Raw genomic sequence first — 72089 nt, 5'->3', positions numbered from 1 at the left:
AGATACAAATATTAAAACCAATCCCAATGATCTTTTCCCCCACCTCAACAAAATAAAATATGTACTCTCAGGAATAGGCTTAGGCAAGCAAAAGGTTCTTTTTGCCACTGACCTATCCAAGCAATAAGACTTGGGATGACAATGGGCCATGATGGATGGGACTTCTTATGACATGCCTTCCTGGGAGCTTAACACATTTGGAAAACAAAAGAAAAAATAAAAAACCCTCAGGTTCTCAGCCATGTTAAGGCTGGTCACCTAATGTGACTCAAAAATGATTCCTCCCCCTGATGGTGGAGACCAAGAGTGAGTGCTCTGACTTGGTCACAAACCAAGCCCTCAAGGACATATGACAAGGTGACAGAAAACTTTATCCAGTACCTCCCTTTATGAACAACACTGAAAGAAAGAGATAAAGGAAAAGACTATTCCTGGGAGGAAATGGATTAATCAATCAAAATATTCATACCACAACATCGCTAAAAAGTACACCAGAATTAATACACCAAGACTAGTACAACAGAAATCTTCTCCCATTGATCAAAATTTGGTGGAGGAAACAGTGATTTTTATCCTCCAACTGGAAAGAATGCACAGAAAGAAGCCAGGAAACTTGAGAATAATACATTTTTACCGTTTAGCTGGCAGATTATTTTTCTGCATTTCCGCATGTCCAAAACGAGGTTATGGCAGTAAACCAGGTTTTAGTGGTAATACAGGTCAAGGGAGAAAGAAAGGAAGTTCAGTGTGCAAAGCTGGTCTTGTGTCGGTAAAACCTTGCAGGTAGCAGCCCTCAGAGAAAAATCAATGCTAAATTTTTTTATCTTTACAGTATCAGATTCAGTCCATTTCTCTCAGATCCAGATAAGGGAAGACATGCCTGCATTACTTATGATTCTCTATGATGTAGATTTTTTTCCACAAAAGGCAACTGTGCAGGGCCACTTCTATTTGCTGGCCCTCTGACAGACACGTCAAAATTTGTCAAAGGAATATATCGTGGGTTAAAAATATTCTTATTTTCTTCAACTAACAGGTGTTTCTAGAGGTGGAATTGGATGTTCTGCAGTTACAGAACTTTAGCCAATTTAAAGGCCTGCTTCACCATAATATAGAGCTCCTGTTAGATTTGGATTTGACCAAGTGAAAGGGTTTTGGACATTAGACAGGGTGAAGAGTTGGTCAAATCCAAAAGAAGAATGATAAAAACCAAAAACTACAAATAGCGATTGCACTATTTACAAACTGTTGAACACTGTAAGCATAAGGAGAGGTTAGAATGAAGTCGTAATAAGCCTTATCCTGCAGCTACCAAATTCTAAAACAAAACCCTACACCAGTTCCTTAGTTGAGCAGGGAGCTAGCTGTAGTCTGCTCTCCATTGTCACAGGAGCAGGAAACTCATGTTCCTTTTAGGAAGTGAGCAAGGCTCCATGAGGACAGGAGTTCCATGAAGAAACAAAACTCAGATCTCAAAAAAAAAAAAAAAAAAAAAAAAATCAGAGAAAGCAGGGACCTCAAGAAAAAGTAGGATCCAATTCTCCCAAAGTCACACAATTGGTCAGAACTAAAGCTCTATAGATGGTACTTAGCATGAACAATAGAAGAAGCCCTGCAGGTCAAAGTTTGTAAACTCCATTAAGAGGACCCCTTCATGGTTGGCAAAATGTAAACTAAATTGAGTGCCTGATTCATGTTTCTGAATCAACTGAGGTTTATTGGACCAGAGCTTGAGGGCATGCCCTGGAAAAACACAAGTTGTAGAAACCCTCTGTGGCTTGTTATGTCTTTGAGGAGGTTTTCAGGAGGCCTGGCATTTATATATGTTCTTAAAGGAGGGAAGACAGGTAGGAAGAGACAAGTAGGGGGAAGAATATTTGGTCTCATCTTGTCTTTATTCTGTAGATAGAAAGAAAAAGCATTATCAGTGTAAAATCTAACAGACTTTAGTTTTAGGAGCTAGACTTAGATTGCGCACCTCAAGTTACAATTGATGTAACCTCGTTTTATGAGAGAATATACATCTTAAGGTGAAGATGAAAATGAAGAGGAAAAAACCTGCTATGCTCTGGGGACCTTTATGTTTGCACTTCATATAATGCTCACAATGACCCTTTAATCAGTTACTATTATCCCTCTATCCCAAAACGTAAATGAAATTGTCCCTTATCTCAGAGGCCATTAAAGGTGGAACCAGGACTCAGACTCACATATTTCTGAATCTAAAACTCATGCTTCCAGCAAAAGAAACTATCAACAGAGTGAACAGGCAACCTAAGAAATGAGAGAAAATATTTAGAAACTATGCATCTGACAAAGATCTGATATCCAGCATCTATACAAAACTTAAATAAATTTACAAGAAAAAAAACCATTAAAAAGTGGGCAAAGGACACGGAGAGACACTTTTTAAAAGAAGTTATACATGTGGCCAAGAGCACATGAAAAAGTTCAATATCACTGATCATTAGAGAAATATAAATCAAAACCACAACCAGACACCATCTCACACCAATCAGAATGGCTAGTATCAAAAAAATAAAAGATAACAAGCTGGCAAAGTTGCAGAGAAAATGGAATGCTTGTACACTGTTTGTGGCAGTGTCAATTAGTTCAACCATTGTGGAAAGCAGTGTGACAATTCCTCAAAGAGCTAAAAACAGAACTACCATTTGACCCAGCAGTCTCATTACTGGTTATATACCCAGAGGAATGTAAACCATTCTACCATAAAGACACATGCACACAAATTTTCATTGCAGCATTATTTGCTATAGAAAAGACATAGATTCAACCTAAATGCCAATCAATGGAACCTGGATTTTTTAAATGTGGTACATATACACCATGGAATGCTATGCATCCATAAAAAAAAATGAGATCTTGACTATTGCAGGAACATAAATGAAGCTAGAGGATAATATCCTTAGCAAACTAATGCAAGAACCAGAAAATAAAATATTGCATGTATAAGTTGGCACTAAATAATGAGAACACATGGACGAGATGGGAGCAACACACACCAAGACCTACTTGAGGGTGGAGGGTGGGAGGCAAAACAAGAGAAGAAAAAATAATTATTGAATATTAGGCTTAGTACCTAATTGATGATTTAATCTGTACATCAAACCCCCGTGACATGGGTTTACCTACATAACAGACCTCCACCTAACCCCTGAAACTAAAATAGGCATTTAAAAAAAAAAAAAAAAAACACAATGAATTTCAAACATCAACAATTTATTCTCTAATCCTTCCAATCAAAATTTTAAGATTTGTTTTGACAAGAAAACTTTTAATGAGCAGAGTAAATTAGTTTCTTTTTTCTAAAATAATAATAAAATAAAACTCATATTTCACTCTACACAGAATTCAAAGAAAGGAAAGTTGGCTGCTTCTAACAGAAATAACTATACAGATGTCAATGAAGAGACAGGGTCTGAAATGGGCCTTAGGATAAAAACAATTAAGGAGGTTGAGTGTCTGAGTCCGACCAGCAGACCCTGACCCAGCGACGGATGAACAAATATACTCAGACACAAATATCCCGGGCTGGGCCTGGAGCCACTCATCCATACCCAGAAAGTTCCTGAAAAGAATTAGTAGCAGTGGCCCCAATCAGCCAGCTAAGTTTGCATTTATTTACTACAGATTGAATGACAAACATCTTAAGTAAACACCACTAGAGGGTAATTGACATTACCAAACTTCTGAAGATAATCAAAGGTTGTTCTTAAGACCACCTGAATAAACTCCTCTACAATCCTAAGTATCTACACCTTTTAAGAGAATTCAGCTGCCTTCAGCCAAATCTTTTTTTTTGCATTATTATTATTATTATTATTATTATTATTATTATTATTATACTTTAAGATCTAGGGTACATGTGCATAACGTGCAGGTTTGTTACATATGTATACTTGTGCCATGTTGGTGTGCTGCACCCATCAACTCATCAGCACCCATCAACTTGTCATTTACATCAGGTATAACTCCCAATGCAATCCTTCCCCCCTCCCCCCTCCCCGTGATAGGCCCCGGTGTGTGATGTTCCCGTTCCCAAGTCCAAGTGATCTCATTTTTCAGTTCCCACCTATGAGTGAGAACATGTGGTGTTTGGTTTTCTGTTCTTGCCATAGATTGCTGAGAATGATGGTCTCCAGCTGCATCCATGTCCCTACAAAGGACACAAACTCATCCTTTTTTATGGCTTCATAGTATTCCATGGTGTATATGTGCCACATTTTCTTAATCCAGTTTGTCACTGGTGGACATTTGGGTTGATTCCAAGTCTTTGCTATTGTGAATAGTGCTGCAATAAACATACGTGTGCATGTGTCTTTACAGCAGCATGATTTATAATCCTTTGGGTACATACCCAGTAATGGGATCAGCCAAATCTTTTACTGAAGCTATGCAACCTCCCTGGACTTCCAAGAATGTTTGTGACTATTTCCTATAACTATCTTTATAATTTTTCCTCTAAAATCATTTCCACCACCCTGACTGAACTCCCACATCTCCACCTTTCCCGTTTCTTGTATCTGTCTCAAACAACAACAACAAAAAAGATTTCTTCCCATTTGTTCCCAAAGCTCTACATCTAGCTTACCTTCTTTCGGGAACCATGGGTTAAGTGATACAATTTGCATTAGGTCCCTTAATTGAGCCTTCAAAACCGAGGTTCCAGTGGCTTTAAGCAGCTGTTTGAATACTTTTAGATACTGCTCCTATTGTGCTGATAACTGTTGTCCCGTGATAAAACCCTACCCTGAACAATTTCCTCGAAATTGGACATCCCAAGCAGGCACCGATGACCTACTGACTTACTGACTTATCGACTTACTGGCTTACCAACCGCACAGTCTTCTTCTTAGTTTTCAACGGTTCTGTCATGATTCTTTGCAGCTATACCTCAGACCTGGGCACCAACATGCCAGGTCCTCACATGGGGCACCAATTGTCTGGGTCCAACCGGCAGACCCTGACCCAGCAATGGATGAACAAATACACTCAGACACAAATATCCAGTGAAAGAGCAGGCTAGGTGGCCAAGTCACTCACGGATACCTAGAAGGGTCAGGTAAAGAGTTAACAGCCTTGGCCCTGATCAGCCAGTGAAGTTTGCATTTATTTAGTACAGATTAAATGACAAAAGTCTTGAGTAAACACCACTACAAGGTAACTGACATTGCCGACCTCCCCAAGAGTAGTTCCCCCAGCATAAGATTAAATGTTGGTTTTAGGACCCCTGAGTAAACAAGCTATTTAGATAAACTCCTCTACATTCCTATGTATCAATGCCTTAAGCTTTTAAGATAATTCAGCTGCCTTCAGCCAAACCTTTTACTGAACCAATGCAAACCCCCAGACTTCCAAGAAGGTTTGTGACTATTTCCTATAAATATCTTTATAATTTTTCTTCTAAAATATTTCCCACCACCTTGACTGAAGTCTCACAGTTGAGAAGACAGGGAAGGGCATCAGACAAGCAAGAAAAATTTGAAGAAGTTTGGCCATAAGAAAGTAAAATGTTGGTCAGGTCTTTCAACACAGATAAAAAAAAAAAAAAAAAAAAAAGAGAGAGATTAGGGCCATGCTATGAGGACACTGAATGGCAGCTTACGTAATGGGAACTTCATCTCACAGATAAGAGAAGTCACTGGAAAGCTTTGAGTAGGTCACAAACATGACAAACAGCATTTCCAGGAAGATTACTCTGACCAGTATTAGACAAGAGAAGTTGGGAAATCATCTTCAACTTTGGAAACTTAATAGAAATACCTAAAAGATCTATATTTCTTTTCTTTCCTTTTCATGTATAATTTTGAAATAATTTCAGACTTTCTAAAGTGTTCCAAAAATATGCAAAGTCCTCATACACTTTTCATTCAACTTCCCCAAATATTAACGTTATAGATATGCACCTAATAATCAAAATAAATAAATGATTATTAACACTGTAAAATGAATGCCTGTACAGACCTTATCCAAATCCTATCTATGTTCTGACTAACGTCTTTTTCTGGACCAGGAGCCAATCTAGTATCACATATTGCTCTTCATTGTAATGTTCTCTCAGTCTCCTCTAATATGGGAAAGTTAGGATTTACCTTTAAGAGCTTCACATTTTTGAAGAGTATTGGTTACTTATTTTGTAGCAGGACCCTCAGTTTGGACTTTTCTAATATTTTCTCATCATTAAACTCAGGTTATACAGTTTGTACAAGAATACCACAGGGATGATGCTGCACCTTCTCCATCCATTACATTAGAATGCCCTAGATATCTTTATCGCTGATTACTGGGGATGTTAACTTTGATCACTGGGCTAAAGTTCCTCCACTGCAAAATAACCCTTTTCCTTGAAAGCATTTTTAAACAACCAATCCCTGGGATACACCACACATCAGCCAAATCAGATACACTTGAGGGATGGTTCCGACATTGGTAGGCTTTAAATGCCCTACAAGTGACTGCAATCAATATCTGGAAATGCAAACCTATGGCTTAGACAGTGAAGATTAGAATCCTGAAAATCAGCTAGGAGACAATTCGTAAGCCTTCCCCTTAAAAAAAAATCTAATTCTAAACAAAGGCAAATACATCTGGATTTTGGCATGGACATATGGTAGAGAAATTGAGGAAAAATAGAAATCACCTGATGGGGAAAGAGATGAGTGAGTAGACTGCAGTCCAATTTGAAAAAAAAAAAAAAAAAAAGGCAGAATCAAGTGGGGTGACACTTGATTGTAATTCCAGCATTTTGGGAGTGAAAGTGGGTAGATCCCTTGAGCCCAGAAGTTTGAAAAAAGCCTGGGATTTCACCAGCCTGGGTGAAACCCCATCTCTCCAGAAACAAACACAAAAAATTAGCTAGGCATGGGGGCACGTGCCTGTGATTCCAGCTACTCAGGAGGCTGAGGCAGAAGGATCTCTTGAGCTCACAAGGTTGAGGCTGCAGTCAATTATGATCTCGCCACTGCACTTCAGCCTGGGTATGAGAGTGAGACACTCGCTCTTTAAATTAAACAAACAAACAAAAAACAGTAAAAATAATGTTCTAAGGTCAGATCTAGTACAAAAACTACATCTTATTCTGTGATGTTTAGATGCTATAATTAAATTAGAACATGGAGGTGTTTCCATATGAATAGCTGACAGATTGTATACTTTTTATGCAGCTGCATCATATTCTATTGTGTAGATATAAGGTAATCTGTTGAATTATCATCGTGCTGATGAAAGTCTAGGTTGTTCCGAATATTTTGTTGTTAAACAACAATACAGTGAATAACCCTGATTAGGTGTCATTTTTTATGACTGGGACTGTGATAAATTTTTCCCAGTAAGGTTTAGGAGGCAAAAATATGTATTTTTTAAATTATGACATGCATTAAGAAATTTTACTCTACAAGGTTTGTACATATTTTTATGTTCCAAGAAAAGTAGGGAAGGGTAATATCACCTCAGCTGCTCTCACACAAAAGTCCTGAGTGACAGGACCTTTAGGGACACAGGCACACGGCCATATCCCTGGTGTCCACACAAGGCAGGGGCATCCGGATCCTGGGAAGCTCCAGGAAAGGTGAGGATCCCCTCTAGAGGACACCCTGCTAAGGATCAGAAAGGGGCCAAGGAACTCGAGAGATTATAGCAGGTCTTAAATTAAGGGAAAGTTCAAGCGGAGGGCACTAAGGTTCAAGGAGCAAGCTGAGGTGAGAAAGTGGAAGAGACTGATGGAAGGAGAAGGTAAAAAGCTCCAGGGAAGCTAGGGGAGGCACATCAGGGCTCTCCACTCCTCCTCAACTTTGAACTTTGTAGTGGTCACGCTGGTGGGGCTCTGTGAGCTCTAGAATGTTCAGCACTATCTGGGGACTCTTGCTGCTCAAGGCCAGGAGGACTCCCTCCCCTAGCTCTGACAACCAGCAATGTCTCCAGACTTTGCCAAATGCTTTTCCAAATGAAAAATTTGCCCCTGGCAGAAGCATTTATCTACACTAATCCGTAAAAGCAAATCACCACTAAAATCCATCACCTCTTGGTAGAAGAATTACAAGTGTGAGAGGGGTAAAATGGAGGTCTTCAATATCTATTGAAATGACTTTTACTTAATCAGCAATTTGATGTCCCAGAAGGCATGTTTAGAGGTGATGCCACATGGCTGCCTGTACCTCACAGAAGAAAAGGTGTGGGTTTTCCAAGGGCCTGTAACCGTGAACTGGAAATGTCTGGAACTGTGAAAGGGAATGACACACACTGGGTTATGTTAAAAAATTGATGTAAGGAATTCTGTAGATATTGGGAGAAAAAAATACACAATGTACACCCAAACCCCATTCTGATTCTCTCACCATCTTAGGGCCATCTTGTCTATCTATGAATGGTAGCATAGGGATTTTTGTATATTTTTAAAATTGTATACTGTTGGATCATTTTTAAAACAGGAATAAATCCCAAACTGGACCAAGTAACTGGACACTGCTGGAGTCTCACTTTTGACCAGGAGAGCTGACAACATTCTGCTCTCCCTGACCTGGACACTGTCTGACTCTGGGGCCTAAATGCTCCCTTATTATGGAGAAAGAAGATGTTTTGAACATTCTCATCATTTACCCATTCACCTCTCACACCCGTTGACCTCTCAAACCTCTTCCCCACACCTGGATTTCATTCTCAATTTACTGAGCTCCATTTCTGTCTCTCATCTATTCCAACGTGTGGTGGGTCCAGGTGGTGGCTTCTGCCCATGGTTTTGTAAAAAACAAACAAACAAAACAAACAACCAAACAAAAAATAATAAAAAAAACTTTCAAAATTGCTTTGCCTGACACTTCCTTAAACTGACCTCCCCCTCAGCACCATGATCATAGCAGCAGACTTCGGACACTTTTTCTGGTAGTCAGATGCTTTCCATCTCTTATAAGGAAAAGTGACTCTCTCCAACCTGCATAAAGATTTCCTAGTAGAAATGAACACAGAGATTTTGTTTGTGTGTTCCCAAAGGAAATGACTTCTATAAGAGCATGTGAAAGCTGCAACTGTAGAAAAGACCACGTAAAACCTACATTATGTAGATGATTCTCACCATTCCTTTAAGAGATACATTGTAAAACATGAGATTTATAATTATTCTAGAAGTATAAAGCATGCATACTGTTTTCTTAAATTAATTTTCATAAGGTTTTTCCTCCCATGTGCCCAGGCTGGGCCTCTGAACAAAACTCTCCATCTTCAGTGGCAATGCCTAAGGGGATGACATGGACTTAGGCCTGATATGCAGCTATTCCTGTCCAACCTGTCCCTGCTGCAGGACAGTGCCAGCCCAGGGCCCAAATCTCCTGCTGAAGAGCTGAGAGAGAAAATGGAATATCCAAAGCCTCTTACCTTTCTCCAGGCCACTGGAATGGGTACCAGTGCAGTTCATTTGCCCCTGAGGACACCCACCTGCTGGTCTTTGGCTTCTAAGAGTCAGACCTCACTGGCTTCTCTGGGTCTCAGCTGCTTTCACTCTACTGAGCCCTGCTCTTTCCCATGGGGGTCACTCGCCTGCCAAGCATGTCCTCCAGCTCCAGCTGACAGGTCAACCAAACCAGAGCCAAGAGAATGAGCAAAGATTTCACTATCTAGTGTGTCCAGCAGAGATCTAAACTGTACCAAAAAATAAAAAAGTAAAGAGGCACACAGCTCCCCTGACAACATTGTGTCCCAAAGCAATGTCTTCTGTGTCCCTCATTAAGGAGCTCACTGTCTCTCACCACATAGGCAAGTGCTTCCAGGGTCTCTCAATTCCTCAACGGGAGGCAACACACATTTTAACCCACTACCTCAGCAAAGGAAGTGGTGATAATTTACCTACTTGTGATAAAGTTCCTGAAAAGATCCCTAGACTGCAAAATTCGCCTCTGAAAGATGACAGAAAAGGCTTTCCTATTGTAAAACACTGGCCTCCTTGCTTTTAAAAGTACCCCTGAAAGAGCCAAAACAATTTTGCCAAAATAAATTGTAGAACTTGAACTTTCTCATTTGAAATCTCACAAAACGTTACAAGTACTAAAAACAGAAGCTGCTGGCATAAGAATACAAATAGGGACCAAAGGGATAGAATTGAGACTCCAGAAATAAACATTCGCCCTTATAGTTCATTTCTCTTGAATAAGGGTGTCAAGATAATTTAATGGAGGAACAATCATCCTCACAAATAACGGTGCAGAAACAACTAGGTAACAACATGCAAAACAATAAACTTAGAGAACTATACTTCCAACCATATCAAACAATTATCTAAAAATGGATGAGTGAGTTAATTATAAGATCTATAACCACAAAAACATTCTAGAAAAAGACATAGGGGTTAAACTTAATGACCTCAAACGTGCAATCGATTCTGAGGTGTGACCCAAATGTATGAGAAAGAAAAAGGAAAAAGAGATAAATTGGGCTAAAGATGCAAGCCATTTGTGCATCAAACGATATTATCCAGATAATAAAAAGACCAAACACAGAATGAGACATAACAGTTGTAAATCACATAGACAATGGTTTCATGCCCAGAATATATAAAGAACTGCTACATCTCAATAACAAAGAGACAAACCACCCAATTTATATAAATGGGCAAAGGACGCAAATAGACATTTCTTCAAAGAAGATGTGCAAATCATCAAGTGGGACATGAAAAGAAACTCAACATCATTAGTCATTAGGAAAATACAAAGTCAAAGCCACTATGGGATCCCACACTAAACCTACAAATATGGCTACCATTCTTTTCAAATGCTAAATGACAAGTGAAAGCCTTATATAGAATTTGGAATCCTCATACATTGCTGGTGAGATTATAAAAATGTGCAGCCATTAGGAGAAGCAGTTGTGCTGTTCCTCAAGAAGCTAATCATAGAATTCTCATGTGAAACAGCATCCATTCCTAGGTATATACCCAAAGAATTGAATCCAGGGACTCATATAGGTACACGCATGGGAATGTTGATTGCAGCATTAGTCACAAAAGATAAACTATGAAAACAATCCAAGTGTTCATCAGCACATGAATAAACAAATGTGGTCACACATACAACAGAATGTTAATCTGCCATAAAGAGGAATGAAGCTCTGACATCCACTGGAAGATGCATGGACTTTGGAAACATTATGCTAAGTGAAATATGTCAGAAACTAAATAACATATATATAAAAAATTCCATTTATACGAAACATCAAGAATAGGCAAATTCACAGAGAGTAGAGATGATTAAGGTTTAGGGTGGAAAATACGGGGAGTTACTATAGCTTCAAAGATAAAAAATTTCAGTTTAAAATGATAAAAATTTTCTAGGAAAAATAGTGGTGATGGTAACTTAACACTGTGTGTGTGGTTAATTCCACTTATTGCACATTTTAAAGTGGTTAAAATAGCACATTATTCACAGAACTGTGCAAAATCGATTTCTATTATTTAATTGACCCAGGCTAAGGTGTTTGTTATGGCAGCTAAAGCCCATGAATACATCATCTGACCCAGTTTGTCCATGAAACCTGACACTTTTTCAATCAAGTTAGCTGGAAGTTCCTCTCCCCAGAAGAACTGCAGGTCCCAAAACAAGAGCTCCAGCAGGGTTCAATGAGGACAGATCCCACAGGGCAGCCTCGATGTCAGGCCCTGGATGGCATGCGAGGCTATAGTGATACAACCACAACGTGAAAGTGTAAGTGTTTTTACTACTTACAGACACTGGGGAGCACTCGGCACACCTGGAGACCACAGATACAGAGGTCAGCAAGCCCAGGCAGCAGGAGAGAAGAGAACGGTAAGCCAATGTCTTTAGTAAGTCCAGGTGTTATCTGACAGGTTTCCAGCAGGGAGTTTTAACGGATGAGTTTAAAGCAAGCAGCAAACACTGGGACCAGGAGATCACGCTGTGATTGAGAAGTGGTCACTTTAAATGTAAGGACAAATGTCAGAATATCAGTTTAAAGAAATCAGATGGAGAGAGAGGAGCCCAGCACACCAAGCAGGAGAGATGTCTCTTAGATTTTATCGCTGGCCACCAACTGCAGCCACTTGAACCAGATACAGTATTGAAAACTGCCATGGTGAGCAAGGCCTGCCTCTGATGTGAGGTAAATAAATTTACACCTTAAAAAACGAATGCCAAGGCAACATGACACTATGAGCACTCATGACATCCCGGGACACCAGCAGGGTGTGGTACTGTGCCCTGGAGTCAGAATCCTGGGTTCTGGTCCCTGGGAGTGAGAAAATGAAAAGGACTTGTCCCTACTCCCCTGGCATTGATCCTCCCACCCTGCTGCTCTGTCTTCTGCTCCCAAGCCCATGTGCAGTGCTCAGCCCCAGACATCACTGACCCCAGGGTATACACAGTGCCACCTACTGCACACAAACACAAACTCACTGAAGGTGACAAAAATCTGCGTTTGGGACACCCGATCGTGAAAGAGGGAGAACAGTGAACGTAGAGCCACAGAGATGGGACTCACGGGGCTGGAAGGTGATGGAGCTGTAACATAGCATATGTGTGACCTCTTTGAAACGTGCAGATCCTTGTGGAATAAAACACGCAGCCTGGCCTGGGACTTCGGCCACCCACACTTCCCTTCCAGTCCACCAGAGGGCGGCAGAGTCCCTCCAGCCTGGAGCCTTCCCAGGGGATTCCGACCTCCCTCAGCAGAACCGGTAGCCAAGCAGGGTCCACCCTCACCAGGGTCACCTCGGCCCAAGTCCTCAACGTCCTCCATGCTCCCCACACGGACTCTGTCAGCTCCTCCCTGACCTGGCGGCCGCCAACCTAACACCACTCCCTCTGCAGGCAGCTCCAGCCGCACACACCTGCTCCTTCCCTGGGCTCAGTTAAAAAGACATCTCCCAGGGCAGCGCTGGGGCACGCGAAGCCACACTGCGCACTTTGCCCTCGTGACCTCCCTCCATCCTCATCAACTCTTCCTGTCACTGTTCCCTAAATGCCCGACTCTGCTCCATCTGTCCTGTTCTGTGGGGCATCCTAGGCCAAGCCTAACGCTGACACAGAACAGCGGCTGCCTGAGGGCCCACAGCCTCCCCGGGAATCAGTCAGGCACCCTGTGACCTGTCTGCCCTCTGCACCGCGTGGGGCTCAGAGCGCGTGTGATGGTCACACACAGGCACCACATAGGATGTGACCACCTACCCCCGGCTGTCCCTTGGGAAGACAGATCTCTCCTGTTTCCCTGCCAGGAGAAGGGAGTATTATTGCTCTTTGCTCCCAGAACACAACTCACCCCCACCCGCCTTCTCAGGTGTGAGCAACGTCCCTCCACACAGGCTATCTGGTGACTGCCTGTTCCTCCTCTACAGAGAACAACTTGGCCACGTCAAAACCCTCAGGACAGACACCTGGGGATGTCAGCACATGGAGGGCTGAGCCCATCACGACCACGGAGTAAGTTGGGATGAATCTCTCCAGCTCTGAACCTCTGCTCTGTCCCAGGCTCCCTTTCATGTATCTCAAGGAGCCATGTTCCAAGGGGTTCCTGGGTAACTCCCCACTTCCTCCTGCACCACCATGGGGAAGTGTGGTGACCACAGTACAATCAGCTGGGCAGAGAAGAGGGGACACCAAAGATGGTCAGGAAGAGATGAGAAACCCATCCACCAGTCCTAAGGGAGCAATGGAGTGATTGAGAACTGTCCCTTTGACCATGGGACACACAGCCCCCTCTGAGCAACCACCACAGCCCTCTTCTCCCAAGAGGCATGAGAGACTCACCCTGCACACCTCCAGGAAGGACAGTTTCCTCTGGGACACCCAGGTCCTGAATGTCCATCTTTGGAAGTTGCAGTCAAACTAGACACAATTAGAGAAAGGGAGGGTCCCTGTCACCAGGCAACACACAGCTCACCCACAGCACAATGTGGTGTCCCTATGACAGGGACCTGCTGCAGCTCCAGCCTCCTGCACTGAGGGGAGAGCCAGATGGGGATGAAAGAGGGCAAGGGGTGTGAATGTGCACCCCGACCCAGAGCCATTGGGACAGCAGGAGGCTGAGGCCCAGAACTGTGCTTGCCCAACCTACAGGGTATGTGTGTGACTGTGTGTGTCTGTGCGTGTCTCTTTTGTGTGTGTGTGTGTGTTTCTGCACATAGTGTGTGCCGAGGTTTGGTGACAGAATCACTGCTGAAAAAGGCAGAGGCCTCCACAATTCCCAGGGACCTGACACATAGACAAAAGGAAAAAGAGAAGGAGGGACAAGGAGGCAGGACTGAGAGGTGTCCTGGGCGGAGACCCCGCCCAAGAGCCTTAGAAGTGCTCCTGCCCTGGGAGGATGCTCAGCACAGGAGGGAGGACAGCACAGCTGACGGCCGTGCTCAGAAAGTTTCTGGATCCCAGGGTCATCTCCACAGAGAACATGCAGGCAGCACAGGCCATGGGGCCCCTCTCAGTGCCTCCCTGCACACTGCACATCACCTGGAAGGAGCTCCTGCTCACAGGTGAGGAGAGAACTTCCTGGGAGAGGACAGGAGGAGGAAGCAGAATGATTGGATTGGGTTTCCTGGAGAGGATGGAGTTCTAAGTAATAATATAAGCCAGCACTTTGGGAGGGTGACATGGATGATTCATGAGATCAGGAGTTCAAGACCAGTCTGATCAGCACAGTGAAGCCCCATCTGTACTAAAAACAGAAAAAATTAACCAGGTGTGGTGGTGAGCTCCTGTAATCCTAGCTACTCAGGTGGCTGAGGCAGGAGAATTGCATGAACCTGAGAGGCAGAGGTTGCAGTGAGCCGAGATGGCACCACTGCATGCCAGCCTGGGAGACAGTACCAGACTCCGTCTCAAAAAGAAAAAGAAAAAAATACAGGAAAGAAGGCTCTGTGGGAGCCTGGATAGGGGAAAATATACCAGAGAGGGACAGGGTCACAACAGGAAAATCACATTGAACTGGAATTGGTAAGAGGTAGGAAAATCTCAAGTGTTCTGTTCTCCTGGTTAATCATCACTGGCCAAAACATTTTGAAAAATGATAATAATAACTATTATCGGATGACACTTCAAATGAAAATATAAGCAGGGCATGAAACACTGTCCTTAACAAAAAACCTCAACAATTGGGGAAAGAAAAAAAATTAGCCCTGGCATGGAGGTCCCTGGGAACCCTCACATCTGCAGGAGTCTGCAGCCTGTCCCAGGCACTGGGGTGCAACCAAGATCACAAACGTCCCTGTCCTCACAGAGTTCATGCTCTCATGGGCAGGAAGACAGACATGCAAAGAGATCTAGAATGTGAGGTCAGGTGTTGACAAGAGCTCCAGAGGGAGCAGAGCAGGGAAAGGTTAGAAAGGGAAGACCCAGGGTCTCTGAAGGAGGTGTCAGGAAAGAAGTCTAAGGATGCCCTGATGTGAGCAGGACCTGAGGGCAGTGTGGAGGGAGCCATGCAGACCCCTGGGGAAAAGGATTCCAAAGAGAAAAATGCCGAGGTCAGAAGGGTTGAAGGAATGGGTGTCGTGCCGCTGACCTTGACCCAGTAGGACAGTAGGACAAAAACAGACAGACAGACAGACACACACACACACACACACACACACAAAGGGGTGTGTGTCTTTGTGTGTGTGTGTGTCTTCAAGGCTGATGATTGAAGAGATCTTCTCAGGACCCAGGGCCCCATCTTTTCACCCCAATACATAGGTCTCGATATTGACTGATGCTCTCTCCACCTCCTAGCATCACTTTTAATCTTCTGGAACCCGCCCACCACTGCCCAAGTCACGATCGAAGCACAGCCAGCCAAAGTTTCTGAGGGGAAGGATGTTCTGCTACTTGTCCACAATTTGCCCCAGAATGTTGCTGGCTACAGCTGGTACAAAGGGCAAATAATGGACCTCCACCATTACATTACATCATATGTAATAGACACTGAAATCATTATATTTGGGCCTGCATACAGTGGACGAGAGACAGTATATTCCAATGCATCCCTGCTGATCCAGAATGTCACCCAGAAGGACACAGGATCCTACACCATTCAAATCACAAAGCGAGGTGATGGGACTAAAAGAGTAACTGGACATTTCACTTTATACCGTGAGTGATTCCACATGATCCCTGGGTGTTGGGGGGCGGGGTCACTTCTACTTTTCACACACAGGATGGTCAGGCCTGGACTGTGCCTGTGTCCCTCTCTGCATTATGTCCCATGTTGCGGTTCCGGCATTTAGTGCAGGACACACACAGAGGAGACAAATCACAACAGATCAGAATTCCTTTCCTGCCTCCAGACCCTGCAGACACTTGCTGCACAGGAAGGACAGTCTGATGGGGGGGGGGGGTGCTCAGCAGGAGGAGATCAGCCTCAGCCAAGCACCTCATGCCCTCTTCATAAACTTGACCCTGAGAAACACCCTGGAGAACTGAGTAGGGCTTTGCCTAAGAGGCCCCTTGAGATACTCTCAGAAAAGCTCAGCCCTAGAAACCTCAACCCCAGACCGCTGTCCCTAAATCCTTACTCTAGATAAAGCTGAGGAGCCTGTGCCAGGGCTCAGTTGTGGCAGGGCTTACTGGGACGAGGGATTCACCAGCTGTCTGAGGACTGTGTCTCCTGGAGCTGCTCACCAGCCAGGGCTCAGCCCTCAGAGCCTCATCTAGGCAAGAACAGAGCTTTCTTCACCTGAGACTCAGAGTGGAGAGGACAGAAAGACAAGCTTTGCAGGCCATCAGTCAACTGCCTTGTGAGACTTAGGACACTCCATAGAAACTCTAATGTCCCCAGAAGCAGAAACAGAAGAGAGAAAATGTACCTGGCAGCAGCTTGTCCACAGGGATCTGACCTAAAGGTGCTCCCTCATGAAAGAGAATAGTAATAAATGCTGTTTGTGTGAACACCTCCACTGTACCAAGCATTAGGTCACGTGACTGTGAAGAATTTACAATTTATTCACAGATAGTATGAAAAGCCACAGTCCATTGGCCATTTAGCTTATTTGACTGAGGGAAAACTGAGGCACAGGAAGGCACAGTCACTGAACCAGAGTCACACAAACACAAAAGGCAGATCAGGGTCACATGAGGTCTGTCTGCAGCCACAGGCCCATCCTCTCCTCCACCAGAAGTGACGAATAACTGGGTTCCAAGGGCCCCATAGTCATTTATTGGCTCAAATCCTCTCTTCTTAGGCATCCAAAACTCAGAGGAGTGAGAACAAATGATCAGCTGATTAATCTGTACTCCAGAACTAAATTACCTGTCTCAACCATCAGAGTCAATGCAAAAAATGTCCAGGCCCAACCCTCAGATCTTAATCCCTATCACTGAACCTGAAATCCTGTTTCCCAAAGTGTCCATGTCACTGGCATGACAGGATAAAGGAGAGGACCTTGTATTCTTTCCCCACTCACACCCTGCACCAGCACGGGCCCAGTGTGAGACACACAGTCAGGTGCTCTCACATAACAAATGAAGGAATTGAATGAAGAAATGAATGATCCATAACCTCTTTAGAGACTGGATCTCAGTTGCAGAATCCTAGGAGGTCTAGCCACACCTTTCGCTTGTCTTTCAGAGGCTGACACCCAACTTTCATCCCCCCACTACCTCTTGCCCCTAAAGACACCCCACCTCATGTAAGTCAAAACCCTTTGGCCACTGGAGGATTTTCAGGACTCCCTGGTCCTGGACTATTGAACTGGGGCACCTGGTCCCTGGGGTCTCTGAAGTCACTGTAGCCCCCACTGTTCACTGCCATGCTGTCTCTGCCTCGCTCTGCTTCTCTGTGTCCCTCATCTTCCTCCCACTTCATTCTAACTGGCAAGCCCTGTCCTGCACAGCTTCTTCCTCCACCCCTAGGCCTTCCCCAGACACTCCCTCTAACTAGGCTGCCTTCTAATCCCTTCCTGCTAACACTGTGGAATGGAAAGGCACAGAAATGACCTGGAGTTTCCACTCCTGCTATGCTTCATCTCGAGCCAACGTCCTCAAGTCACTAAGAGAATAAGCTTCCACTGTATCCCCATCCAGGGCTCTTTCCTGTTGTGAGGCTTATCTGTGCACAAGACCATGGAACAGGGATAGGCAGCTCCTCCATCCATTCTTATAATTCCCAGACTTGTTCTTCTGGCCTCCTGCACAAACAAAACCAATTTATCCAGATGGTGATTTGCAGTAAAGAAAGATTTTAATGACTCCAAGTCTGCCAAATAGGAGGACGGAGGTATATTATTTCTCAAATCAGCCTCCCTAGTGGATCAGGGATTAGAGATTTTGTTTTTCAAATTTTCAAATCTTCTTTTTTTAAATATACTTTAAGTTCTAGGGTACCTGTGCACAACGTGCAAGTTTTTTACATATGTATATATTTGCCATGTTGGTGTGCTGCATCCATCAACTCGTCAGCACCCATCAACTCGTCATTTATATCAGGTATAACTATCATTGCAACCCCACCCCCAACCCCTCCCTATAATAGACCTCTGTGTGTGATGTTCCCCTTCCCGTATCCAAGTGATCTTATTGTTCAATTCTCACCTATGAGTGAGAACACACGGTGTTTGGTTTTCAGTTCTTGTGATAATTTGCTGAGAATGATGGTTTCCAGCTGCATCCATGTCCCTACAAAGGACAGGAACTCATCCTTTTTTATGGCTACATAGTATTCCGTGGTGTATATATGCCAAAATTTCTTAATCCAGTCTGTCACTGATGGACGTTTGGGTTGATTCCAACTCTTTGCTATTGTGAATAGTGCCGCAGTAAGAATATGGGTGCATGTGTCTTTATAGCAGCATGATTTAAAATCCTTTGGATATATACCCAGAAATGGGATGGCTGAGTCATAAGGTATTATTAGTTCTAGATCCTTGAGGAATCGCCATACTATTTTCCACAATGGTTGAACTAGTTTACAATCCCACCAACAGTGTAAAAATATTCCTATTTCTCCACATCTTCTCCAGCACCTGCTGTTTCCGGACTTTTTAATGATTGCCATTCTAACTGGTGTGAGATGGTATCTCATTGTGGTTTTGATTTGCATTTCTCTGATGGCCAGTGATGACGAGCATTTTCTCATATGTCTGTTGACTGTAGGAATGTCTTCTTTTGAGTCTGTTCATATCCTTTGCCCACTTTTTGATGGGGTTGTTTGTCTTTTTCTTGTAAATTTGTTTGAGTTCTTTGTACGTTCTGGATATTAGCTCTTTGTCAGATGAGTAGATTGCAAAAATGTTCTCCTACTCTGTAGGTTGCCTGTTCACTCTGATGATAGTTTCTCTTGCTGTGTAGAAGCTCTTTAGCATAATTAGATCCCATTGGTCAATTTTGGCTTTTGTTGCCTCTGCTTTTGGTGTTTTAGACATGAAGCCTTAGCCCATGCCTATGTCCTGAATGGTATTACCTAGGTTTTCTTCTAGGGTTTTTATGGTATTAGGTCTAACATTTAAGTCTCTAATCCATCTTGAATTAATTTTCGTATAAGGAGTAAGGAAAGGATTTAGTTTCAGCTTTCTTCTTATGGCTAGCCAATTTTCCCAGCACCATTTATTAAATAGGGAATCCTTTCCCCATTTCTTGTTTTTGTCAGGTTTGTCAAAGTTCAGATGGCTGTAGATGTGTGGGAGTATTTCTGAGGGATCTGTTCTGCTCCATTGGTCTATCTCTCTGTTTTGGTACCAGTACCATGATGTTTTGGTTACTGTAGCCTTGTAGTATAGTTTGAAGGCAGGTAGCATGATGCTTCCAGCTTTGTTCTTTTGACTTAGGATTGTCTTGGCAATGCGGGCTCTTTCTTGGTTCCATATGAACTTTAAAGCAGTTTTTTCCAATTCTGTGAAGAAAGTTGTTGGTAGCTTGATGGGGATGGCATTGAATGTATAAATTACCTTGTGCAGTATGGCCATTTTCACGATATTGATTCTTCCTATCTATGAGCATGGTATGTTCTTCCATTTGTTTGTGTCCTCTTTTATTTCACTGAGCAGTGGTTTGTAGTTCTCCTTGAAGAGGTCCTTTACATCCTTTGTAAGTTGTATTTTATTCTCTTTGAAGCAATTGTGAATGGAAGTTCATTCATGATTTGGCTCTCTGTTTGTCTGTTACTGGTATATAAGAATGCTTGTGATTTTTGCACATTAATTTTGTGTCCAGAGACTTTGCTGAAGTTTCTTATCAGCTTAAGGAGATTTTGGGCTGAGATGATGGGGTTTTCTAAATATACAATCATGTCATCTGCAAACAGGAACAATTTGACTTCTTCCTTTCCTAACTGAATGCTCTTTATTTCTTTCTCTTGCCTGATTGCCCTAGCCAGAACTTCCAACACTATGTTGAATAGGAATGGTGAGAGAGGACATCCCTGTCTTGTGCCAGTTTTCAAAGGGAATGCTTCCAGTTTTTGCCCATTCAGTATGATATTGGCTTTTGGTTTGTTACAAATAGCTCTTATTATTTTGAGATACGTTCCATCAATACAGAATTTATTGAGAGTTTTTAGCATGAAGAACTTTTGAATTTTGCCCAAGGCCTTATCTACATCTATTGAGATAATCATGTGGTTTTTGTCTTTGGTTCTGTTTATATGCTGGATTACATTTATTGATTTGTATAAGCTGAACCAGCTTTGCATCCTAGGGATGAAGACCATTTGATCATGGTGGATAAGCTTTTTGATGTGCTGCTGGATTCGGTTTGCCAGTATTTTATTGAGGATTTTTGCATCGATGTTTATCAGGGATATTGGTCTAAAATTCTCTTTTTTTGTTGTGTCTCTGCCAGGCTTTGGTATCAAGATGATGCTGTACTCATAAAATGAGTTAGAGGATTTCCTCTTTCTATTGATTGGAATAATTTCAGAAAGAATGGTACCAGCTGTCAACATTAGATAGAGATTTTCAAGGAGAGTTTCAGGGGCACAGGACTAAAAAATCTGTACTGCTGATTGTTTGGGGATGGAATCATGGGGGCAGAGGGAAATGATCTGTTTGTGCCTGAATCCGCCTCTAGGTGAGGATCAGGTGACTGGCTGAGCCATTAGTCATGGGTATGGATGATGTCAGCGGGTTGCCAGAATGCAAAGAATGAGAAACATCTCAAAAAACCAATCTCAGTTTCTGTAATAGTGATGTTCTCTATAGGAGAAATTAGTTACGAATTTTGTAAACTCTGGGCAAATGACATTTGAGCAGTAAGGGATTATAGAAACTGTGTCTACATTTTAGCAGAATTCACTGCCCTCCTATAATCTTACTCTCAGGGTCTTTCACCAGTTTTACAAAGGCAATCCCTTAGCAAAATAAGGGTATTAGTGTTAAGGAGGAACTATTATCATTCTTGCTTCAAACTTAAACCATAAACTAAAATCCTCTCATGGTTAGCCTGGCCTATCCAGGAATGAGTGAAGACAGCCAACCTGAGACTAGATGCCAGATGGAGCCAGCCATGCTAGTTTGCTGTCACTATTGTAATCTTTGCACTGACTCACCAGGATGTCAGAGGCTGGACAGGTCTGCAGTCTCCAAAGCCCATGGGCTAATTTCACCCATTTTACTCATGACTCCATCCTCAGCCTACTATGGAGTTCACATTCTCCAGTCACTTCCTAGAGACTTCTGGTTTCCTGTCAGGCATATAAGAAGCTTGAAATTTGTCACTCGGTTAACAGTAAGTGAACAGTTGAACAAACTGAAAAGTCGACAACTCGTTAAAATACCTCAGAGATGGCCAGGCACAGTGGCTCACGCCTGTAATTCCAGCACTTTGGGAGGCCAAGGAGGGCGGATCACGAGGTCAGGAGATCAAGACCATCCTGGTGAACACGGTGAAACCCCATCTCTACTAAAAATACAAACAAATGAGCTGGGCGTGCTGGCGGGTGCCTGTAGTCCCAGCTACACTGGAGGCTGAGGCAGGAGAATGATGTGAACCCGGGAGGCAGAGCTTGCCGTGAGCCAAGATCCTGCCACTGCACTCCAGCCTGGGCAATAGAACGAGACTCCATCTCAGAAAAAAAAAGAAAAAAAGTGCTGTTAGAGAAATGAAGAATGCTTTTGATGCTCACTAGTAGAATGCACACAGCTGAGGAAAGAATCCCTAGCTTGAGGATGTCAATAGAAAGTTCCAAAAATGAAACAGGAAAGTTCAAAAAGAGTAGGGGAAAAAAATGAAGCAATATATTCAACTTCATGTTTACCATTTTGTATTGACGATAGCAATTTTTAAATTTTGTAGTTATGGTACAACTATCAAGGCCGTAACATTCACGAAATGGGAATACTGTTGGGTTCGGGGACCTGTTGGAGGTGGCCCGCGGGTGCTATTTAATGATTTTCCTACCTGGGCCACATTCGATTGTTTCCTTATGATGACGCCATTTTCATAAGTTGGGATTCTTCGTGTGGGGGACATATGACCCAGTGGAATCTCACTTAGACTCTTCTTAATTCACACAAACTTAAACTCTAGTTGTATTTCCTGAGGTTGAGAGAAAATGAAGAAAGCACTTCACATACCTGTTTTGGGCTCCTCCCCATTTTTCCTAACTCTGCACAGAAATTAGAAACAGGGAGTTCTTTCTATATTTACTAACATAACACACATCACTTCTTTTAATTCGGCATCATTCCTCCCTTTATGTAATTGACACACTGACCAGTTCTGTCATTTTAACGGGACTCCTTCTACTTAAGGAGTTGCTAATTTCAAATCACCTTTGGCATCTTTCTTTGAGCATAATGTGATCCTGTTGGAATTCACCCCACACCTAAACCTTAATTGGGTATCAAGAGAAATACTACTATCAGCAATTCATCTTAGATATTTGGACCATCAGTAAACATTTCCACTTATGACAACATTTTAATGTTTCCCTCAATTTTTGTTTTGTTTCATTACTAGAGTCACATCATAACATGAGGTCTAAACTACTGACAACTTTTTATGGGAAAATTACAGTATTACAAATTGAACATCCCAAATCCAGAAATCCAAAATCTGAAATGCACCAAAATCCAACACTTCTGACATCTGATGTGATGCTAAAAAGAAGTGTTCACTGGAGCATTTTGGATTTTAAATTTTCAGATGTGGGATGCTAAACCATTACATCTACTGCAAATATCCCAAAATAAAAAAAGTTAGAACTCCAAAACACCTGGTTTTAAGGTTTCTGCATAAAGAACACTTTATCTGTATGAACTATAGGCATGAAGCTGTACAGGAGATCTCTAGAACCTCCTCATCCTGCATAACTGAAACCGCACAGCCACGGAACAATGCCCTATTCCCCCGACCCCAGCTCCTGGAAACTGCTTATCTACTCTCTGATTCACCCTGGAATCCACTGAGATGAGGTACATAGAGTAGTCAAACTCACAGAACATTCACAGAGTACAATGTCTAATGAGAAAAAGTATCTGCAGGAATTCTTCCCAAATATTGGTCTAATAGCCACCAAACACATAGGGTCCATGAGGGCCAGACTTCCATCATCAGTTCATGCTCGCCCTTTCCACCAGTCAGTTCTGCATTTGCAAACACCCACATGTATTTCTAGAAAGATCCACATGGTCCTCACCTGCTCACTACAGTGGGAAGGGAGCATCATGGATACAGAACGGGGAACATGGTCTTGGTCCAAAACTGTCAGCTCTTGCCTGTCCCCTTGACTCTTTGTAGGTCATTCCTTGGACTCTACTCTATCTTTAGAGGTCACTGGCTCCAGTCAGTCACTATGAGACAGCTGGGAAAGCTGCCTTACCTTGTGCCTCCACTCCCTGATGACTGAACTCAGCTCCAGGCTTGACTCTGGTCTCCCCTGCGTTATTTCTGCTGAAGTACCCAGTCCCAGGCCAGGCTTCCCAGTACCCAAAGGGTTTAAGGACAATGGGAAGTTCCATCATCCATATCTAGGATGCCCTTGGAAAGGGAAGCTGCAGAGAAAACATACCTTGGGGGGCAAAGTAAGACGGAAACGAAGAAGATTCCAGCACTGCATGCTCCAAGTGAGGACCACAAGGTGGGCCACGCATGCAGTTGGAGAGGGAGGGACTCAGAGAGGCACCAGGGCCTGTGACTGCTGGTCTCATGTGTTTCCATGACATAATGCTGCTGCTCAATTCACACTTGAGAAAGAGTGTGCTTCTCCCACATACAGAAGGCAGCCTCACAATCTATGAGCCCCCAGATTGCTATGCATCTGTTTTGTAACACACACACACCTGCCATGGGCTTTTAAGGACTTTGGTGGACTGAGAAGTGGGAAATGCCATCTCTGATTGAAAAATGTCTTTGGAGGAATCAAAGGTGCCACACAGGGCAATCTTCTCTCTGTTATCTGCACAGTGGAGACTCCCAAGCCCTCCATCAACAGCAGCAACTTAAACCCCAGGGAGGGCACGGAGACTGTGATCTTATCCTGTGATCCTGACACTCAGGACGTAAGCTACTTGTGGTGGATAAATGGTCAGAGCCTCCCTGTCAGTCGCAAGTTGCAGCTGTCGGAAAACAACAGGACCCTCGTTCTATCTGGTGTCACAAAGGATACTGCAGGACCCTATGAATGTGAAATGAAGAACCCAGTGAGTTCCAGCCGCAGTGACCCAGTCACCTTGAATCTCCTCTGTGAGTATCTTCTGTTCCTCTGTGAGCCAGGCTGCCATACCATATACACGGCCAGAGGCCAGGCATCTCACTCCCTCTAAGGTGCAAGTACAGAGACCTTTACCCCTGGACATCAAAGCTGGCCATGATGACTAAGAGTAGGCTTAGGCTTGATCGACAATGGGAGAGAAGAGGCTGCTCCTGTCATGGGAGACTCAGGGTCCACAGCTTATGATGGGAGAAACAGGTTAATGTCTCAAGCTGCAGATCAGTGAACACAGCAGGGATTTGGCTGGGACTTCAGTGTTGTGACATAGCTCACAGGGTCACTGTAGCCCTTCCACAGACCAGGATTTTCCCTTCCCTCTAACAACATCACCTGTGACTTTATTCTCTTTGCTCCAGATATCCTGGATGCCTCCACCATGTCTTCTTCATACACCTATTACCATACAGGGGAAGTCCCCAAGATCTCCTGCCTCACAGACTCTCACCCACTGGCAGAGCATTCTTGGCTGATTGATGGGAAGTTCCAGAAATCAGCACAAGTGTTCTTTATCCCCAAAATCACCAAAATATATAGAGGGGTCTATATCTGTTTCATCCATAGCTCAGCCACTGGCGGAACAAATCTCATAATCAAGAGGGTCATAGTCCCTGGTAAGTGGATCCCTGGAGCACTGGCAATACATTTTCCAGTGAAGTCTATCTGGCTATCAGGGAAGAGCCACCTGCCCTCTGCAAAGGGAGAGGGAAAATCAAAAACCCAGGACAGGGAATATGTTTCTGCTCGAAAACCACCAGCTTTTGCCTGTCCCCTTCACTCTTTCTAGATCATTCCTTGCACTCTGCTCTATCTTTGGAGGTCACTGGCTCAAGTAAATCATCATGAAACACCTGCAAAAATCTGCCCCACCTTGTGCCACCACAGCCTGATGATTGAACTGACCTCCAGGTTTGACTCTGGTCTCCCCTGTCTTCTTTCTGTTGAAACATCCAGTCCCAGGCCAGGCTGCTCAGTATCTTCAGGGTTTCAGGACAATGGGAAGTCCCATTATTACTCATCTCTAGAATGTCTTTGGAAATGGAAGCTGCAGAGAAATCACATCTAGCGGGGCAAAGTAGGATGGCATTTGGAAGGGGCCCAGCAGTTGCACATTCCAGGTAAGGAAACCAAGGTGAGCCAGTCAGTCAGCTGATTAGAGAGGGACTGGGAGGTGTAACAGGGGCTGTGGCTCCCACTGACATGTCTGTCCATGACCCAGCACTGCTGTTCATTTCGCACTTGAGAAAGTCTGTGCTTCCCTAAGACAGAGCAGGCGGCCTCATAGTCTTTGAGCCATTAGATCATCATGCATCCGTCTTGTGACACACGCACCAGCTATTGACTTTCAAGGACTCGGGTGGGCTTAGTTGTGGGAGATGCCAACTCTGACTGAAGGATGCCTGTGGAGGAATCAAAGGTGCCACACCGGAAAAACTTCTCTCTGTTATCCACACAGCGGAACTGCCCGAGCCCTACATCACCAACAACAATTTCAACCCCATGGAGAATAAGAATGTTGTAGCCTTAACCTGTGAACCTAAGACTCAGGGCTACACCTATGTGTGGAGGGTAAATGGTCAGAGCCTCCTGGTCAGTCCCAGGCTAAAGCAACCCGGTAAAAACAGGATCCTCATTCTAACCAGTGTCACAAGAAATGACACAGGACCCTATGAATGTGAAATACGGGACCGAGTTGGTAGCATCTGCAGTGACCCAGTCACCCTGGATGTCCCTTGTATCTTTAGTTCCTCTGTGGGCAAGGCCACCAGCTAAAATCCAAATGACCAGAGATCAGGCATCTCAGTCTTTCTCAGGTACAAGTATGGACACTTTTATTTCTGGACACCCGAGATGGCCATGACTCCCCGCCCTGGGAAAACCTGGGTAGGCACAGCCTCAACCAAGAATATAAGGGTAGGGGATGCTTTTGTCATGGGAGACTTGGCATCTACGGCTTGTGATGGGAGAAACAGGTGAATACTTCCGGCCTCGTCTCAGTGAACACACAAGGGTTTGGCTGGGCCTTGAGGGTGTGTCTTAGCTCAGAGGCACACTGTGTCCCTTTAAGAGACCAGGAGCATCCCCTTCCCTTGGATGACATCACCTGTGGCTTTATTGTCTTTCCTCCAGATGGTCCAGAAGTTCCCAGCATTTTTCCTTCACGCACCGATTACCATTCAGGAGAAAACCTCTACTTGTCCTGCTTCGCGGATTCTAACCCATCGGCAGAGTATACTTGGTCGATGCATGGGAAGTTTCTGCAATCAGGACAAGAGCTCTCTATCCCCAAAATTACTACAAAGCATACCGGGATCTATGGTTGCTCTGCTCGTAACTCAGCCACTGGCAGCGAACGTTCCACATTCAAGATGATTGTAGTCTCTGGTAAGTGGATCCTGCATCATTGGCAATAGGGTTTTAGGTGGAGTCTATCTGGCTTTCAGAGAAGAGTCAGGAAAACATTTTTATTCCCAGCCTGTGTGCCATGGGCAGAAGCAAATCCTAAATTCTCCTCCTGAACCCTCTCAATTTGTCTCTATAGACTCTCTTCTCCTTGTTTTTCTGTTTTCCCATGGCTGACCTTGTGTCCAGCCTGAGAAATGTTGGGAGGGAACTTTGTCAGTCCTGAGCCCTATGTAGTGGAAGAGTCTTCATAGAGGGACAAGAAGGAGAGTCCTCAAGATCAAGTTGATTCTTGCTGTCACCGACACATCCCTTTCTGCCACATCTTTATTTTCTTTTACTTACTCCATGAGCTACAAGGAACATCTGAGGCTTTGAAACAAGCTCAAATTTTTCCCCCAAATGAGAGGAGGAAGCCCCTTGGATGAGAGAGGAGCAGCTCAGACTGCTGCCTGCTCCGCTCTGGGCTTCTCCAGTGACTGGCCCTTCCTGACTCCACCTGGTGTGGGACCAGCATGTGTGGAGAAAGAGCCTTGGTGACCTCTCCTGAATTCGGCTAAATCGAACTGCCAGTTGAAGTGAAGGCTAGGTTGCAGGGAAATTAGAAGAGAGGGAGCCTTGGGGCAGACTCTTGAGCTGTGTTATGGTTCTGAAGTCACCGGCTGTATAAGACTGTTGACACAGCACGTGGGACACAGCAGAGAGGACAGTGAGTGATGTACACTTGTAGAAATAGGGATATTCACCTCTGGGGCTCTGCATGGCAGGAAAGAGGCAATGCCAAAAAGTGTGTATTTATAGAGTATAAGACTACCAGGACACTTTATATATATCTAATATAAGACTTATCTTTATTTCTAAGTGTGCAATTTAGTGTTGTGTAACCATGACACTATCCATTTTCAGAACTTTTTCCTTATATCATATTAAACCTCTGCACAAAAGAAATGGTAATTCTCAATCCTTCTCCCCTTAACCCTTAGCACCCACCATTCTACTTTCTGTCTCTATGTAACTGGCTATTCTATCTTTCATAAATGGAATTATATAATAATTATCCTTTTGTGTCCGGCTTATATCAGTTAGCATAATGTCTTCAAGGTTCATCCATTTTGCACGATGTATTGGAATTTTATTCCTTGTTGAGGTTGAATGACATTTCGATGTATAGATATACCTCGTTTCCCTACCCACTTATCTTTCAATGGACTTTTCCATTGCTTCCATTTTTGGCTATTGTGAGTAATGCTTCTCTGAACATCAATGTGCAAATATTTGTTCAAATTTCTTTCAATTCTATAGGGAGTATGTCCAGAAGTGGAATTGCTGGATCAAATGGTAATTTATTGTTTGATTTTTTGAGAAACAGCCACACCACTTTTTACAGTGGCTATAACATTATCCATTCCCATCAGCAATGCACTAGAGCTCCAATTTTTCCATCTATTTGAAAACACTTGTTATTTTGTGTTGTTGTCGTTGTTGTTGTTTATCAAAGCCATCCTAAAGTGTGTGAGGTGCTGTCACATTGTGGTTTTGATTTGCATATCTCTAAGTGTTCGTGATGCTGAGGAACTTTCTGTGGGCTTACTGGATATTTGTATATCTTCCTTGGAGAAAACTCAGTTTTAATCCTTCGTTCATTTTTAATTGGGTTTTTGGATGTTTGCTGTTGTTGACTTGTAGTTTTTCATGTATTCTGGAAATTAATTTTGTATCCCACATGTAATTTGCAAATATATTTCTCATTTCATGGGTTGCCTTTTTACTTTCTTAATAATATTCTTTGATATATAAAAGGTTTTGATTTTTAAGAAGTCCAATTTATCCATTTTATTTGTTGCCTATGCTTTTGTTGTTACAACCAAGTGATCATTGCGAAATCCAATATCATGAAGCTTTTCTCCTATGTTTTCTTCTAAGAGTTGTATAGATTTTGCTCTTACATTTAGATCTTTGATCTATTGTAGGTTAATTTTTGTATGTGTTGTTAGGTAAAAGTTCCACTCATTCTTGCCCTTGGACATCCAGCTTTCCCAATATGATTTGGTGAAAGCACTGTCCTTTCCCCATTGAATGATCTTGGCACACTCGATGAAAATCATTTGGCCCTATATGCAAATATTTCTTTCTGGACTCTCTGTTCTATTGCACTAATTTCTATGTCCTCCTTTATGCCAGTACCACACTGTATTGGTTACTGGGGCTTTGTAGTAAACGCTGAAATCAGGAAGTGTGGGTCCTGCAGCTTCTTTCTACCTCTTCAAGGTTGTTTGTCTATTTAGAGTCATGAGATTCAATATAAATTTTAGGACAGATTTTTCTTTTACTACAAAAATGTCACTGAGATTCTGATAGGAAATGTATTGAATCTGCAGCTCACTTTGGGTAGCTTTGTCCTCCTAACAATACTGAGTTTTCTAATTCATGAAAACAGAATGTCTTTCATTTTATTGATGTCATCATTAGGCAATATTTTATGGATTTCAAGTATAATCTTTTCACCTCTTTGGTTCAACTTATTCCTAAATAGTTTATTCTTTTTGATATTAATACAAATTAATTTTTTTTTCTTAATTTCTCTTCACATTGTTCGTGGTTAGTGTATTGAAATACGACTGATGTTTGAATGTTGATTTTGTATTGTGCAACATTACTTAATTCATTTATTAATTCTAATAGGTTTGTTCCATCTTTAGGATTTTCTACATATAAGTTCAAGTTATCTGCAAACAGAAATAATTTTACTCCTCTCTTCCAATTTGAATGTATTTTCTTAAATTCTCACCTAGTTTTTCTGACTAGACCTTTCAAAGCTACATTGAATAGAAGTGTCAAAAGCAGCATCCTTGTCTTGTTCCTGCTCATACAGGGAAAGCTTTCACTCTTTCTCCGCTGAGTATGATATTAACATTGGGTGTCTCACATATTGCCTTTATGTTGAGGTGGTTTCCTTCCATTCTTAGTTAGAACGTTTTTATTAAGAAAATCATTGAGTTTCATCAAATGCTTTTATTGATTCAATCTTATTACTGATTATAGTTCTATTCATATTTTTGTGTTTTTCTAGAAATTTGTCTATTCCATCTAGGTTATACAATTTATTGGCATACAATTATTTACAGTAATTTCATAATCATTTTATTAGAATTGGTAATAATCACTTCATTTTCTTTTTTCTTTTTTCTTTCTTCTTTCTTTCTTTCTTTCTTTCTTTCTTTCTTTCTTTCTTTCTTTCTTTCTTTCTTTCTTTTTTAAGAGAGAGAGACAGGCTCTTACTCTGTAGGCCAGCCAAGGATGAAATATAGTGGCGTGGAATCTTCTCTGCTTTTATTGATTCAATCTTATTACTGATTATAGTTCTATTCATATTTTTGTGTTTTTCTAGAAATTTGTCTATTTCTGTCTATAGTGGCGTGGAATTTGTCTATAGTGGCGTGGAATCTTCTCTGCGCCACTATATTTCATCCTTGGCTGGCCTACAGAGTAAGAGCCTGTCTCTGTCTCTTAAAAAATAAATAAATAAATAAATAAATAAATAAATAAATAAATAAAAGAAAAGAAAAAGAAAAAAGAAAATGAAGTGATTATTACCAATTCTAATAAAATGATTATGAAATTCCTGTAAATAATTGTATGCCTTATATGTACCATATGACCCAGCCATCCCATTACTGGGTATATACCCAAAGGATTATAAATCATGCTGCTATAAAGACACATGCACACGTATGTTTATTGCGGCACTATTCACAATAGCAAAGACTTGGAATCAATCCAAATGTCCATCAGTGACAGACTGGATTAAGAAAATGTGGCACATATACACCATGGAATACTATGCAGCCATCAAAAAGGATGAGTTTGTGTCCTTTGTAGGGACATGGATGCAGCTGGAAACCATCATTCTTAGCAAACTATCACAAGAACAGAAAACCAAACAGCGCATGTTCTCACTCATAGGTGGGAACTGAACAATGAGATCACTTGGACTCGGGAAGGGGAACATCACACACCGGGGCCTATCATGGGGAGGGGGGAAGGGGGAAGGATTGCATTGGGAGTTATACCTGATGTAAATGACGAGTTGATGGGTGCTGACGAGTTGATGGGTGCAGCACACCAACATGGCACAAGTATACATATGTAACAAACCTGCACGTTATGCACATGTACCCTACAACTTAAAGTATAATAATAATAAAAAATAGCCGGGCGCGGTGGCTCACGCCTGTAATCCCAGCACTTTGGGAGGCCGAGGGGGGCGGATCACAAGGTCAGGAGATCAAGACCATGGTGAAACCCCGTCTCTACTAAAAAAAATAGAAAAAATTAGCCAGGCGCGTGGCGGGCGCCTGTAGTCCCAGCTACTCGGGAGGCTGAGGCCGGAGAATGGAGTGAACCCGGGAGGCGGAGCTTGCAGTGAGCCGAGATTGCGCCACTGCACTCCAGCCTGGGCGACAGAGCGAGACTCCGTCTCAAAAAAAAAAAAAAATAATAATAATAATAATAATAAAAAATAAAAAAAAGAAACAGAAATGTTCACTTTAAAGCAATTGCCATAACAAAAAAAAAAAAAAGAAATATAGTGGCGTGATTATGACTTACCGCAGCCTCAACCTCCTGGGCTCAAGCAATTCTCATTCTTCAACCTCCCAAGATACTAGGACTACAGATGCATGAAAATATGCCCAGCTAATTGGTTGTTAATTTTTTTTTGTAGAGACAGTCTCCCCAGGTTACCTATGCTGGTTCAAACACCTGGCCTCAATAAATCCTCCCATTGTGAACTCCCAAAGTGCTACTATTAAAATATGACAAACCATACTCCATTTTCATTTTTGATTTTAGTAATTTTAATCTTCTCTCTTTTCTTCTTAGTCAGTCTAGTTAATGGTCATCAATTTTCCTGATTTTATTTTGAAGAATCAACTTTTCATTTCATTAATTTCCTCTATTATTTTTCCTTTCTCCATTTTATTTTTATCCACTCTAATCCTTATTCTTTCTTTCATTCATTGTGCTTGGGTTTAGTTTCTACTTCTTTCATACCCTTAAGTATGAGAGAGCTTGCTTCATACCATTCTTTTAAAGGTTTAATGTAGTCAGTGAAACAAGATGCCACATACAGACAAACCAATGTCAGCTGCTACATTACTACCATCGTCATTACCGTTGAGGTCAAATACTCCTAGAATGAATTCTCAGATCCACCTATTAGTAGCCATATGACACCAGGAAAGATTTTACACTACACTAAGCTTCTGTCTTTTCATTGGCAAAATGGAAATAATGTCTACCTGACAGAGTTAGTGTGAGAATTAAATGAAGTACAGGTAAAGTATTTAGCACAGGGTCTGGCACATAGGACATGCCCCTCAACAGTACCTATTTACATATATATATAGAACAAGCGGTAACACATAAAACTGTAGGACATGGTTACTGACAACTTGTAGGAGAGAAAGGAAAAAACCTAAGTGCAAAGAATCAAGCCTGGTATGTTAGTTTTTACTAACTGAGATGCATCCAGGATGGGATTAGACATATAAGATAATGTATCAGGGAAGACACCTGTGAGGGAATGTGGGGCAGGCATGAAGGTAGTGTGAGAGAACTCAAAGACCACTATGCAAAGCTGACTCCTGTGAAAAAGAAAGAGAAAGAAATTGTAGGTATCAATGCAGTTCTAAGAGAGTTTTTGCAAGGCTGATGGGGAGTCCTCCAGCAGTTACCCATTAAAGTAAAAGACAGCCCCAGAGAACTAGGCTTGCTTTCATGCCCTTGCTGGGAGCCTGTGGGAAGGAAGCTTTCTGTGCAAAGGAAGTGGTGAATTTGAAATGCACTGACTTGGGCCTTCCGTCAATCATGTCCCTGCCATGAAAACCTGGCAGGGTCTCATTCATGGCTGCCACCACAGAGACACTGAGAAAAAGATGCAACCATGAAAAGGTGGAAAAGTGGAAAGTTCCAATGACACAGAAAATGGCAATCAGCCTTTCTCACATCTGAAAGCTTTTTGAAATATCTGAATACAGTAGAGAATTGACAGAGGACTGATCACCAACTGAGAAACATGGTGAGAGGGGAAATCAACTGCAAGTATATAATCATCTCCCATCAACTTTCCAACAGAAACAATATATTCCTTGAAGAAAAAATTATACAGCACCTCATGTTGCATGCTTGCAACTGAGGTTTCCCCCAGTAAAATAACATCACCTCTATTCCTTCTTTTCCATTCTTTCCGTGACAGCTCCTTTAAGAAGAGGACATCTACCCTGGGATAATCTGACATAGCAACTGTGATGTCATTTCTGTATTTCGGGAAGACTGGCAGGTATGATGGGCTTTTCTCTTGTCCTGTTTCCTCCAGGGCTGACTGCCATGCTTGGGAGAGGGAAAAGACTTATTGGCCTGTATCTGGGACTGGATCTCCTCCTTCCTTCACCAAACTCCTGCTTCTCAGCACTAATTCCTGCAGTTCCCTTTCTCCCTGGCCTTTACACTCCCTGTACCCCACTGTCTTTTAGACATAATTATCTCCAGCCTCTGCTCATTTGTTTCTCAGATTCAAATGAGAAACATAATTTCACATTGTGAAACCGTTTTCATTATATTTAACATCTCTCAATAGTGTAATTCTCTCCATTCCATAAAGCTCAACCACTTCTCAACGTGTTGCTTGACTTCTTGTCTCCAGACTTTGAAACCTTCCTTGCATATGACTATCACATTAACTTTCTAAAATCTAGTTAATTCACTTAATCGAGAATCTCCAGGGGTCTACTCTAGCCTATTTGGTAACTTCACATTTCTTCTATTTACTAATCCTTCTCACTCCCTTTACCTCTACTTCCTAGTATAATTCCTCCATCCTAACTAGATCTGTTTTCCTACATATCCTGCCCCTTCACCCATATAGACAAAAAATTCTTTGTTCCAATGCTATGCCTAAAAACAGGGTGAACTCCCCTCCACCATCTGCACTACAGACTTAACCACACCCTTCATCACAAGCAATCTCTGACCTCGTGGAGAACAAAGACTTTAGGATTAGCCTGTGAATCTGAGACTCAGAATATAACCTGTGTGTGGTTGAGACACTTTCCTGATGACCAATTCACGTGTTCAGAAAAGATACAGAAATGAAGATGGCAAGGTCCCTACCTCAGGGGACATAAAGCATAAGACAGGAAATGAGACCTGAGAATAATCATGATACCAAAATAGGAAAAAAAGTAGAGACCACAAGACATCAGAGAAATCTGATGGGAAATACAGCTACACCGTAGAATCACTGGAAAACATTTTTTAAAGTGGCTGCTCGAGCTTCACCCATGAGTTCCAGTTTAAAGGTCTGGAGAGGGACAGAGGCACTGGTAATTTCTAAGTCTTCCCTGATACTACAAACAAGTAACAAAAATGGAGAACTCTTGTTGTAATAGGTAGAACTTAAAACTAAATCAATGATTTTCAGGTACAAGTACTGGAATTACCTAAGGACCGTTTTCAACATATGTAAGACTATACATTTTTGGCCCTAATTGTTAATAGGCTACACCAAGAACTCAGTAATCCGATTGGGAAACAGAAGTTGAATAGAAAAGTCACTTTATTTGATATATTAAAATATATATAAAGCACTTTCAAATGAGGGATAAGTGATGCTAAACCTTCTCTAAATATTTATGGGAATGTTAAAAATATGAGTATTCTAGGCTGGGAGCGGTGGCTCACACCTGTAATCCCATCACTTTGGGAGGCCAAGGCGGGCAGATCATGAGGTCAGGAGATCGAGACCATCCTGGCTAACACGGTGAAACCCCGTCTCTACTAAAAATAGAAAAACAAACTTAGCTGTGGGTGGTGGCAGTCACCTGTAGTCCCAGCTACTCCAGAGGCTGAGGCAGGATGACGGCGTGAACCTGGGAGGTGGAGGTTGCAGTGAGCAGAGATTGTGCCACTGCACTCCAGCCTGGGCGACAGAGTGAGACTCCATGTCAAAAATAAATAAATAAATTTTTAAAAATGAGTATTCTAAAAACTATATAACATTTCTGGAAATCGAATACGTTATCAGTCATAGTGTCATATGCCACAGAAGTAACTAGATTTCTATGTGAGCTGTGTCTTTGCCATAATAAACCTAATAAAAATCTCATTAGATTTTTAACCATAGTCATTTTAAATCTTTGTCATTCCCAGACAGTTGCTTTGATTCTTCCTTGAAGTATTTATAATCAGCTACAGTCCAAAATTGCTTTTTCTTCGAGGAGATACATGGAAAAGACTCTGACAATGACTCTTGAATACAAGTTTCTGATAACTTCAAGATCATACCACTGGACTCTCTGAGAACTTTCAAAATTTTAATGAACAGGCTGATACCTTCATGAAATTCAAGACAAAGAAGAAGACAAGAAACTCAGTTTTATTGGACTAAACAATCAAAAGGATAATGTTTTCATAATTTTTTATTTGAAAATGTGCTCATTATTTGAATGTTTTGTTCTCCAGATTTATGAACTTTTTCTTTTAAGCTATTTATACTTACAGCAATTTGGTAAAGTATACTTTTGTAAACAAAAATAGAAACATTTGCCTTTGCTCTCAATATGAGTGACTCAGAATTGGAAAACTATTCATGAGTATTTATATGCTAACGGTAATAAAGTTATTTGCACAAGTTCAGTAAGAATCTTCTCTTTTTATAACAGAACACATTGAAAACATTGGTTATATTACCAAGGTTTTGACTGGATGTTCTATTTGAGAATATATGTAGAATAAACCCATAGGGAATGCAGGCAAACTCTGAAGTTGGCCTTGGTTTGGCTTCCTAGTCTCAAGAGGCTTTTGACTCACATAGGCTCAAAATAAAGGGATGGAGGAAGATCTACCAAGCAAATGGAGAACAAAAAAAGTAGGGTTGCAATCCTAGTCTCTGATAAAACAGACTTTAAACCATGAAAGATCAGAAGAGACACAGAAGGTCATTACATAATGGTAAAGGGATCAATTCAACAGGGAGCGCTAACTGTCCTAAATATATATGCACCCAATACAGGAGCACGCAGATTCATAAAGCAAGTCCTTAGAGACTTAAAAAGAGACTTAGACTCCCATAGAATAATAATGGGAGACTTCAACACCCCACTGTCAACATTAGGCAGATCAACTAGACAGAAAGTTAACAAGGCTATCCAGGAATTGAACTAAACCCTGCACCAAGTGGACTTAATACACATCTACAGAACTCTCCACCCCAAATCAACAGAATATACATTCTTCTCAACACCACATTACACTTAATCCAAAATTGAACACATAGTTGGAAGTAAAGCACTCCTCAGCAAATGTAAAAGAACAGAAATTATAACAAACTGTCTCTCAGACCACAGTGGAATCACACTACAACTCAGGACTAAGAAACTCAATCAAAACCGCTCAACTACATGGAAACTGAACAAACTGCTCCTGAATGACTACTGGGTACATAACAAAACGAAGGCAGAAACAAAGATGTTCTTTGAAACCAATGAGAACAAAGATACAACATAACAGAATCTCTGGGACACATTTAAAGCAGTGTGTAGTGGGAAATTTATAGCACTAAATACCCACAAGAGAAAGCTGGAAAGATCTAAATTTGACACCCTAACATCACAATTAAAAGAACTAGAGAAACAAGAGCAAACACATTCAAAAGCTAGCAAAAGGCAAAAAATAACTAAGATCAGAGCAGAACTGAAGGAGATAGAGACACAAAAAACCCTCCAAAAAATCAAAGAATCCAGGAGATGGTGTTTTGAAAAGATCAACAAAATTGATAGACTGCTAGCAAGACTAATAAAGAAGAAAAGAGAGAAGAATCAAATAGACGCAATAAAAAATGATAAAGGGGATATCACAACCAACCCCACAGAAATAAAACCGCCATCAGAGAATACTATCAACACCTCTACGCAAAGAAACTAGAAAACCTAGAAGAAATAGATAATTTCCTGGACACTTACACTCTTCCAAGACTAAACCAGGAAGAAGTTGAATTGTCTCAGCCCAAAATCTCCTTAAGCTGATAAGCAACTTCAGCAAATTCTCAGGATACAAAATTAACGTGCAAAAATCACAAACATTCTTATACACCAGTAACAGACAAACAGAGAGCCAAATCATGAGTGAAATTCCATTCACAATTGCTTCAAAGAGAATAAATACCTAGGAATCCAACTAACAAGGGATGCAAAGGACCTCTTCAGGGAGAACTATAAACCACTGCTCAGTGAAATAAAAGAGGACACAAACAAATGGAAGAACATACCATCTTCATGGATAGGAAGAATCAATATCGTGAAAATGGCCATACTGCCCAAAGTCATTTATAGATTCAATGCCATCCCCATCAAGCTACCAACAACTTTCTTCACAGAATTGGAAAAAACTGCTTTAAAGTTCATATGGAACCAAGAAAGAGCCCGCATTGCCAAGACAATCCTAAAGCAAAAGAACAAAGCTGGAGGCATCACGCTATCTGCCTTCAAACTATAGTACAAGGCTACAGTAACCAAAACAGCATAGCACTGGTACCAAAACAGAGATATAGAGCAATGGAACAGAACAGAGTCCTCAGAAATAATACCACATATCTACAACCATCACAACTTTGACAAACCTGACAAAAACAAGAAATGGGGAAAGGATTCCCTATTTAATGAATGGTGCTGGGAAAATTGGCTAGCGGTAAGTAGAAAGCTGAAACTGGATCCTTTCCTTACTCCTTATACAAAAATTAATTCAAGATGTATTAGAGACTTAAATGTTGAACCTAAAACCATAAAAACCCTAGAAGAAAACCTAGGTAATACCATTCAGGACATACACATGGACAAGGACTTCATGTCTAAAACACCAAAAGCAATGGCAACAAAAGCCAAAATTGACAAATGGGATCTAATTAAATTAAAGAGCTTCTGCACAGCAAAAGAAACTACCATCAGAGTGAACAGGTAACCTACAGAATGGGAAAAAAATTTTGCAATCTACTCATCTGACAAAGGGCTAATATCCAGAACCTATAAAGAACTCAATCAAAATTACAAGAATAAAAGAAACAACCCCATCAAAAAGTCGGCAAAGGATATGAACAGACAGTTCTCAAAAGAAGACATTCATACAGCCAACAGACACATGAAAAAATGCTCATCATCACTGGCCATCAGAGAAATGCAAATCAAAACCACAATGAGATACCATCTCACACCAGTTAGAATGGCGACCATTAAAAAGTCAGGAAACAACAGGTGCTGGAGAGGATGTGGAGAAATAGGAATATTTTTACACTGTTGGTGGGACTCTAAACTAGTTCAACCATTGTGCAAAACAGTGTGGCGATTCCTCAAGGATCTAGAACTAGAATAACCATTTGATCCAGAGATCCTATTACTGGGGGTATACCCAAAATATTATAAGTCATGCTGTTATAAAGACACATGCACACATATATTTATTGCAGCAATATTCATAATAGCAAAGACTTGGAATCAACCCAAATGTCCATCAGCGACAGACTGGATTAAGAAAGTGTGGCACATATACACCATGGAATACTATGCAACCATAAAAAAGGATGAGATCGTGTCCTTTGTAGGGACATGGATGCAGCTGGAAACCATCATTCACAGCAAACTATCACAAGAAAAGAAAACCAAATACCTCATGTTCTCACTTATAGGTGGGAATTGAACAACGGGATTTGGACACAGGAAGTGGATTATCACACACAGGGTCCTATTGTGGGGAGAGGGTGGGGGGAAGGATAGCATTAGGAGATATACCTAATGTAAATGAGAGTTAATGGGTGCAGCACACCAACATGGCAAATGTATACATATGTAACAAACCTGCATGTTGTGCACATGTACACTAGAACTTGTAGTATAATAAATAAAAGGGGGGGGATGAGTTCATGTCCTTTGTAGGGATATGGATGCAGCTGGAAACCATCATTCTCAGCAAACTATCACAAGAACAGGAAACCACACACCGCATGTTCTCATTCATAGGTGGGAATTGAACAATGAGAACACTTGGACACAGGACAGGGAACATCACATACCAGGGTCTGTTGTGGGATGGGGGGAGGGAGGGGATAGCATTAGAAGATATAGCTAAAGTAAATGATGAGTTAACGGGTGCAGCACACCAACATGGCACATGTATACATATGTAACAAACCTGCACGTTGTGCACATGTACCCTAGAACATAAAGTATGAAAAAAATTTTATAAAGACAAAGGAAATTAAAAAGAAAAGAAGAGAAATAATGGAAGCCTAAAGCTATGGTTATTGAGACTAATGCTAATTCTTTATGTTTTGATCATATTCTCACCTAAGTGAGAGTACAGACACTTCAAAATAGAGCCTCACACGCTGGATGTTATATACACCCACTGAAATTTTAAGGAAGCAGATAGCTCTCAAAGCAGATCATATTTTCCTGTAAATAGAAGATTCCAGTCTACATGAGTGAGCATAATAAGGAAGTCCCCTCTGCTTTAATTTTTACCAAAATAAGTGACCTGAAGTACTCTGATGTTAACCAATCAATTTATTTCTATGGCATTGTTTACTGATTCACATTTGACAAAACCCACTGTTTTGTTATTGTATTGCACAAGGGGAGTTATCACTATATCTGTATAGGGAGAGCTGCCCCAAATCATAAATCACAAATTAAACCCAATTACATCTATAACTAAATTAATTGAAATTTTGTCTTCTTACACATGTTCACAGAAAGCAATGGCCAGTGGAGTCTCTCAGGCTGCATCATTCTCACTCTGACCCTCCTGTCTTTCTCTTTCACTTACAAGGACCTTTATGATGACACTGGGAGACACCCCGATAATCCAGAATAAACTTCCCATCTCAAGATACTCAACTGTATCACCGTTGAACAGTGTTTTTTCCAAGAAAAGTAAATGCATGTGTTCCAAGGGTTAGGATGGGAATTTTTTTTTTTTTTTTGAAACAGAGTTTCACTCATGTGTCCCGAGCTAGAATGCAGTGGGGTGATCTCAGCTCACTGCAACCTCCACCTCCCAGGTTCAAATGATTCTCCTGCCTGAGCCTAACAAGTAGCTGGTATTACAGGTGCCCACCACCACGTCCAGCTAATTTTTGTGGTTTTAGTAGAAACAGGGTTTCACCATATTGGTCAGGCTGGTCTCGAACTCCTGATCTCGTGATTTGCCCATCTTGACCTCCCAAAGTGCTAGGATTACAGGCATGAGCCACCACACCCAGCCCAGATGTGGACATTTTTAAGAGGCTATTATTCTGCCTCATACAGGTCACTTTCGTAAACATTACCCACAACAAAAATATGTTTTGCCTTCCTTCTATGTCTCACTTTTCTGTCTACACAAACCACAGTGAAACATACTAGCTCAGCTATGAAGTGGCTGGATGACCCTGGGTCCCTCATTTGATCTCCCTCAGCCTCTTTCCTCATCTGCAGTTTAAGGCTGACTCTTACTACATCAGAAAATGGCAGTGGAAGAGTAAATTAACATGTGTAAGACATTAGTCACAGAGCCTGGTACCTGATAAGCCCTCGGTGAACATTCCTTTCAGTCCTTTCCTTTCACCATCCCATTTCCCTTGCCATCACTCATCTTTTCCTTCAACTCCTTTCTCTTCAATAACTTTCTCAGTCTATCCTGCCAATTAAAGAAGCCACAGTACCCATTCTCTCATGACTCTGATGTTGTGTTCTTGTGACAGAGTCCGTTATCCACTCAAGGCAATGGTATTATGTATATGAAGAGGTCTGTTTGCAACAAGAAATCCTTTTTATGTTCACGCAAAATTTATACATGATTTGTTTTAACTTACACATACCAGTCTCAGTTCTACCCTGTTATTTCATACATGCACTTCATTATTTTATTCTTCAGTCTTTCTCGTTACACCTTAAAAATTAGGATAGTACAAAAACAAAAGTAATGGTCTGGGCCAGAATAGGGTATTCCTTTAGCAAGATGAAAGCTTTCCTTCTCAAGGTGAATGATATCTGCAAGGCAGCCCTGATGCCCATTTCTGGGTTTGGCTTACATCAAAGCCATTCCACTCTAGGACACATTCTAGATTCCCAGGAGATAATGATTGTCACAGAAGCCACACTCACTCTGAGCATTCCTACTGTTAGGTAAATGAATGTTTACAGAATGTTGTGCATGAGTTACCTCTCCTAAATTCTTCTACTCCTGGAAGTTAAGCTTCCCCACTAACCAGCTTCATCTCCAGCTGGCCTGAATGGACCTTGACTGGAAAGTACCTCCACACTCTGGATGGCCAGGGTGGCACTTTTGCCTATTCCCATAATTATAATTGCTCACACACTGATGCAGCACTCACTATGCACCAGGCACTATCCTAAGGGCTTTTCATGTAGCTACAGTCCTGACAAAAATATCCTAAGTGCCACCAACCCATTTTTAGAGATTAAAAAAAAAAAAAAACAACTGTGGCAAAGAAGTATGTGCCCATTGTCACCTAACTCCATAATTTAACCTTATCCTCCACTTCATCTGCTAAGATGACACTCTAAAATTAACAAGGTCTGCTGAATGACATCCACCTTCAAAAATGATTTTTGTCCCATTTGCTTTCAGGATTTGACAGCCAGCATTTCGTTTTCTGTCTCATCCTTCACTTATGCACCTGTTCCCTAACACTATACTCACAACTGCACAGTCCTGCATAAAAGCTAGCTTTTAGAAACCTCAATCTGTTTTGGAAAAAAGAAAGGCCAGGTTCCAAGTCACACAAAAAGTCATTTTATATTCTATTGTCAACTATTTGCATGGCCATTCTCTGGCCATAAACAAGTGCACTAGAAACAGAAAGTGCAATGAGAAGAAAGTAGGAGGAAGGTGAGTTTCTAGATAGACACACAGGGAAAAGATGCCAAATCCAGAAAAAATCACAAAATTCACCCAGAGAGTGTGGGTTTGAGCAATGACAGCCTCACCTGTCATGTTCCACGGTGTTGGCCTCTTACTTCCTTCTCAACCTGCCCTTCCTGGTCTTGCTTTCTTAGACCAATACAAACAACCTGGGAGCTGGGGCCAGATCAGAGTACACAGCACTGAGTGGTAGGGTTGGCAAAGGCAGAAAAGGAAGAAGAGTGTTTGACTCATGAAGAACTCACTCACCTAGGTTCATATCACCTAGGCAGGTAATAGATTACTGAAGGGCTTTGCAGGACTCATGGTGGTTATCCAGAATGACGGACTGAGGCAAGGGTCTTGAACAATTGAGTTTCATTGAGCCATAGCTTGAAGGTGCACCCCGGGAAAACATGAGTTTCAAAAAACCTCGGTGGCTTGTGTTCTCTCTGAAGAGGTTTCAGGAGGCTTAGTATTTATACATTTGATTAAAGGAGAGAAGACACATAGGAAGAGATGGAGTGGGCAGAAAAACAATTGATCTAATCTTCTTTTCCTTCTGTGCCTCAAAACATAATAAAGTTATAATCAGCATGTCTTTCTTTCACAAAGAAATATACATCTTGAAAGGTTTTGAAGTCAAGAAAAAACAATTTGTTCAGGCAATCATCCAGAGATGCCTCAGATCTTTGGCTTTCCTGTTTACTCCGTTCTTTATCTTTTCTTTTTTTTTTTTTTTTAAAGAGACAGAATCTTGCTCTGTCACCTAGACTAGAGTGTACTCACTGCAGCCTTGAACTCCTGGGCTGAAGCGGTCCTCCCACGTTAGCCTCCCAAGTATCTGAGACTATAAGCATGCACCACTGAACCTGGGTAACTTGATTTATTTTGTTTTGTAAAGACGTGGTCTCTCTTTGTTGCTTAGGGTGGTCTTAAACTCCTGGTTTCAAGTGATCCTCCTGCCTTGGACTCTCAAAGTGCTGAGATGACAGGCTGGTGACAGCACACCTGACATCCCAATTCTTCAAAAGCTCTCAGAGAAAGCATTGTAGAAGACCTTTGTGGCTGTATGTTAAATCTGATCCTACATGACTAGGAAAGCTCATTCTTAAGAAGTCACATCCCATGTAAAGGGGATGAAGTCAAATCAGAAAGGGCAAAGGGAAGTCACAGCTAAAAAGTGACAGTATAATCCTGGAACCTTATTAAAGTCACACAACTGCTGCTTCAATTATAGCAATTTGTTTGGCACACATGGCTCTAACCCTTTCAGTTGTATGTTGGCTCAACTGTAATGTCTGGAGCAGTCTATAGACTAGGTTTTCTAGAGTTTCTGAATCATCTACCAATTGTAATTACAATGTGACACAATTCTCTGAATTGCAGTCTGAACCTAGTGTTCATGTGTACCTTTTGTGTAGTCTACACATCAGCAGGCATAAAGGTTGTTTATATATAAGTTGCTATGATTTCTCCAGAATTTTATATAAGTCGTCTAGTTTCAACTTGCAAGGTTTAATCTATCCATCTGACAAAAGGCTAATATCCAGAATCTACAAGAAACTTAAACACATTTACAAGAAAAAAAAAAAAGAAAAACCCCATCAAAAAGTGGGTGAAGCACATGAAGAGACACTTTTCAAAATAAGACATTTATGTGATCAACAAATATGTGATAAAAAACTCATCATCACTGGTGATTAGAAACATGCAAATCAAAATCACAATGAGATACCATCTCATGCTAGTTAGAATGGTGATCATTAAAAGGTGAGGAAACAGCAGATGCTGGAGAGAATGTGGAGAAATACGAACGCTTTTACACTGTGGGTGGGAGTGTAAATTAGTTCAGCCATTGTGGAATCACAGTGTGGTGATTCCTCAAGGATCTAGAACAAGAAATACCATTTGACCCAGTAATCCCATTACTGGATATATACCCAAAGGGTTATAGATCATTCTATTATAAAGACACATACACACATATGTATATTGCAGCACTATTCACAATAGCAAAGACTTGGAACCAACCCAAATGCCTATCAATGATAGATGAATAAAGAAAATGTGGTACATATACACCATGGAATTTGATGCAGCCATAAGCCATAATAAAGGATGAGTTCATGTCCTTTGCAGGGACATGGATGAAGCTGGAAACCATCATTCTCAGCAAACTAACACAGGAACAGAAAACCAAACACCACATTTTCTCACTCATAAGTGGTAGTTGAACAATGAGAACACGTGGATACAGGGAGGGGAACATCATACACTGGGGCCTGTTGAGGGGTGGGAGGCTAGGGGAGGGATAACATTAGGAGAAATACCTAATGTAGATGATGGGCTAATGGGTGCAGCAAAACACCATGGCATGTGTATACCTATGTAACAAACCTGCAGGTTCTGCACATGTGTCCCAGAACTTAAAAGTGCAATTTTTAAAAATGATACAAATTTTAAAAGCAAAGTTTTAAGGTATAATATACCAAAATGGAAGAAAAATGGAAGAAAATTCTGAAACCATTAGTTTTGAAACTTGTAGCCAGGAAAAAATTTAGGATTCAGTTCAAATTGTAGGTAAATAACAAAATTCAAAAAAAATAAAATGAGCACGTCTAAAATTCCATAATTGTTGTTCTGTTGTTTTCTTCTAAAAAATAGGATTGTTTTTCAACTCCTGTTTCCCATTTTTATGAAACAGAAACCATATGGGACCAATGTATTTCCAAAATAAGTTTTAGTCTTATACCTGGATTGTTTACATAAAGTGCAGCAAGAATGTAGATTCAAGGTCTCTAATAATACATATATGTTATATATATTTATATATATAAATATAAGAATTTATACATGTATTCTATCCTGTAGAATGGCATTAAAGTATATTAGCAAATCTGTACAAGTTTTCAGCAGCCTCAATTCTTGTTTCTTCAGAAGAAAGGATTCAACTAAGGGTCTAAGGCAGAAGAATAGACTGAGGCAAGTTTTACAGCAAGAGTGAAAGTTTATTTAAAAGCTTTAGAGCAGAAATTAGAGAAAGTAAAGTACACTGAAAACAGGGTCAAACAGGCGATGAGATTTCACACATGTGATTTGACCTTGGACTTAGGCTTTTGTATGTTGGAATAATTCTGGAGTCTGCATCTTTTCTCCCCTGATTTTTCCCTTAAAGTGGGCTGTCTGCATGTGCAGTGGCCCACCAGCACTTAAGAAGGGAGCCTGTCTAGTGTGTTTCTTGGAGTACAGTTGGAAAACAGAGACCAAAATAAAAGCTATGTATGTCAATAAAATTGGTCTCCTTATAAAATCCTGTTATAAATTTCTATCATTTTTGTGTTACCTTGGCATCTATTTTTAATCTTCTTTGAACACACCCAAATTCCTTCTCTCTCACTCTGTCTCTGCTTTGAGACGTAAATTTACTACGTATTTTCTCTAAAATTCAGCAAGAGCTTCCTAAGATAAATGTTAACTTTTTCTATTTACAAAAGCACAATTTAAATACAACTTTTGTTTTTTAATAGTGAGTTTTATGGGTTCCATGCATAAAGTTTTAAAATCAAAAATCTAAAGTGTTTCTGTCTCCCTCTATCTTTATGTGCACGTGTATATGTTCTATGTGGTATCACACATATGTATATGTCTGTACCTATAGATATATATTTTGTTTATACATGATATCAAATTAATATAAAAATAAATGAGTACTCATCAATTAAGTAAATAATCCCAAATGCTTTTCAACACATGTGATATTAGTAATCTTCAATAATGGAAGAACACCTCAAATGAGCATGCATACCTATCTGCAGCCTCCTTAAAAGAAATTATCGGCCAAGAATTTTATATCCAGCAAAACTAAAGTTCATAAGTAAAGGAAAGATAACAGTCTTTTTTAGACAAATAAATGCTGAGAGAATTTGCCAGTACTAAGCAAGCACTACAATAACTGTTAAAAGGAGCTCCAAATCTGGAAACAAATCCTGGAAACACATCAACACAGAACCTCTTTAAGCATGAATCTCACAGGACCTATAAAACAAAAATACAATAAATAAATGAATAAAACCAAGGTATTTAGGCAACAAATAGCAGGATGAATGGAACAGTACCTCACATCTCAATACTAACATTGAATGTAAGTGGTCTAAATGCTCCACTTAAAAGATACAGAATTGCAGAATTGATAATAATGCACCAAGCAAGTATCTGCTGTCCTCAAGAGACTCCCATAACCATAAAGGGTCATATAAACTCAAGGTAAAAGGGTAGGAAAAGATACACCGTGCAAATGGTCATGAAAGTGAGCAGGAGTAACTATTCTTATATCAGAAAAAACTAACTTTAAAGCAACAACAGTTAAAAAAGACAAAGAAGAACATTATATAATAATAAAAGGACTTGTCCAACAGAAAAATATCACAGTCCTAAATACATATGCACCTAACACTGGAGCTCCCAAATTTATGTAACTACTACAACCAGACCTAAGAAATGAGATAGACAGTAACACAATAGTAGTGAGGGACTTCAGTACTCCACTGACAACACTAGACAGGTCATCAAGACAGAAAGTCAAAAAAGAAACAGTGGATTTAAACTATGCCCTAGAGCAAAGAGACTTAAGAAATATTTACAGAATATTCTACCCAACAACCCAGAATGTGCATTCTATTGATCAGCACATGGATCTTTCTTCAAGATAGGCCATATGATAGGCCACAACACAAGTCTCAATAAATTTAAGAAAATTGAAATAATATGAAGTACTCTCTCAGACAACAGTAGAATTAAAGTGGAAATCAACTCCAAAAGGAACCTTCAAAACCATGCAAACACATGCATATTAAATAACTTCATCCTGAATGATCACTGAGTCAAATATGAAATCAAGATGGAAATTTAAAAATTCTTTGAACTGAACAATAGTGACGCATCCTATCAAAACATCTGGAATTCTGCCAAGAGTATGTGAAAAGTTCATAGCCTTAAATGCCTACATCAAAAAGATGAAAGAGTACAAATAGACAATCTAAGGTTACATTTCTAGAATATCAAGAAACAAGAACACACCAAACCCAAACCCAACAGAAGAAAGAAAATAACCAAGATCAGAGCAGAACTAAATGAAGTTGAAACAAAGTAATACAAAATATAAATAAAATGTAAAGTTGACTTTTTGGAAAAACAAATATAATTGGTGACCATTGGCAAGATTAACCAAGAAAGGAAGAGAGAAAAGCCAAATAAGCTGAATTAGAAATGAAATGGGAGCTATTACCATCAACGCCACAGAAATACAAAAGATCATTCAAAGGTACTACGAACACATTTATGTGCATAAGCTAGAAAACCTAGAGGGGATGAATAAATTCCTGGAAATATAAAACCCTCCTAGATTAAATCAGAAAGAATTCAAAACCCTGAACAGAACAACAAAAAGCAGCAAGATGGAAAAGATAAATTAAAAATTAACAGCAAAGCAAATTCCAGAACCAGACAGATTCACAGCTGAATTCTACCAGACATTCAAAGAAGAGTTAGTAGCAATTCATTTGACACTATTCCACATGCTAGGGAAAGATGGAATTCTCCCTAAATCATTCTATGAAGCCAGTATCACCCTAATACCAAAACCAGAAAAGGAGATAACAAACATAACTGTAGACCAAAATCCCTGATGCACACAGATGCAGAAATTCTTAACAAAATACTAGCTAACTGAATCCAACAGCACATCAAAAACATAATCCACCATGATCAAGTAGGTTTCATATTAGGGATGCAGCAATGGTTCTACATACAGAAGTCAATAAATGTGTTACACCACATGAACAGATTTTAAAAATCACACGATCCTCTCAATAGACACTGAAAAGGTACTTGACAACATCCAGCGTCGTTTTTTGATTAAAACTCTCAGCAAAATTGGCACACAAACCCACAGCCAACATAATATTGAATGAGAAAAACTTGAAAGGGTTCACTCTCAGCAGGGGAACAAGGCAAGGATGGCTGCTCACTCTCACAACTTGTATTCAACAGAGTACTGAAAGTCCTAGCCAAATCAATCAAACAAGGGAAATAAATAAAGGGCATCCAAATTGATAAAGAGGAAGTAAAACTGTCGCTATTTGCTGATGATATAATCGTATACCTAGAAGACCCTTAAGACTCCTCCAGAAAGCTGCTAGAACAGGTAAATGAATTCAGCAAAGTTTTTCAGTATACAAAATTAATGTGCACAAATCAGTAGCTCTGCTACACACCAACAGTGACCAAGCAGAGAATCAAATCAAGAACAGGACCCCTTTTACGACAGCAGTTATATATGGTGGGTTAAAAATATTTTTATTTTCTTCAACTAACGGGTGTTTCTAGAGGTGGAATTGGATGTTCTGCAGTTACAGAACTTTAGCCAATTTCAAGGCCTGCTTCACCATAATATAGAGCTCCTGTTAGATTTGGATTTGACCAAGTGAAAGGGTTTTGGATATTAGACAGGGTGAAGAGTTGGTCTAATCCAAAAGAAGAATGATAAAAACCAAAACCACAAATAGAGATTGCCCTATTTAGATACTGTTGAACACTCTAAGCATAAGCAGAGGTTAGAATGAAGTAGTAACAAGCTTTATCCTGCAGCTACCAAATTCTAAAACAAAACCCCAGACCAGTTCCTTAGTTGAGCAGGGACCAAGCTGTAGTCTGCTCTCCATTGTCACAGGAGCAGGAAACTCATGTTCCTTTTAGGAAGTGAGCAAGACTCCATGAGAAGAGGAGTTCCATGAAAAAACAAAACTCAGATCTCAAACCAAAGAAAAAATCTGAGAAAGCAGGGACCTCAAGAGCAAGTAGGATCCAATTCTCAGAAAGTCACACGATTGGTCAGACTGAAGCTCTATAATTGGTACTGAGCATGAACAAAAAAAGAAGAACTGCAGGTCAAAGATTCTAAACTCCATTAAGAGCACCCCTTCATGGTTGGGAAAATGTTAACCAAATTGAGTGCCTGATTCAAGTTTCTGAATCAATTGAGGTTTATTGGACCACAGCTTGAGGGCAAACTCTGGAAAAATACAAGTTTTAGAAACCTCTGTTGCTTGTTATGTCTTTGAGGAGGTTTTCAGGAGGTCTGACATTTATACACCGTCTTAAGGTAGGGAAGGCAGGTAGGAAGAGACAAGTAGGGGGAAGAATATTGGTTCTCATCTTATTCTATATAGAGAAAATAAAACATTATCAGTGTAAAGTCTAACAGACTTTAGTTTTAGGAGCTAGACTTAGATTGCACACTTAAAGTTACAATTGATGTGACCTTGTTTTATGAGAGAAAATATAGCTTAAGATGAAGATGAAAATGAAGAGGAAAAACCTTGCTATACACTGGGGACCTTTATGTTTGCACCTCATATAATGCTCACAATGACCCTTTAATCAGTTACTATTATCCCTCTATCCCAAAACATTGATAAACTTGTCCCTTATCTCAGAGCCCATTAAAGGTAGAACCAGGACTCAGACTCACATTTCTGAATCTATAACTCATGCTTCCAGCAAAAGAAACTCTCAACCGAGGGAACAGACAGCCTAAGAAATGAGAGAAAATATTTAGAAACTATGCATTGGACAAAGGCATGATATCCACCATGCAAAACTTAAATAAATTTACAAGAAAATAAACCATTAAAAAGTGGGCAAAGGACATGGAGAGACACGTTTCAAAAGACGTTATATATGTGGCCTACAGCACATGAAAAAGCCCAATATCACTTATCATTAGAGAAATATAGATCGCAACCACAACAAGACACCATCTCACACCAGTCAGAATGGCTATTATCAAAAAATAAAAAGATAACATGCTGGCAAAGTTGCAGAGAAAAGGGAACGTTTATGCACTGTTGGTGGCAGTATCAATTAGTTCAACCATTGTGGAAAGCAGTGTGACAATTCCTCAAAGAGCTAAAAACAGAACTACCATTTGACCCAGCAATCTCATTACAGGTTATATACCCAGAGGAATACAAATCATTCTCCCATAAAGACACATGCACACAAATTTTCATTGCAGCATTATTTGCTACAGAAAAGACATGGAATCAACCTAAATGCCACTCAATGGAACCTGGATGTTTAAAAATGTGGTACATATACACCATGGAATACTATGCATCCATGAAAAAAAAAGAATGAGATCTTGTCTATTGCAGGAGCATAAATGGAACTAGAGAATAATATACTTAGCAAACTAATGCAGGAACCAGAAAATGAAATATTGCATGTATAAGTGGGCACTAAATAGAGAGAATACATGGACACAACGGGAGCAGCACACACCAGGACCTACTTGAGGGTGGAGGGTTGGAGGCAAAGGAAGAGAAGAAAAAATAATTATTGAGTATTAGACTTACTACCTAATTGATGATATAATCTGTACATCAAACCCCTGTGACATGGGTTTACCTACACATCAGACCGACACATGTACCCCTGAAATTAAACAAGCATTTTTTAAAAAAACACGATGAAATTCAAACATCAACAATTTTATCTCTAATCCTTCTCCAATCAAAATTTTAAGATTTGTTTTAAAAAGAAAATTTTTAATGAGCAGAATAAATTAGCTTCTTTTTTCTAAATAATAATAAAATAAAATTCTTATTTCACTCTACACTATTATACCTACCAGAATTCAAAGAAAGGAAAGTTGGCTGCCTCTAACAGAAATAACCATACAGATATCAATGAAGAGACAGGGTCTGAAATGGGCCTTAGGACAAAAAACAATTAAGGAGGTTGAGTGTCTGAGTTGGACTGGCAGACCCTGAAACAGGGACAGATGAACAAATATACTCAGACACAAATATCCAACGAAAGAATGAGCTGGGCTGCAGAGTCACTCACCCATACCAAGAAAGTTCCGGAAAAGAGGTAGCAGCAGTGGCCCCAATCAGCCAGCTAATTTCGCATTTATTTAGAACAGATTAAATTACAAACGTCTTGAGTAAACACCACTAGAGGGTCATTGACATTACCGACCTCCTGCAGATAATCAAAAGTTGTTCTTAAGACCACCTGAGTAAACTCCTCTACAATCCTATGTATCTACACCTTTAAAGAGAATTCAGCTGCCTTCAGCCAAATCTTTTACTGAAGCTATGCAACCTCCCCAGCCTTCCAAGAAGGTTTGTGACTGTTTCCTATAACTATTTTTATAAATTTTCCTGTAAAATCATCTCCACCACCCTGACTAAACTCCCACATCTCCACCTTTTCTGTTTCTTGTATCTGTCTCAAACAACAATAACAAAAATATTTTTTCGCACTTGTTCTCAAAGCTCTATGTCTAGCTTACCTTCTTTCAGGAACCATGGGTTAAGTGATACAATTTGCATTAGGTCCCTTAGTTGATCCTGCAAAACCCAGGCTCCAGTGGCTTTAAGCAGTTGTTTGAATACTTTTAGATACTGCTCCTGTTGTGCTGATAACTGTTGTCCCGTGATAAAACCCTACCCTGAACAATTCCCTCAAAATTGGAGATCCCAAGTGGGCGCTGATGACCTACTGACTTACTGACTTACTGACTTATCGAGTTACTGGCTTACCAACCGCACAGTCTTCTCCTTAGTTTTCATACGTTCTGTCACAATTATTTGCAGCTATACCTCAGACCTGGGCACCAATATTCCAGGCCCTCACACGGGGCACCAACTGTCTGGGTCCAGCTGGCAGACCCTGATGCAGCAATGGATGAACAAATACACTCAGACACAAATATCCAGTGAAAGAGCAGGCTAGATGGTGGAGTCACTCATGGATACCTAGAAGGGTCCCAAAAAGAGTTAACAGCAAAGGCACTTATCAGCCAGTGAAGTTCGCATTTATTTAGTACAGATTAAATGACAAAGGAAGGTCTTGAGTAACCACCACTAGAAGGTAATTGACATTGCCGACCTCCCCAAGAGTAGTCCCCCCAGCATAAGATTAAATGTTGGCTTTAGGACCTCCTGAGTAAACAAGCTCTTTAAATAAACTCCTCTACATTCCTGTGTATCTACGCCCTAAGCTTTTAAGATAATTCAGCTGCCTTCAGCTACCCCTTTTACTGAAGCTATGCAAACCCCCAGACTTCCAAGAAGGTTTGTGACTATTTCCTATAACTATCTTTACAATTTTTCTTCTACAATATTGCCCACCACCCTGACTGAAGTCCCAATGTTGAGAAGACAGGGAAGGGCATCAGACAAGCAAGAAAAAATTAGAACACGTTTGGCCATAAGAAAGTAAAATGTTGGTCAGGTCTTTCAACACAGATCAAAAAAAAAAGGGAGATTAGCGCCATGCTATGAGGACACTGAATGGCAGCCTACGTAATGGGAACTTCATCCTACAGATAAGAGAAGTCACTGGAAAGTTTTGATAAGGTCACAAACATGACAAAGAGCATTTCCAGGAAGATTACTCTGACAAACGTTAGGCAAGATAAGCTGGGAAATGATCTTCAACTTTGGCAACTTAATAGAAATATCTAAAAGATCTATATTTCTTTTCTTTTCTTTTCATGTTTAATTTTGAAATAATTTCAGACTTTCTAAAATGTTCCAAAAATAGGCAAAATCCTCATATGCTTTTCATTCAGCTTTCCCAAATATTAACATTGTAGATATGCACCTAATAATCAAAATCAATAATGATTATTAACACTGTAAAATGAATGCCTGTAGAGACCTTATCCAAGTATCCTCTATGTTCTGACTAATGTCCTTTTTCTGGACCAGGATCCAATCTAGTATCACATATTGCTCTTCACTGTACTGTTTCTCAGTCTCCTTTGATCTGGGGAAGTTAGGACATACGTTAAAGTGCTTCACATTTTTGAAGAGTATTGGTTACTTATTCTGTAGCATGACTCTCAGTTTGGACTTTTCTAATATTTTCTCACAATTAAACTCAGGTTATACAGTTTGTAGAAGAATACCACAGGGATGATGCTGCACCTTCTCCATCAATTATATTAGAATGCCATAATGTGTCGTTATCTCTGATTACTGGGGATCTTAACTTTGATCACTGCGTTAAAGTTCCTCCACTGCAAAATGACCCTTTTCCTTGAAAGCATTTTTAAACAACCAATTCCTGGGCTACATCACACATCAGCCAAATCAGATACGCTTGAGGGATGGCACAGGCATTGGGAGGCTTTAAATGCCCTACCAGTGACTTAATCAATATCTGGAAATGCAAATATATGGCTTAGACAGTGAAGATTAGAATCTTGAAAATTGGCTAGGAGACCATTCCTAAGGCTTCTCATTAAAGAAAAAAAAAATCTAATTCTAAACAAAAGCAAATACATCTGGATTTTGGCATGGACATATGGTAGAGAAATTGAGGAAAAATAGAAATCACCTGATGGGGAAAGAGATGAGTTCGTAGACAGTAGTCCAATTTGAAAAAAAAAAAAAAAAATGCAGAATCAGGTGTCATGACACTTGCTTGTAATTCCAGGACTTTGGGAGTGAAAGTGGGCAGATCACTTGAGCCCAGAAGTTTGAGAAAAGCCTGGGATTTCTCCAGCCTGGGTGAAACCCCATCTCTACAGAAACAATCACAAAAAAATTAGCTAGGCATGGTGGCACGTGCCTGTGATTCCAGCTACTCAACAGGCTGAGGCAGGAGAATCTCTTGAACTCACAAGGTTGGGATTGCACTCAATTATGATCTCATCACTGCACTTCAGCCTGTGTATGAGAGTAAGACATTCTCTCTATGAATTTAAAAAAAAGAAACAGTAAAAATAATGTTCTAAGGTCAGATCTAGTACAAAAACTGCATCTTATTCTGTGATGTTTAGATGCTATAATTAAAATAGAACAACGAGGTGTTTCCATATGAATAGCTGAATGATTCTATACTTTTAATGCAGCTGCATCATATTCTACTGTGTAGATACAAGGTAATCTGTTGAATTAGCATCGTGCTGGTGAAAGTCTAGGTTTTTCCCAATATTTTGCTGTTAAACAAATAATAGAGTGAATAACCCTGATTAGGTGTCATTTTTCATGACTGGTAATGTGATAAATTTTTCCCAGTAAAGTTTGGGAGGAAAAATATGTAATTTTTAAACTTTGACATGCATTAAGAAATTTTACTCTACAAGGTTTGTACATATTTTTATGTTCCAAGAAAAGTAGGGGAGGGTAATATCACCTCAGCTGCTCTCACACAAATGTTCTCAGTGACAGGAACTTTAGGGACACAGGCACACGGCCATATCCCTGGTGCCCACACAGGACAGTGGCATCTGGATCCTGAGAAGCTCCCGGAAATGTTAGGATGCTCTCTAGAGGACACCCTGCTAAGGATCAGAAAGGGTCAAGGACGTCCAGAGATTACAACAGGTCTTAAACTAAGGGAAAGTTCAAGCGGAGGGCACTAAGTTTCAAGGAGCAAGCTGAGGTGAGAAAGTGGTAGAGAGTGATGGAAGGAGAAGGTAAAAAGCTCCAGGAATCTAGGGGAGGCACACCAGGGCTCTCCACTCAACCTTAGCATTGAACTTTGTAGTGGTCATGCTGATGGGGCTCTGTGAACTCTAGAATGTTCAGCACTATCTGGGGACTCTACCCGCTCAAGGCCAGCAGGACTCCCTCCCCCAGCTCTGACAACCAGCAATGTCTCCAGACTTTGCCAAATGCTTTTCCGAATGAAAAAATTGCCCCTGGTGGAAGCATTAATCTACACTAATATATAAAAGCAAAACACTAAAACTCATCACCTCTTGGTAGCAGAATTACAAGTGTGAGAGGGGTAAAATGGAGGTCTTCAATATCTATTGAAATGACTTTTACTTAATCAGCAATTTGATGTCCCAGAAGGCATGTGTAGAGGTGATGCCACATGGCTGCCTGTACCTCAGATTAGAAAGGGTATGGGTTATCCAAGGGTCTGTAACCGTAAACTGGAAATGTCTGTAACTGTGAAAGGGAATGACACCCACTGGGTTACATTAAAAAATTGATGTAGGGAATTCTGTAGATATTGGGAGAAAAAAATACACAATGTAAACCCAAACACCATTCTGATTCTCTCACCATCTTAGGATCATCTTGTCTATCTATGAATGGTAGCATAGGAATTTTTGTATATTTTCAAAATTGTATACTGTTGGATCATTTGTAAAATAGGAATAAATCCCAAACTGGACCAAGTAACTGGACAGTGCTGGAGTCTCACTTTTGACCAGGAGAGCTGACAACATCCTGCTCCCCCTGGCCTGGACACTGTCTGGCTCAGGGGCCTAAATGCTCTCCTATTATGGAGAAAGAAGATATTTTGAACATTCTCATCATTCACCCATTCGCCTCTCACAGCCGTTGACCTCTCAAACCTTTTCCGCACTCCTGGATTTCATTCTCAATTTACTGAGCGCCATTTCTGTCCCTCATCCATTCCAACATGTGGTGGGTCCAGGTGGTGGATTCTGTCGACGATTTTATGAAAAACAAACAAACAAAAAAAACCCCCAAAAAACAAACAAACAAAAAAACAATAAAAAAGACTTTCAAAATTTTTTGCCTGACACCTCCTTAAACTGACCTCCACCTGCAGCACCATGATCATACCGGCAGAATTTGGACACTTTTTCTGGTAGTCAGATGCTTTCCATGTCTCATTAGGAAATGTGACTCTCGAGAGAATGGGCAAGATGGCCGAATAGGAACAGCTCCAGTCTCCAACTCCCAGCGCGAGCGACACAGAAGACCGGTGATTTCTGCATTTTCAACTGAGGTACTGGGTTCATCTCACTGGGGAGTGCCGGACGATCCGTGCTGGTCAGCTGCTGCAGCCCGACCAGCGAGAGCTGAAGCAGGGCGAGGCATTGCCTCACCTGGGAAGCGCAAGGGGGAAGGGAATCCCTTTTCCTAGCCAGGGGAACTGAGACACACAACACCTGGAAAATCGGGTAACTCCCACCCCAATACTGCGCTTTAAGCAAACAGGCACACCAGGAGATCATATCCCACACCTGGCCGGCAGGGTCCCACACCCATGGAGCCTCCCTCATTGCTAGAACAGCAGTCTGTGATCTCGCGGAAAGGCAGCAGCGAGGCTGGGGGAGGGGCGCCCGCCATTGCTGAGGCTTAAGTAGGTAAACAAAGCTGCTGGGAAGCTCGAACTGGGTGGAGCTCACAGCAGCTCAAGGAAACCTGCCTGTCTCTGTAGACTCCACCTCTGGGGACAGGGCAATAACAAACGTAGCTGAAACCTCTGCAGACGCAAACGACTCTGTCTGACAGCTTTGAAGAGAGCAGTGGATCTCCCAACACGGAGGTTGAGATCTGAGAAGGGACAAACTCCTGCTCAAGTGGGTCCCTGACCCCTGAGTAGCCTAACTGGGAGACATCCCCCACTAGGGGCAGTCTGACACCCAACACCTCACAGGGTGGAGTACACCCCTGAGAGGAAGCTTCCAAAGCAAGAATCAGACAGGTACACTCGCTGTTCAGAAATATTCTATCTTCTGCAACCTCTGCTGCTGATACCCAGGCAAACAGGGTCTGGAGTGGACCTCAAGCAATCTCCAACAGACCTACAGCTGAGGGTCCTGACTGCTAGAAGGAAAACTATCAAACAGGAAGGACACCTACACCAAAACCCCATCAGTACATCACCATCATCAAAGACCAGAGGCAGATAAAACCACAAAGATGGGGAAAAAGCAGGGCAGAAAAGCTGGAAATTCAAAAAATAAGAGCGCATCTCCCCCGGCAAAGGAGCGCAGCTCATCGCCAGCAACGGATCAAAGCTGGACGGAGAATGACTTTGACGAGATGAGAGAAGAAGGCTTCAGTCCATCAAATTTCTCAGAGCTAAAGGAGGAATTACGTACCCAGCACAAAGAAACTAAAAATCTTGAAAAAAGAGTGGAAGAATTGATGGCTAGAGTAATTAATGCAGAGAAGGTCATAAACGAAATGAAAGAGATGAAAACCATGACACGAGAAATACGTGACAAATGGACAAGCTTCAGTAACCGACTTGATCAACTGGAAGAAAGAGTATCTGCGATTGAGGATCAAATGAATGAAATGAAGCGAGAAGAGAAACCAAAAGAAAAAAGAAGAAAAAGAAATGAACAAAGCCTGCAAGAAGTATGGGATTATGTAAAAAGACCAAATCTACGTCTGATTGGGGTGCCTGAAAGTGAGGGGGAAAATGGAACCAAGTTGGAAAACACTCTTCAGGATATCATCCAGGAGAACTTCCCCAACCTAGTAGGGCAGGCCAACATTCAAATCCAGGAAATACAGAGAACGCCATAAAGATACTCCTCGAGAAGAGCAACTCCAAGACACATAATTGCCAGATTCACCAAAGTTGAAATGAAGGAAAAAATCTTAAGGGCAGCCAGAGAGAAAGGTCGGGTTACCCACAAAGGGAAGCCCATCAGACTAACAGCAGATCTCTCGGCAGAAACTCTCCAAGCCAGAAGAGAGTGGGGGCCAATATTCAACATTCTTAAAGAAAAGAATTTTAAACCCAGAATTTCATATCCAGCCAAACTAAGTTTCATAAGTGAAGGAAAAATAAAATTCTTTACATATAAGCAAATGCTTAGAGATTTTGTCACCACTAGGCCTGCCTTACAAGAGACCCTGAAGGAAGCACTAAACATGGAAAGGAACAACCGGTACCAGCCATTGCAAAAACATGCCAAAATGTAAAGACCATCGAGGCTAGGAAGAAACTGCATCAACTAACGAGCAAAATAACCAGTTAATATCATAATGGCAGGATAAAGTTCACACATAACAATCTTAACCTTAAATGTAAATGGACTAAGTGCTCCAATTAAAAGACACAGACTGGCAAACTGGATAAAGAGTCAAGACCCATCAGTCTGCTGTATTCAGGAGACCCATCTCACACGCAGAGACATACATAGACTCAAAATAAAGGGATGGAGGAAGATTTACCAAGCAAATGGAGAACAAAAAAAAGCGGGGGTTGCAATACTAGTCTCTGATAAAACAGACTTGCAACCATCAAAGATCAAAAGAGACAAAGAAGGCCATTACATAATGGTAAAGGGATCAATTCAACAGGAAGAGCTAACTATCCTAAATATATATGCACCCAATACAGGAGCACCCAGATTCATAAAGCAAGTCCTTAGAGACTTAAAAAGAGACTTAGACTCCCATACAATAATAATGGGAGACTTCAACACTCCACTGTCAACATTAGACAGATCAACGAGACAGAAAGTTAACAAGGATATCCAGAAATTGAACTCATCTCTGCAGCAAGCAGACCTAATAGACATCTATAGAACTCTCCAACCCAAATCCACAGAATATACATTCTTCTCAGCACCACATGGTACTTACTCCAAAATCGACCACGTAATTGGAAGTAAAGCACTCCTCAGCAAATGTACAAGAACAGAAATTATAACAAACTGTCTCTCAGACCACAGTGCAATCAAACTAGAACTCAGGACTAAGAAACTCAATCAAAACCGCTCAACTACATGGAAACTGAACAACCTGCTCCTGAATGACTACTGGGTACATAACGAAATGAAGGCAGAAATAAAGATGTTCTTTGAAACCAATGAGAACAAAGATACAACATACCAGAATCTCTGGGACACATTTAAAGCAGTGTGTAGAGGGAAATTTATAGCACTAAATGCCCACAAGAGAAAGCAGGAAAGATCTAAAATTGACACTCTAACATCGCAATTAAAAGAACTAGAGAAGCAAGAGCAAACACATTAGAAAGCTAGCAGAAGGCAAGAAACAACTAAGATCAGAGCAGAACTGAAGGAGATAGAGACACAAAAAACCCTCCAAAAAAATCAATGAATCCAGGAGTTGGTTTTTTGAAAAGATCAACAAAATTGACAGACCACTAGCAAGACTAATAAAGAAGAAAAGAGAGAAGAATCAAATAGACGCAATTAAAAATGATAAAGGGGATATCACCACCGACCCCACAGAAATACAAACTACCATCAGAGAATACTATAAACACCTCTCCGCAAATAAACTGGAAAATCTAGAAGAAATGGATAATTTCCTGGACACTTACACTCTTCCAAGACTAAACCAGGAAGAAGTTGAATCCCTGAATAGACCAATAGCAGGCTCTGAAATTGAGGCAATAATTAATAGCCTACCAACCAAAAAAAGTCCAGGACCAGATGGATTCACAGCTGAATTCTACCAGAGGTACAAGGAGGAGTTGGTACCATTCCTTCTGAAACTATTCCAATCAATAGAAGAAGAGGGAATCCTCCCTAACTCATTTTATGAGGCCAACATCACCCTGATACCAAAGCCTGGCAGAGACACAACAAAAAAAGAGAATTTTAGACCAATATCCCTGATGAACATCGATGCAAAAATCCTCAATAAAATACTGGCAAACAGGATTCAGCAACACATCAAAAAGCTTATCCACCATGATCAAGTGGGCTTCATCCCTGGGATGCAAGGCTGGTTCAACATTCGCAAATCAATAAACATAATCCAGCATATAAACAGAACCAAAGACAAGAACCACATGATTATCTCAATAGATGCAGAAAAGGCTTTTGACAAAATTCAACAGCCCTTCATGCTAAAAACGCTCAATAAATTCGGTATTGATGGAACGTACCTCAAAATAATAAGAGCTATTTATGACAAACCCACAGCCAATATCATACTGAATGGGCAAAAACTGGAAAAATTCCCTTTCAAAACTGGCACAAGACAGGGATGCCCTCTCTCACCATTCCTATTCAACATAGTGTTGGAAGTTCTGGCTAGGGCAATTAGGCAAGAGAAAGAAATCAAGGGTATTCAGTTAGGAAAAGAAGAAGTCAAATTGTCCCTGTTTGCAGATGACATGATTGTATATTTAGAAAACCCCATTGTCTCAGCCCAAAGTCTCCTTAAGCTGATAAGCAACTTCAGCAAAGTCTCAGGATACAAAATTAATGTGCAAAAATCACAAGCATTCTTATACACCAGTAACAGACAAACAGAGAGCCAAATCAGGAATGAACTTCCATTCACAATTGCTTCAAAGAGAATAAAATACCTAGGAATCCAACTTACAAGGGATGTAAAGGACCTCTTCAAGGAGAACTACAAACCATTGCTCAGTGAAATCAAAGAGGACACAAACAAATGGAAGAACATACCATGCTCATGGATAGGAAGAATCAATATCGTGAAAATGGCCATACTGCCCAAGGTCATTTATAGATTCAATGCCATCCCCATCAAGCTACCAATGAGTTTCTTCACAGAATTGGAAAAAACTGCTTTAAAGTTCATATGGAATCAAAAAAGAGCCCGCATCTCCAAGACAATCCTAAGTCAAAAGAACAAAGCTGAAGGCATCACGCTACCTGACTTCAAACTATACTACAAGGCTACAGTAACCAAAACAGCATGGTACTGGTACCAAAACAGAGATATAGACCAATGGAACAGAACAGAGTCCTCAGAAATCATACCACACATCTACAGCCATCTGATCTTTGACAAACCTGAGAGAAACAAGAAATGGGGAAAGGATTCCCTATTTAATAAATGGTGCTGGGAAAATTGGCTAGCGGTAAGTAGAAAGCTGAAACTGGATCCTTTCCTTACTCCTTATACGAAAATTAATTCAAGATGGATTAGAGACTTAAATGTTAGACCTAATACCATAAAAATCCTAGAGGAAAACCTAGGTAGTACCATTCAGGACATAGGCATGGCAAAGACTTCATGTCTAAAACACCAAAAGCAACGGCAGCAAAAGCCAAAATTTACAAATGGGATCTCATTGAACTAAAGAGCTTCTGCACAGCAAAAGAAACTACCATCAGAGTGAACAGGCAACCTACAGAATGGGAGAACATTTTTGCAATCTACTCATCTGACAAAGGGCTAATATCCAGAACTTACAAAGAACTCAAACAAATTTACAAGAAAAAAAAAACAACCCCATCAAAAAGTGGGCAAAAGATATGAACAGACATTTCTCAAAAGAAGACATTCATACAGCCAACAGACACATGAAAAAATGCTCGTCATCACTGGCCATCAGAGAAATGCAAATCAAAACCACAATGAGATACCATCTCACACCAGTTAGAATGGCGATCATTAAAAAGTCAGGAAACAACAGGTGCTGGAGAGGATGTGGAGAAATAGGAACACTTTTACACTGTTGGTGGGATTGTAAACTAGTTCAACCATTATGGAAAACAGTATGGCGATTCCTCAAGGATCTAGAACTAGATGTACCATATGACCCAGCCATCCCATTACTGGGTATATACCCAAAGGATTATAAATTATGCTGCTATAAAGACACATGCACACGTATGTTTATTGCAGCACTATTCACAATAGCAAAGGCTTGGAATCAACCCAAATGTTCATCAGTGACAGATTGGATTAAGAAAATGTGGCACATGTACACCATGGAATACTATGCAGCCATAAAAAAGGTTGAGTTTGTGTCCTTTGTAGAGACATGGATGCAGCTGGAAACCATCATTCTTAGCAAACTATCACAAGAACAGAAAACCAAACACCGCATGTTCTCACTCATAGGTGGGAACTGAACAATGAGATCACTTGGACTCAGAAAGGGGAACATCACACACCGGGGCCTATCATGGGGAGGGGGGAGGGGGGAGGGATTGCATTGGGAGTTATATCTGATGTAAATGACGAGTTGATGGGTGCAGCACACCAACATGACACAAGTATACATATGTAACAAACCTGCACGTTATGCACATGTACCCTACAACTTAAAGTATAATAATAATAAATAAATTAAAAAAAGAAAAAAAAAAAAAGAAATGTGACTCTCTCTACGCTGCATAAAGATTTCCCAGTAGAAATGAACACAGAGATACTGCCTGTGTGTTCCCGAAGGAAATGGTTTCTATAAGAACATGTGAAAGCTGCAATTATAGAAAAGACCACCTAAAACATACATTATGTAGATGATTTTCACCATTCCTTTGAGAGATACATTGTAAAACATTACATTAATAATTATTCTAGAAGAATAAAGCGTGCATACTGTTTTCTTTTTTTCTTTTTTCTTTTTTATTTTTTTATTATTATACTTTAAGTTCTAGGGTACATGTGGATAACGTGCAGGTTTGTTACATATGTATACTTGTGCCATGTTGGTGTGCTGCACCCATCAACTCGTCATTTACATCAGGTATAACTCCCAATGCAATCCGTCCCCCCTCACCCCTCCCCATGATAGGCCCCGGTGTATGATGTTCCCCTTCCCGAGTCCAAGTGATCTCATTGTTCAGTTCCCACCTATGAGTGAGAACATGCGGTGTTTGGTTTTCTGTTCTTGCCATAGTTTGCTGAGAATGATGGTTTCCAGCTGCATCCATGTCCCTACAAAGGACACGAACTCATCCTTTTTTAAGGCTACCAAGGTGAGCAAGGCCTGCCTCTGATGTGAGGCAAATAAATTGACACCTTAAAAAATGAATGCTAAGGCAGCATGATACTATGAGCACTCATGACATCCAGGGACACCAGAAGGGTGTATTATTGCTCTTTGATCCCAGAACAGAACTCAACCCCACCCGCCTTCTCAGGTGTGAGCAACGTCCACGGAGTAAGTCAGGATGAATCTCTCCAGCTCTGAACCCCTGCTGTGTCCCAGGCACGCGGCGCCACACTGTGCGCTTTCCCCTCGTGACCTCCCTCCATCCTCATCAACTCTTTCTGTCACTGCTCCCTAAATGCCCACCCCTGCTCCATCTGTCCTGTACTCTGGGGCATCCCAGGCCAAGCCTAGCGCTGACACAGAACAGCGGCTGCCTGAGGGCTCACAGCCTCCCCGGGAATCAGTCAGGCACCCTGTGACCTGCCTGCCCACTGAAACCCGTAGGGCTCAGAGCCCATGTGATGGTCAGACAAGGCACCATCCAGGATGTGGTCACCTACCCCTGGCTGTCCCTTGGGAAGACAGACTTCTCCTGTGTCCCTGCCAGGAGAAGGGGGTATTATTGCTTGTTGCGCCGAGAACACAACACACCCCCCAACCTCCCTCTCAGGTGTGAGCAGCGTCCCTCCAGACAGGCTCTCTGGCGACTGCCTGTTCCTCTTCTACAGAGAGCAGCTTGGCCAGGTCAAAACCCTCAGGACAGACCCCTGGGTATGTCAGCACATGAAGGGCTGAGCCCATCATGACCACGGAGTAAGTCGGGATGAATCTATCCAGCTCTGAAACCCTGCTCTGTCCCAGGCTCTCCTTCTGGTGTCTCAATGAGCCATGTTCCACAGGATTCCTGGGTAATTCCCCACTTCCTCCTGCACCACCACAAGGAAGGTGTAATCACAGGACAATCAGCTGGGCAGAGAAGAGAGGATACCAAAGATGGTCAGGAAGAAAGGAGAAACCCTGAACCCCAGCTCAGCCACGAGTCCCCAGGGAGCAACAGAGTGACTGAGAACTGTCCCTTGACCATGGGACTCACAGCCCCCACTGAGCAACCAGCACAGGCCTCTCCTCCCAAAAGGCATGAGAGATTCACCCTGCACACCTCCAGGAAGGACAGTCTCCTCTGGGACACCCAGGTCCTGAATGTCCATCCTTGGAAGCTGCAGCCAAGCTAGACACAATTAGAGAAAGGAAGGGTCTCTGTCACCAGGCAACACACAGCTCACCCACAGCACAATGGGGTGTCCCTGTGACAGGGACCTGGTACAGCTCCAGCCTCCTGCACTGAAGGGGAGAGCCAGATGGTAATGAAAGAGGGCAAAGGGCAAGAAAGTGCACACTGACCCAGAACCATGGAGACATTAAAGAATATACTGGGACCCATTGCTCTTGTGCATGAGGCCAGGAGATTTAGACCATCCTGGCTAACATGGTGAAACCCTGTCTCTACTAAAAATACAAAAAAATTAGCCAGGCGTGGTGGCAGGCGCCTGTAGTCTCAGCTACTCAGGGGGCTGAGGCAGGAGAATGGTGTGAACCCAGGAGAGGGAGATTGCAGTGAGCTGAGATCGTGCCACTGCACTCTAGCCTGGATGACAGAGTAAGACTCTGTCTCTAAAAAAGAATAATTTAAAAAACAGAAAAAACAAACAACAGCAAAACAAAAAACAACAACAGCAACAGAAATTTTTCTTCCCTCTTGTTCCCAAAGCTCTATGTCTAGCTTACCTTCTTTCAGGAACCATGGGTTAAATGATACAATTTGCATTAGGTCCCTTAATTGATCCTGCAAAACTGAGGCTCCAGTGACTTTAAGCAGCTGTTTGAATACTTTTTGAATACTGCTTCTGCTATGCTGATAACTGTTGTCCCCTGATAAAAACCCTACCCTGAACAATTCCCTCGAAATTGGAGATCCCAAGCAGGCACTGATGACCTACTGACTTACTGACTTATCGACTTACTGGCTTACCAACTGCACAGTCTTCACCTTCTTTGTCAAGGGTTCTGTCGTGATTATTTGCAGCTATACCTCAGACCTGGGAACGAACATGCCAGGTCCTCACACGGGACACCAACTGTCTGCGTCCAACCGGCAGACTCTGACCCAGCAATGGATGAACAAATACATTCAGACACAATTATCCAGTGAAAGAGCAGGCTAGGTGGCCAAGTCACTCACGGATACCTAGAAAGGTCCGGTAAAGAGTTAACAGCAGAGGCCCTGATCAGCCAGTGAAGTTTGCATTTATTTAGTACAGATTAAATGACAAATGTCTTGAGTAAACACCACTAGAAGGTAACTGACATTGCAGACCTCCCAGAAAATACTTTCCCTGAGCATAAGATTAAATGTTGGTTTTAGGATGGCCTGAGTAAACAAGATATTTAGATAAACTCCTCAACATTCCTGTGTATCTATGCCCTAAGCATTTAAGAGAATTCAGCTGCCTTCAGCCAAACCTTTTACTGAAGCTATGTAAACTACCAGACTTCCAAGAAGGTTTGTGACTATTTCCTATAGCTATCTTTATAATTTTTCTTCTAAAACATTTCCCACCACCTTGACTGAAGTCCCACAGTTGAGAAGACAGGGAAAGGCATCATTAAGCAAGAAAAAGTTAGAACAAGTTTGGCCATAAGAAAATAAAATGTTGGTCAGGTTTTTCAGTACAGATCAAAAAAAAGGGAGATTAGGGCCATGCTATGAGGACACTGAATGGCAGCCTACGTAATGGGAACTTCATCCTACAGATAAGAGAAGTCACTGGAAAGCTTTGAGAAGGTCACAAACATGACAAACTGCATTTCCAGGAAGATTACTCTGACCAGTATTAGGCAAGATAAGTTGGGAAATGATCTTCAACTTTGGCAACTTAATAGAAATATCTAAAAGATCTATATTTCTTTTCTTTTCTTTTCATATTTAATTTTGAAACCATTTCAGACTTTCAAAAATGTTCCAAAATTAGGCGAAGTCCTCATATGCTTTTCATTCAACTTCCCCAAATATTAACTTTAAGATATGCACCTAATAATCAAAATCAATAAATGATCATTAACATTGTAAAATGAATGCCTGTAGCGACCTTATCCAAATCCCCTGTATGTTCTGACTAATGTTCTTCCTCTGCACCAGGATACAATCTAGTATCACATATTGCTCTTCATTGTACTGTTCTCTCAGTCTCCTTTAATCTGGGAAAGTTAAGATTTATCTTTAAGTGCTTCACATTTTTGAAGAGTATTGGTTACTTATTTTGTAGAATGACCTTCAGTTTGGACTTCTCTAATATTTTCTCATGATTAAACACATGTTATACACTTTGTACAAGAACACCACAGGTATGATGCTGCACCTTCTCCATCCACTATATTAGAATGCCCTAAGATGTCGTTTGTAGCAGTACAAGGGGCAGACAAAACTCCTCAGACACCGAGTTACAGAAGGAAGAGTTTTATTCAGCTGGGGACATCAGCAAGACTTCAGTCTCAAGAGCTGAGCTCCCTGAGTAACCAATTCCTGTCCCTTTTAAGGGCACACAACTCTAAGGGGGTACATGTGAGAGGGTGGTGATTGATTGAGCAAGCAGGGGGTATGTGACTGGGGCTGTTTACACCAGTAATTAGATCAGAACAAAACAAGATAGGGATTTTCACAGTGCATTTCTATACAATGTCTGTAATCTATAAGATAACAGAACCAATTAGGTCAGGGGTCGATCTTTAACTACCAGGCCCAGGGTGCGATACTAGGCTGTCTGCTTGTGGATTTCATTTCTGCCTTTTAGTTTTTACTTCTTCTTTCTTTGGAGGCAGAAGTTGGGCATAAGACAATATGAGGGGTGGTCTGCTCTCTTATTCCTCCCTTTTGAGACTCTCACTCATTTTATTAGTGGGAGTTCTCACTTTCATTTTCACTACCTATGTCTTCTTGCAAGACAGATCGATAATGATTTATATAGTATATTTGTGCTGAGGCATTTTGGTGAACTAAGGTAGCAATGAAGCTTTTTATCATTCAAAGAAGTACAGGTATCAAACAGGGGAGCAGTAGACAGGTACCTATTATTATTATAACTCCTATTATAAGAGTTTTAAATCCTCCTAGCACTGGGAACCATTTTCCAAACATGGCCCCAGGGTCAAATCCATGCCACACTTGCATGGGCATATGTGCCAGTTTTGTCATATCTCTAACTATGTCTTCAACTACTTGCCCTTGATTATCTATGTGTAGGCAGCAATTAGTAAGGTTAAATTTCCTGCAGATCTCTCCTTCAGTCGCTAGCAAGTAGTCCAGAACTAATCTATTTTGATAGATAGCATTTCTCATCAGAGTTTCTTGCCAGAACAGAATAGTCAAGGCTCTGCCGCTTATATTAGTGATTATTTCTAAGACAGCTTGTAACCATATGATTTTGTTGATTATGTAAATGGGGGTCCGGTATCCCCATGAGCTGTCTCGTGCCCAAGTAGCAGGCCCATAATATTGTGTGATTCTCTCAGGGGATCATTCATCATCTTTCCAATTTCCTATAGCTATGCTTCTCTTTCCACGGGAAGCATAGACAGGGAAGACCAGGAGTTTGCCTGTTTTTATGGGCAGTAGGAAGAAAGATGGTTTAATTGTGCCAATAACACAACTATCTGCCCACTGGTCAGGTAATTTGGCATAAGCTCGATGCCCACATATCCAATACAATCTAGTGGGGGCTGTCCAGTCCCGGTGGGACTCCAGGTGGGTCCACATGGTTTGCAACTTTGGGAATTTGCTAAACGGATTCCTCTCTGTTTGATTTGAACTCCACCAAGTGACTGTTTTTGTGGTACCATGATACAGTTTCTGTCCCAGACAACTAAGTCGTCCTACAGGGTGAGTGAATTCTTTTCCTTCTCTAGCTATCCAATAATTGAGGATTTTAGGACTCAGAAATTATCAGGGTGATTCTTTTGAGCTGGAAATTCATCAGGAAATGGGTCTGTAGGCACCAATTCTTGGGCTTCCCATGGTCATTGATTTCCCATTACAGTTCCTCCACATACATAACATGAAGTGACATTCAGAGACTGGGCTACATGCCTTGGCTAATTGCAAAAACAAATTTCTTGTTTTTTTCTGGAATTTCTGGTACTGGTACATTTGGTTCATCATAGAAAATTTGAAACAGTGGCTCAGGAAAGTGTTTGTAAACTTCTTCTCGAACCAAGATATTTACTCGGGGATCCAGTCTGGCCCCGTCAATTCCTAAGGTCACACACTCCTCTTTTTTCCAGCAAGGATCAATAGTATTGGTTATTACTAGCTCTAACGGGTTACATTGTCCCTTAGTACAGGAAGGGCCATTTTTTCCTTTCTGAAGGTGGATTGGATCCTTTTCATCATTATTTTTTTCTTTTATCCAAGTGGCCTAAACGACACAAGACCAGAATTTACATTTATTTCCACACAGTCCTAATTTATGACAGATGTACTTATTTTCTGCCATATAGCCTCTTTTCTAATTAAGACAACCACACCTTATTCCGAACTTATTACTATTAATGATAGCACAGGTATCAAATTTTAAGGTGACTTGTTTGGGCACCCTTTTTTTTCTTCTGTTTTGGCTAACACTTTACTCATATCGTTTAGGAGCCCCCACCAGTCCTCAGTCCTTAATCTAATTTTAAAAACTGTGGTCATGGGAGGTTCAGATGGGTCATAACACACAACAGGTTGGTCATATCCTGGGCTACATACTTTGTATAGAATAACATTATACAAACAAGTTCTTTTTAGAGTTCCAGTACACTTACAATAAGTGTAAAATAATAGGACCTTAGCAACCTTTTGTCCTACCTCAGTGCTTTGATGTATACACTGGGAACAGCCCTCAGTCTGAGGAAAGTCAGTGGAAGTCTTTACTGTACAAGTCCAAATTTGAAGGAAAATGAGTACCGCGATGAGTTGTATCATGCTTCAGTTGTGCGTGGACCAGTCAGCTTCTGGGTGTGACTGGAGCAGGGCTTGTCGTCTTCTTCAGAGTCACTTTGCAGGGGTTGGCGGAGCTGCTCCCGTCCACATACCACTTGCAGTCTACTGATGCTTAAGGATGGTCTCAGAGTTTGGGCCTGCTAGAATAAACTGAGTCCAATACCTCTACACAGTTATGTTCAACTGGGCTCTCTGATACAGGGAAAAAGGTGGTGGGGTTTAGGGTGTTGCAAACTTCAACAGATATGTGGAGATTTTCACATAGCAAGCTTTGGTACTTGGTTAATCTAGCATTTTTTAACCAATGATGTCCTTTGGTATTTGTTAAAGTTACCACAGCATGGGGGGCTTTATATTCCGGTTTTGCCTAAGGGTTAGTTTATCTGCTTCTTGTGCTAACAGGACCTTTGCTGCTAGGCCCCGTAGACCTGGGGGCCAGCCTTTGTTAACTCTGTCTAGTTGTTTTGAGAGATAGGCCACTGGCCTAGGCCAGGCCCCACAGTCTGGGTTAAAACTCCAACTGCCATTTTTTCTCTTTCTGACACCTAGAGTGTAAAGAGTTTTGTCAGGTCAGGTAGTATCAGGGCTGGGGCCAACATGAGTTTTTCTTTTAACTCTTGAAAAGCTCGTTGCTATTGGTTGTAATAGATGTAGTTTATCTAATCTACATTTTTATTAACTGTCACCTACTAAAATATTGACTCAAATTCTGCAGCTATTTGATTTCAAACTTTAAATTGATCTGGTATTCCTTGTAGGACTCCAATTGTGTCTAAATAGACATGAGAGTTGAAAGACCCATAAGGGGCTTCTCTCACTTCATGATGTCTTATTAGTATTATTTTTCCTTCTGGTTGATGAAATGCCAGGGTGAAAGGGATAGCCAATTGGACTAAAGTACAAGTGCCACTCCAGTTTTCAGCAGAGTGCCTAGTAAAGCTCCACCACAATACCACCACACATCCACTCAGGGATGAAAAAGGGCTGACTGATTGATAAGCTCTTGAAAATTCTTAAGCTCACTGCATCCTTTCAAGTCTCTAAGGAATGCTAAGTTTCCTCCTTGTCGTGAGAGACACGAAGTGAACTTAGTGCTGGGAGACAGAAGCTGGATGGCCCTCGGGGGCTGACCCACAGGGTCTTTGGGATATAGCAGAGAGAGCTGGGCATGACTTATTACTCCAGGCTGTAGAATCCTGGAAAAGAGCTATCATGCAGCCTATGCCTAGTCAACTGGAGGACCACCTTAGTGGAAGGGGACAACCTGGGCCTCTGGCCTGCCATGTGCACAAGCATAACAATTGCTTTTGTTTAATGTGCAAATGGAATATTTGATCAATTTTAACCAGGCATTTGCATCTTGATATCCTGTCTTAATTGCTAAAGTTTGTTTTAAGTCTTTAACTTCTATGATCCTCCAGTAAAATGAATGTGTGGTTTTAGGGAAATTACAAAAACCAGTTGGGGCAGTCCATCCTTGCTCTTTAGTGGTCCACAGAACATTGGATCAACTATGGCATGAAAGCTGTACATCGGGGTGCAACACTCCTGGTTGGCACTGGGGTCTTTATCGAAATCTCCCTGGATTAAATGGTCCTAGTTTACTAATGTCTAGTCTGAGGGGAGTCAGGAGGGACAGAAGTACTTTTCTGAAGTAGAAAGCTGTCTTTGACTTGGCAAGTCCTCACAGGGTGTAACAAAGCAAGCATTAAATGCAATAGTTTGAGGTGAAATTGACTTGGTTATATTAATAACTAGATGGTCAGTAATAGAACAAGGAAAGAAGAAAGAGTAATGGAATAGATTAAAAGAGTTAAATTTTTCTTAGCTTTAGTTTTGTAGGGTTTTCATCAGGCCTCTGAGCCCAAGCCAAGCCATCGCATCCCCTGTGACTTGCACTTATAAGCCCAGATGGCCTGAAGTAACTGAAGAATCAATCACAAAAGAAGTGAAATGTCCTGCCCTGCCTTAACTGGTGACATTCTACCACAAAAGAAGTGAAAATGTCCGGTCCTTGTCTTTAGTGATGACATTATCTTGTGAAATTCCTTTTCTTGGCTCATCCTGTCTCAAAAAGCTCCCCAAATGGGCACCTTGTGACTCCCACTCCTGCCCACCAGAGAACAACCCCCTTTGGTTGTAATTTTCCTTTACCTACCCATTTCACATAAAACAGCCCCACCCTTATCTCCCTTCGCTGACTCTCTTTTCAGACTCAGCCCGTCTGCACCCAGGTGAAATAAACAGCTTTTTTGCTCACACAAAGCCTATTTGGTGGCCTCTTCACATGGATGGACGCGCATGACAGTTTTCCCCTGGGACTATGGCCCACGACTCTGGAGGGGTTGGCGCTTTCTTGACTTGGCTGTGGTGAATCCATTTTTTTTTTTTTTTTTTTTTTTTTCTGTATGAACAGCAGTCTTGGTGGTTAGCAGCACAAGGTAGGGTCCTTCCCAGGCTGGCTCAAGTGTTTTCTCTTTCCACCTTTCGATGAGAATGTGATCTTCAGGTAGGTGTTGGTTTACTGGAAATTCTAGGGGTGGTAGATGTGCTAAAAGCCTTTTAGGTTGTTTTTTTTTTTTTTTTTTTTGTGAGAAAGGAAAGTGGAAGATAAACCAAGTATATAATTTTTAAGAAATTGACCTTTTGTTTTAAATGTGGGGACCTTGGCAGCGAACTTTATAGTCCTTAGTGCCTTTTTACTGAGAAATTTCCTTTAGCACCTATTTTTATTAGTTTTTAAACCAAAGAAAACCAAATACCATTTTACATTTAACAATGCTTCTGGTATAATTTTTACACCAGATAAGCTAAATTTTATCTTTATATTAGTGTGTTATTAATGTTAAACCTAATTTTAATAAAACCTTATAGACATATTTATTTAATTTTTATGTTTGACCATAAGGTAAGGTTTTACAGACTCTTTTTAATCTTTTATAATTTTTGCTAAAGAGCAGGCTGGTGCTTTAAGAAAAGCTGCTATGCTTTTACTTTAATGTCCAGTTCACAGAAAAACTGGATGATACTTCTTTAACTTTAGCTAATATGTTTACACAATGTTCTTTACAATTAACATTTTAAAACTTGCTTAAACTTTCAAAATAATAATTTTTAACTTTTTAATGTAGGTAAAAATGTACATTCTTATGCCTCCTTATAATCCTTTTACCAAAGATATATTTTGCTTTTCTTATATACCTTGCACATAAACTACTTTTTTTTTTTCAATAGTTTTACATTCACGAGGTCTAGTTACTTTTAAATTGTACAATATTTTTGCATAAATTCTTTTTTCATACATTTTTTTTATAACCTTTCTTTCCAACCCCCTCCCCCACGACTTTTACCAGCAATTTCTTTTTTGACATGCCTTCATTTTCAGACTTATTACAAACATTTCTTTCTTTAAACAACCAGTTAATTTATTTGAGGACAAGAATTTACCACATAACACTCTTTTTATATAAATTCCGCCCCCCCTTTTTTCTTTTTGTATCCGAAGATGATAACCTTTCTTTTCCAAAGTGAACCTTTTTTTTTATGTCTGTGGACTAGACTGTCTAAGGCCACAGATTGGAAGTTACTATAATACATGTCACACTGTTAACTTTTAGCAAACTTTACTTTTGTTGAAAACCTGGTAAGT

The 72089-nt window shown here is 41.0% G+C and overlaps 1 protein-coding gene across 2 annotated transcripts; it reads left to right on the top strand.

Annotated features, from left to right (window-relative positions):
* The first annotated feature begins 14421 nt into the window (after nucleotides 1–14421).
* On the top strand, nucleotides 14422–35914 carry LOC123570264 (pregnancy-specific beta-1-glycoprotein 7-like). Of its 2 annotated transcripts, XM_065534456.1 has the most exons (7): nucleotides 14422–14485; nucleotides 15717–16076; nucleotides 24321–24599; nucleotides 26081–26359; nucleotides 26755–27009; nucleotides 33284–33367; nucleotides 35236–35914. In XM_065534456.1, the coding sequence occupies exons 1-6, from the start codon at nucleotides 14422–14424 to the stop codon at nucleotides 33325–33327; spliced, it is 1281 nt and encodes a 426-aa protein (XP_065390528.1). In that variant the 3' UTR covers nucleotides 33328–33367; nucleotides 35236–35914. The 2 variants fall into 2 exon arrangements, with proteins under 2 accessions (XP_065390528.1, XP_065390529.1); XM_065534457.2 differs by lacking the exons at nucleotides 33284–33367; nucleotides 35236–35914 and adding an exon at nucleotides 31753–33205 and having other exon boundaries at nucleotides 26755–27013.
* The last annotated feature ends 36175 nt before the right edge of the window (nucleotides 35915–72089 follow it).

Source organism: Macaca fascicularis, chromosome 19, assembly GCF_037993035.2.
Source record: "Macaca fascicularis isolate 582-1 chromosome 19, T2T-MFA8v1.1".
Lineage (NCBI taxonomy): Eukaryota > Metazoa > Chordata > Mammalia > Primates > Cercopithecidae > Macaca > Macaca fascicularis.
The sequence above is the reverse complement of the archived record's forward strand: the minus strand, read 5'-3'. Positions and strand labels throughout refer to the sequence as shown.

Coding starts and splice junctions, on each gene's coding strand:
- LOC123570264 (XM_065534457.2), top strand. CDS start 14,422: ATGGGGCCCCTCTCAGTGCCTCCCTGCACACTGCACATCACCTGGAAG. Junction 14,486..15,716: donor GAAGGAGCTCCTGCTCACAG/GTGAGGAGAGAA, acceptor TCCACCTCCTAG/CATCACTTTTAATCTTCTGG. Junction 16,077..24,320: donor TGGACATTTCACTTTATACC/GTGAGTGATTCC, acceptor TTATCTGCACAG/TGGAGACTCCCAAGCCCTCC.